Raw genomic sequence first — 72,089 nt, forward strand, 5'->3', positions numbered from 1 at the left:
AGTTTCTCGTTTACAAGAAGAAAACAATGGTCAACGCGAGTTACTGGACGCGGCACTGAGTCCCCGAGTTGTGCTGCACAGAGCAGGTCTGGAACCAGGCAAACTTTGATTTATATTAGTACCATATTTTTGAAATTAATAATCATTTAATTGCGTTTAATTTATGTACATTTCAATTATATATTACAGTTTAGCATTTTTGGGGTTTCCCCGAATTTCCCTCCGGGATGAATAAAGTATTGTTGTATTGTTTGTTCCTGAACTAGCTTGGTTGTGGGGAGGTGGAACTATATTTCTGTCTGACCTACAGCCTGTTCAGAAAGTCTGACTATTCAGCACTTGGTAAACAGCTGCTTTTGACAAGCGAAATCTATTGTTTCTGTGGTTAAATGACAGTTGACAACGAAAGACAGAAGGCAACTCGTACTGCCACTGCTGTTACTATATGTACAAGAAGTACTACCACTATAAGTATTACCATCACTACTCCTGCTACTAACTCTTCTTTCGAACAAGATCTGAAAGACGTTACTGAAGTTTCAACTTCCGCTTGGTCTCACTGTCCTAGTTTTCCTCCCTGTGTCTGTTTGTCATTGTTGCCTCTAGAGCTCCAGCAGCTCTCTGTCTGTAAAGAGGAGCTTCTCCCTGAGCAGCAGGAGTGGAGCCCCAGTCTGGGCCAGGAGGAGCCAGGGCCCCCACACATTAAAAAGGAAGAGGAGGAGTTCCCTGTGAAGACTGAACATGATGTAGAGTGCGCTCAGTGGTCCCAGCTTCATCAAAACCAAACTGAGGTGAAGAGAGAGGCAGAACCTGTTGCCTGCACCTCAACTGAACAGATGGAAACAGAAGCTGATGGAGAGGACTGTGGAGTGTCAGAAGCAGCCAGTAGCTCAGATCCAGCTACTGCTTTAGAACCAGCTGGTGCTGAGCAGCTCTTCTCTTCACACTCTTCTCAAACTGACACTGAAGATAGTGATGAGGGTTGGAAGGAGACCAGACAACCTCAGTCAGGTAAGTTTTTATTTTTTTCTCCTACCAAGCTGTTGACCAGACGAATGTCAACAGATAATAACTTCATCAATTGTTGATCGACTAATTGCTAATCAGAATTTAATCTATTCATATTTTGTCTTATCGATAAGAACTGAACAATCTGTGGTCTTGTTCTAATTGTATCAACGGGTGTCTTTGTGGGGCACAGGCCATTTTGAGATAAAAATACAGAGCCAGGAAGTAGTAGAACCCACAGGAACGGAAAGGGGTAGTTGAGGAAAAGATTCCCAGTGGAGCAGATGGAACACGTTGGAACGCATAACGGCGCAGGGGGAGGAAATAAAAACCCTGAGGATTTAACATGGACTTTACAAACAGACACTCTGGTGAGAAAGGCGAGGCAGCGTCTTTACCACCTCAGGCAGCTGAGGAAATTCCGGGTCTCGTGAGGATCCTCAAGTCCTTCTACTCTGGAGCAGTGGAGAGCATCCTGACAGGCAACATCACTGCCTGGTTTGGGAACTGTACTGCTCAGGACAGGCGGGCCCTGTAGAGGGTGGTGCGTTCAGCCCAACGTACCACTGGAACTATCATCCCCTCCCTGCAGGACTTATACACCAGGAGGTGTAGTAGCAGAGCCCGCAGGATCATAAAGGATCCTCACCACCCCAACAACGGACTGTTCCAGCTGCTGCGTCAGGCAAGCGCCTCCGCAGCCACACAGCGAGAACAGAGAGACTGAGACGGAGTTTCTTCCCCAAAGCCATAAGAACTGTCAATGCTGACCTCACCAGGGGTCCCACTGCCTTACTGTACTGTAGGTAGCACACTCTGCTGCGTACTGTATCACTGTTCTGGGTTACTGCATACTGTGCTGTATTGCTGTTCTGTTCAGTGTTACGGTATTGCTGTGTCATACTGTTGTATGCTATACTGTAAATATTTTTACTGCACCTATCTGTATATACAAATAGCCTATCCCATGCATCCCATACATATGTCTATTGCCTTTATTTATATTTTGTACCCCCAATCTGTATTACCCTTTTGAGTCTTTATTTTATATTATTGTATTTACTAACTGCATTAGGTTTTAGCAGTCAGTTAGTTTCACTTAGTTAGGGAGAAATTAGGTAGCAATTGTGTTCAGTTTAAAACTTATTGTGCATAACCTCCGGGTGCGTTGCAATAACATTTCACTGCATATACTGTATGTATGTAAGTCCAAGATTCAAGAGGTGATGTCTCACATACATATGCATATACATACAGTCATACATATATGCAGTGAAATGTCATGACACCCGGTGATAATGCACAATAAGCTCTAAAAATACTAAAATGTGCGTAATCAACACATGGCACTCACACAGGTGGCCGCAAGGGGCGGCGCCACAATCGCGATTCTGGGTTCCATAATTACATTACATTACATTACATTGCATTTAGCAGACGCTTTTATCCAAAGCGACTTACAATTTTTCAAACACCGATGGACGCAGCCATCAGGAGCAATTAGACCAGTGACCTTTAGATTACTAGACGACCAGCTCTACCTCCTGAGCTGCCATCACCCAAACATAATAGTATTAATTGTCTGTGTTGTATTAAATATACATTTAAATCCTCCTCCTAAATTAAACTTACCTCCAGTAAGTATGTATGACAAATAAACCTCTTGAATCTTGACTCAACATTATCCCTTATATGATGTGATGCAATAATACCATATAAAATGCGTTTCTACTTTACTTAGTCCAAATATTTACCTTTAATGGTTATAAATGTAAAATAATTAAATGATTTATCTCTTCATCAATAAATAGAATACTATTACTGATAAGATTACCGTTACTGATAGTGGGATCTACTTGCCACTACTTTGGGGGAAATCGCAGTGGAACCTTGATGACCAGGTCTGTAATTTCCTGATCACTTGAAGGCAATTATCTAGTAAAACGATATGACTTCACTTTTATTCCTGAAGCTGTTGATGGTGCAGTCACTTCACTGCTTTACTACTTTCACTTTCCAATTTTTTTTCTAAATGTTCTAAATTCTTCATGTCCTTGCTGACTTTATAATCCACTGTTGTCTTTCTCTCCCTCTCTTCCTCTGCAGAGAAACCCCATTTGGCTCCTACTCAGGGATTTTCCTGTCCCGAGTGTCTGTCCTCCTTTACATCTCCCATCTCTGATCCCCACATTAAGAGTGGAAACATTAAGCTTAGCGTCCAACAGCTGGGAGGTGGAGCGATCAGAGCAGAGCGTCTCCTCCCCTCGGCAGAATCTCATCCAATAGGAACTTCAGGAACCACGCTGAAACAGAAAGGCTCACAACAAATTCACACTTGTAACTGTTGTGGGAAGTCTTTATTTTCCAAAAAAACATATGGCTGTGAACAGTGTGGGAAGGACTTTAGTGCACCAAGATACCTGAAGAGACATCAGCGCAGCCATACAGGAGAGAAACCGTACTCCTGCAAACAGTGTGGGAAGCGATGCAGTCAATTAGGAAACCTCAAGATTCATCAGCGTATGCACACAGGAGAGAAACCTGACCCCTGTGAACAGTGTGGGAAGAGATTCAGTCAATCATCCAGTCTCAAGATTCACGAGTGTGTACACACAGGAGAGAAACCTTACCACTGTGAACAGTGTGGGAAGCGCTTTACAAGAAGGGGTGGACTAAAACAACATCAGTGTATACACGCAGGAGAGAAACCATACCCCTTTGAACAGTGTTGGAAGAGTCTGGGAATCAATCAACCATTCTTCATCAACATACACACAAACTAGCGCTAATAACAGGAAAAGTGAGCGTCTAATTCGCAAATAGTATCTCGGTGCATTAATGCTATTTGCACTTATTTCAATTAGGTGGTGTTCGTAGATTTGGTGCAAAATTGCCCGCTTTCTATGCAAATGAGCCTCGTCGCATATAGCTCCCATTTCACAAACACCAGCACTAATAGCCACACGCAGTTAGAAGGGAATTATTACAGTATGCAGAGTGTTGGTGGTAACTGCGCAACACCAAAAAAAAGGCAGCGCAATCGTGTTCAGAAAGTTGGGGCAATTAAAGCGCGCTTATAAGGGGTGTTGCGCCCAGACTTTCCAGTGATCTGTAAATAATATTTTAACATTATTATTTGGGGTCCATCCCTACGGGATAGAACCCTATTCTTATTGTTCCGATTTTTATTATTTTCCTTGGCACTATTCCGGCTAAAAGTGTCGACAGTTACGGTCCTGTTCTTGAGAACCGGAAGTCTTACCTGGTTTATGTCAGTGGGGCTGTTCGGTTGATATTTTATCTTTTTGGTCTTTTTTTAGATTGAAGACTGTGGTGTGGGGATGGTGTGGTTTGAGCAGCCACACCTGACCTGGGTCTAGGTAATTGGGAACCCAGTTATGAGTGGCTGCATACCTGTTGCTCATTGGTTGGTCTAAGGAGCAACAGGTAAAACCCCTATCCCCACACACACACACAGGAGAAGAGCCCTTGTCATGACATGTCCATCTGCTCCAGGCTGCTGGATGGAGCAGCTAGCTGCAGGCGGTTGCTGTGGCTGCTTGCTGGAATTAGCCCAGGGGTAGATGGACATGTGTCATGACAAGGGCTCCTCTCCTGAGTGTGTGTGGGGATGGGGGTTGTTAGACCAACCAATGAGCAACAGTTATCCAACCACTCTGATCCTGGGTCCTCTATTACATAGACCCAGGTCAGTTGTGGCTGCTCAAACCACACCATCCCCACACCACAAAGACATGGGGGTTGGGATCCAATCCTGTGTTATGTGCGGCATTGTGTTCCTCCTTACATCCCTGGATTCGAGGAGGTTGTGAAATACAAAATCTGAGAGTCCATGATGAATTTCATGTTCTTGGAATCTGAAAGCGGATCTGAAAAAATAGTAAAATGAAAAGGGAGCATTAAATAGGGACGAGTCTGTCCATAATAAGTCAAATTCCAAATTAATGTTAATGTCCAATAAATGTTATCTGTATTACATTACAGGCAATTAGATTGTGAGCACAAGAAGTGCAATAGAGTACAAATTGAAAGGAAAATGTGTTTATTTAAATTATTGACCCCTTATCTGGGTGTTCATCAATTATGTCACACTCCACAGGACAAAGAGGACTATTATGCCCGGACAATTAAAAATTTGTGGGATACGTCAAATTTGTGTCCGAATCAAGCAGAATTTGTGTAGTTTGACGCCGGACTACGGAAAATCTGCAAAATATAAACTGTACTCAACATGACTGTAAAGGACCCTGTGTATTGCTGCCTGCAGCTATGTTGTTATTGTTCAGATTATTATTATAATTATTCTCCTTGGCACTTTTCAGACTAAAGGCGTCTGGAACAGAACAACTGCTACAGCTATGGACACGTGAATGGAAGGTGAAATATTCCTGGAGTGTTGCACAGTCGGACTGCAGTGCTGTACATCAAATGTGGTATTGATAGTAGGCCTACTCAGATCATAGGAAGTTGGGAGTCTCTACCCCCAGGTAAGAGTTTAAGGAGGGAGACGGACGGCTGAGTTTCTATTAAATTGCGGAACAGAGGATCACTGGCCAAAATGACAAATAATAACCAATAATAACAATCAGTCTGGACGCAGGAGGAATGACGTTCCAGTCTGACTGCTGGTCGGCTGACGAGCCCCGCGCGCTGATCCTTCTCAGCAAGACAAACAAACATTAAGAAATCTCGCTGCTCCTGATCGGCCGAATCATTCAGGGCAGCTGTGCGGCCGTGGGAAGAAAGCCATGGTGCCGTCTGCAGCCACGGTTTAACCACGTCCCTTGGTCCGCCACAGGAAGTATTAATATTGATTCAATAAACAGACCGCGTCTTCCACAGGCAAGGTGAGGCAAGACCGATAACATAAAACGTGAACCTGTGTGTGTGTGTGTGTGTGTGTATATATATATATAATAATAATAAATAAATAAAATTGAAAAAGTATGAGGCTTTAGCAGCTTGGTGACCCATGCACAGCATTCCACCATCCAAAAGATAACAAATCGTAGAAAAAGACCCACAGATTTGTTTATTTTGCGAATACATATATTAAGTACCGTGTTTGATATTTTCATTAATCTGTGTATATAATTTAAATGCATGTAATTGACTTACCATAAGCATGGGTTCACAAGCCGGTAAACCATTAAAATGCAAATTTGTTAATTAAGAATTTAATGAGAATAAATCAACATGATCTGCCCAGGAGAGAACTAAAATCCATCAGGGAATTACTAACAATAAACGCTCATGTAAATAAATACTCCAAGTAAACCTGTTAGCAAAATGACCCCTCGGGAAATAGGATTCTATTACGTGGAACCATATTTAACTGAATTGGCAAAATGGACCAATAACCAGTATTCTAGACAAGGACGTTTTGATCACATTAAAATGGATTTAATTAATTTGTATATTATTGATAAAAAAGCAGTCCTAAATCCAAATTGGACAGAGATTACATCATAGATGCCTTTAAAGCATGGGAAATTAAGAGTTCACAATGGCCAGGAAAAATTAAGAAGAACAAGTAAAATGATGAATGAATGGACCATTTGATAAATTGACACATTTTACAATGACACAAAATAGTATGGAAAACAGCCAGGTTGTGAACAGAAAGTATATGTTAGTGGACCGGCACATGGGAAATCTAGTGCATGTTATCAGTCTTCATGTAATTTAACTAAAAACCCCACATATTGTGTAAAACAAGAAGATGAAGAAGCGTCTGAATGGCTGTTTACATGTACAGTGGGGCAAAAAAGTATTTAGTCAGCCACCAATTGTGCATGTTCTCCCACTTAAAAAGATGAGAGAGGCCTGTAATTTTCATCATAGGTACACTTTGACTACGAGAGAGAGAATGGGGGGAAAGAATCCAGGAAATCACATTGTAGGATTTTTAATGAATTAATTGGTAAATTCCTCGGTAAAATAAGTATTTGGTCACCTACAAACAAGCAAGATTTCTGGCTTTCACAGACCTGTAACTTTTTCTTTAAGAGGCTCCTCTGTCCTCCACTCGTTACCTGTATTAATGGCACCTGTTTGAACTCGTTATCAGTATAAAAGACACCTGTCCACAACCCCAACAGTCACACTCCAAACTCCACTATGGCCAAGACCAAAGAGCTGTCAAAGGACACCAGAAACAAAATTGTAGACCTGCACCAGGCTGGGAAGACTGAATCTGCAATAGGTAAGCAGCTTGTTGTGAAGAAATCAACTGTGGGAGCAATTATTAGAAAATGGAAGACATACAAGACCACTGATAATCTCCCTCGATCTGGGGCTCCACGCAAGATCTCACCCCGTGGGGTCAAAATGATCACAAGAACGGTGAGCAAACATCCCAGAACCACACGGGGGGACCTAGTGAATGACCTGCAGAGAGCTGGGACCAAACTAACAAAGGCTACCATCAGTAACACACTACGCCGCCAGGGACTCAAATCCTGCAGTGCCAGACGTGTCCCCCTGCTTAAGCCAGTTCATGTCCAGGCCCGTCTGAAGTTTGCTAGAGAGCATTTGGATGATCCAGAAGAGGATTGGGAGAATGTCATATGGTCAGATGAAACCAAAATATAAGTTTTTGGTAAAAACTCAACTTGTCGTGTTTGGAGGAGAAAGAAAGCTGAGTTGCATCCAAAGAACACCATACCTACTGTGAAGCATGGGGGTGGAAACATCATGCTTTGGGGCTGTTTTTCTACAAAGGGACCAGGATGACTGAGCCGTGTAAAGGAAAGAATGAATGGGGCCATGTATCATCAGCAAGGGCATTGAAGATGAAACGTGGCTGGGTCTTTCAGCATGACAATGATCCCAAACACACCGCCCGGGCAACGAAGGAGTGGCTTCCTAAGAAGCATTTCAAGGTCCTGGAGTGGCCTAGTCAGTCTCCAGATCTCAACCCCATAGAAAATCTTTGGAGGGAGTTGAAAGTCTGTGTTGCCCAGCGACAGCCCCAAAACATCACTGCTCTAGAGGAGATCTGCACGGAGGAATGGGCCAAAATACCAGCAACAGTTGGTGAAAACCTTGTGAAGACTTACAGAAAATGTTTGACCTCTGTCATTGCAAACAAAGTGTATATAACAAAGTATTGAGATGAACTTTTGTTATTGACCAAATACTTTTTTTCCACCATAATTTGCAAATAAATTCTTTAAAAATCAGACAATGTGATCTTCTGGATTTTTTTCTTCTCATTTTGCCTCTTATAAATGAGGTGAACCTATGATGAAAATAACAGGCCTCTCTCATCTTTTTAAGTGGGAGAACTTGCACAATTGGTCGCTGACTAAATACTTTTTTGCCCCACTGTATGTATTCTGGAATGACGGCTGCATATCTGAAGAATGTTGCCTTAGAATTGTCCCTACAGTTTTTGTGACAAGAAAGGGCCAGAAAGTGGAATTGGATAACTCCCTGGTGGTGAAAAGTTAAATTGAGCTTTGACACATTTGCTAAATGCTACTAAGACAGACAGGAGTTGATAATTGATTTCACAGTGCAGATCCTTCCAAAACGTTTACAGGGCATCTTATCTAGTATTTCCGATAAAGAAGCAAGGGAACTACATGGACAAATTAAACGAGCGATAGACATAATAGGAGAGAGGGAAAGAGAATAATGAGGCTATGGTTGGTAAGACAGATAGACCACAGAGAAAAGGAGAGACCACTGGAATTAATGCTCCATTGGTGACGTTCTACGATAAGGTACTGGATAAACCATCAACAGTGACTGAAATTTCACACATTACACAAGACGCGCCACCACCATTAAAAAGCTTGTATGTTGTCATATTCCACCTGTCAGAGATAAACAATATCGATATTCATTCTATATTCATTTTAAGCTGTTTTTTTTTTGCAGTCTGGCAAATTTGTAAAAAGAAACTAGGAGTGCTGAACCAGTCATACCTAATGTATGTGATGAGTTGATGTGGTAGAGAAATGCTGAGTTTATTCGGATGAAGAATAATGGATTTGTGCGTTTAATTGCACGTGGACATTGTACATTTCACTGGAATGTGCAGTTGTGTGATCAGGGTCCGGGTGGTTTTAAATGTATTATTTTTACAGCTTTATGTTTCTATAATCCTTGAGATGAGGTGGTGTCAGTCTGACAGACAGGTTGGTGCCATAGGACATTGACCTGTGGTCTACTGTAACACACATTAAGTCATTGTTATTTTACTCCAGGTTCATTCTTCATCCAACAGCATTTATAAACTGGTGGAATTCAGGCCTGTTGCATGGCTTGATGTCAGGGAAAGATGTTTGCTGCATTCCGACTACACTAACTTCTAATGTAAAAATCGAACGGAATCGAATCGGAACAACATTTACTTCTCGAGTGACCAAACGGAATTAAGTTGACTTTTCACATTCCATACCATCTACAAAGTTCAGGGCAAGTAAAACACACAAAAAGAACAATACAAGAGAAATGAATAAAAATACATCAGTCAAGACAAATGAGTTGGTCAGAGGCGTTACCACTAACGTAACGTAACATTAAAACCCCATCCTCACACTCACTCAGGCTAGGACCTGCTCCCAGCTAATTGCACCTTCAGCTTCCGCTCTACAATAAACTGTCTACAACCCATTGTCTTCTGTGTCTCTGTGCCGGAGGGCCCTGGAAACGCCACTTGGGTGCCGTGTGGCAGGCAGAACTGCCACAGTGACCATGTAGTAAAAAATGGATCATCCCGTTCTTTTGGGCTTTCTAATGAACGAGAAACCAGCGGTGGATCTGACACAATTACAAGATTGGCAACGAAACTATGGTGAACATTTGTTCTCGCCTGTTTCTAAATATTCTCAGCAGGTGATAGATCTTCTTCCCTCCCCATCTTAGAAACCTATGCACACCTTACAACATGGTGACGACTGCCGGCTTGGAGTCTGAAGCCAACAGAGGGAGAACCACGCTACGGACCGCCGACACAGGTCCTCCTGGTGATCCCGACTGCCGTCGAGGTCAAAAGCCAACTGCAATGGATTCAGGCGACCAGAATCAAGGTGGCACCACCAACAATGGCACTGAGTAGCTCGATGGAAACACAACCAAAATGTAAAGCATGAAAATAGTGGATGGCGTAAGTCTGACTGTTGAATACAAGTCCTAAGAAGCAACCTTACATCCGACATCCTCAGTCAAACCTGTAATCAGGCCTTACCATATCTACATTGGTAAGATGAGAAACCTTTTTTTAGTTTCCAGTTTCGTTTTTTTAGTTATAGTTTTCTACATAAGATGACCCAATATGTAATTTATTCCATCATTTCAGTTAGTCAAGAGAATGGAGAAGACATTCCGGAGATACATGCCACTTTGTTTCACGTGCCCAAACTTTAACAAGAAATACCTTTTCCAAGTGCCTATTGACTTATCGACCAGTCCTTACAGGCTATGAGCCACAGTTAATGCCTCCTCTGTTTGTCATGTTTGTGTAAATGGGTGACCACAGGAATCCCAGGAAGGTCAGCACATAGGTTTTTTACATCCCACTCAATGTCAATGTAGGAGATTACACCCAAATTTCAAGTTTGGGAACTGTCGACTCCAGGTATTTACTGGTGTTATATGGGTGAGCCTTCCCCTTGTTCTTCAGAGCAACTTGTGGTCTGTGTGTGTTAAATGACCTGGTGTATATTGTCCAGCCTGTTGGATTTCTTCCTACTCATGTAAGTGCAACACACTCTAAGAGGGATCTCTCAGATGTTAACGGTTGCATACATCTTAAGAATACAGAGTCAGTAGATATTGCCAACAATTAGTATGCATTATATACCTTTTTATATACATTTATTAGTCCCACAATGGGGAAATTTGCAATTTCTCGGCATTTCCCCATCTGAGTATCTGACGTATCTAGGAGCAGTGGGCTGCCATCTAGAGGCGCCTGGGGAGCAGTTAGGGGGTTAAGCATCTTGCTCAAGGACACATCAGCATGCTACCAGGAGGAGCTGGGAATCCTGAGCTACTGCCCCCCCAATTATGGAGTGATTATCAGATTTTTACACATGCTCAATGAGTTTTTAAGTCCATATTATCCTACTATGGCCAATCATTGGCATTGACATTATCTTATAGGCTCACTCACCATGATGTAGTTCTCGTGGCTAATGCTGTGCTCATGGGTTTCCAAACCCTTAGTTGTTAACTCTCCTTGATTTGTTGAATTTGTAATTGAAAATTGTGTAGCTTGGGATGCTGTAACGCCAGCTCAGGATGGGGCATGTGCTATTGTAGGAGAGAGATGCTGCACATATCTCCCATCAGAATCCGAAGGTACTAGTGACATAACTATTGCAATTGGAAAAATAAGAGAAATCCAGGAAGGGATTGTTAAAACCAACAGAGATACACAAGAAACGGGAGGTTACCAGCTTTTAGAGAGAAAAGGTTACAACACCTCCTCCATCTGACACAGAGACACTGAGGAACCAGACCCCAGCCCAAATCCAGGGTGGAGAGGTTCAGTGAATGTGGTGTGGAAGGTGTAGATGTGCCTTAGTGAGTCAGAGGAAACTGAGTTGAAGGACAGAGTTCCAGCAGACCAGTCCAGATACACCCCTACTCTGTGACGACCAGAGGACGGAAGGAGATTTATGTCTGTACTACTGTTATTGTACAAGGCATAGTAATGATCATTAGAACAAAACAGACTCCAGGACTTGTCATTCCATCCAAGACGGCAGTCACCGCCTCTTCCTCTCCTTCTGATTCCTCTGTAAGTCACCCCTATATAAACCAGTCCTTCCCACTCTGCCTCCCAGTAGCAGCGTCCAGTCAGACCTTCTCTACATAACACCTGTTCCATGTTATCAAATCTCTCTGGGTGATCAGGGCGTGGCTGCTCCTCTTCAACCTTCATCACCTTCCTGTTGTTGTCAGACAGACAGAGTCGTCTGTTTGCTGTGTTTGGGTCCAGTGTGAGTTTGACTCCATCTGGTGGAGAACAAGACACAATAAAGCAAGAGTTTATAATCTAACATCCCTGTTTGGTTCATATATTGTGGATTCATCAACAGACAGATTGTCCATTCATCAGCAGTGTGATGAAGACACATGATGTCCACCATCATCTTCATTCTCAGTAGGATGTGAATGGATGGACGTCCCGTACTGCTGTGTGGATGGACTTTCCATCTAAATAGTTGATAAATAGTAATGAATCAAACTAAACAGACACTTACACTTCCTCAGCCCTGGTTTCAGCCTCCACGCTCCACCGTGCTCCACCCTGGGAAGAACACAGTCAGAGCAGAACGTTCTCTGAGATCAGGGAAACACGGACATTAAGAAGCTTCCGTATCCATGGTTTCCCATCATGCATCGGTCATATGTGCTGTCTAACAACAAAGCACGTTCCCCAGCATCCCAGTATGATTGACCACATGGTTGTAGAGCGTCCTCCTTGTAGAAGAGCTTGTCAGGGAGTGTCAGCGTGTCTCTCCATACCTGAGAGTGTCCAGTCTCCAGCGTGGCTCCTCCAGGCCAGCAGAGAGCAGCCTCACTCCTGCCTCTCCTGGGTGGTTGTAGCTCAGGTCCAGCTCTCTCAGATGGGACGGGTTGGAGCTCAGGGCTGAGGCCAGAGAAGCCACGCCCTCCTGTGTGAGCAGACAGCCTGACAAGCTGCAAACATAACATGAAGCACCAGGTGTCAACATCAGGAAGATGGTTATTATGGCAACATACACTGAAACATCATACATTGAGATGGAATATGGATTTGAAATGATAGAACTAGTATGCCAGCGCCGTGGTAGCAGGATGTGAACACATGCAGGGAGGAGTTGTTCCCCCTTACAACGCTCATAATTAACAGATGGACCTCATTATTCAGAAATGACTGACCACTTGACCAATCAGTCAATAATACAAGTCAAGTAGTTTTATGGGAAATTTTAACATTTAAGATCATGCAGACACATAAATAGTACACATGTTCCAAAACACTTGAACATATTGTCAGAAGGACTTTCATGTAAATGCATCATTATTTTATGTGCATTCATCATCCCAGTTGGTTCCAGAGGTCTAAGAACACTGACCTGAGTGTCTCCAGAACACAGTGTGGACTCCCCAGTCCAGCAGAGAGCAGCTTCACTCCTGAATCCTGCAGATCATTGGTGCTCAGGTCCAGCTCCCTCAGACCGGAGGAGTCGGAGCTGAGAACTGAGGCCAGAGCTTCACAGCTTCTCTCTGACAGATTACAGCCTCTCAGCCTGCACACCAACATGCACACAGATAAATACATAGTTTGATATAAGATATACACAGATATTAACTAAAAATATCTCCTCAGATGTCAAAGAGCTCAGTTCATATACAGATGTTATCTGGGCACCTACAGAGATGTTTTGGAGGCTTTGACCACCGGCAGCAGCCTCAGAAGAGCCTCCTCTGAAGCAGAGTATTTCTTCAGGTCAAACACGTCCAGCTCCTCTTCTGATGACAGTAAGATGAAGACCAGAGCTGACCACTGAGCAGGGGAGAGGTTTACTTCAGAGAGACTTTCTGATCTCAGGTACTGTTGGATCTGCTCCACTAGAGAACGATCATTCATCTCATTCAGACAGTGGAACAGGTTGATGCTTTTCTCTGGAGAGAGATTCTCACTGAACTTCTCCTTGATGTAACGCACTGTTTCCTGATTGGTCACTGAGGTACTTCCTGTTTGTTCCAGCAGCCTTTTTAGGAGCAGCTGATTGGTCTCCAGTGAAAGGCCCAATAGGAAGCGAAGGAACAAGTCCAGATGTCCATTAGCACTCTGCAAGGCCTTGTCAACAGCACTCCGGTGGAGGGATTGTAAGTCAGGTTTCTTTTTAAAAAGCTGACATAACTTTGATGTTCGTTGTGGTTCTGACAGCAGATTGACACCAGTGCTGGTGAATGTCAGAAAGACATGAAGAGCAGCAAAAAACTCCTGAATGCTCAGATGGACAAAGCAGAAGACCTTGTCCTGGTAAAGCCCACACTCCTCTTTAAAGATCTGGGTGAACACTCCTGAGTACACTGAGGCTTCCTTGATATCAATGCCACACTCTGCCAGGTCCAAATCATAGAAGATCGGGTTGCCTTTCTGCAGCTGGTCAAAAGCCAGTTTTCCCAGAGATTGAATGATTTTCCTGCTCTCTTCATTCCAGTGTAGATCTGTCCCAGATCCCCCACGATACTTGACATTCCCCTGTATGGACTGAACCCGCAAGAAGTGGATGTACATCTCAGTCAGGGTCTTGGGCATCTCTCCTCTCTGGGCTGTTGTCAGGACGTGATCCAGAACTGTAGCAGTGATCCAACAGAAGACTGGGATGTGACACATGATGTGGAGGCTTCGTGATGTCTTGATGTGGGAGATGATGGTGTTGACCTGCTCCCCCTCTCTGTATCTCTTCCTGAAGTATTCCTCCTTCTGTGGGTCGCTGAAGCCTCTCACCTCTGTCACCATGTCCACACACTCAGGAGGGATCTGATTGGCTGCTGCAGGTCGTGTGGTTATCCAGATACGAGCGGAGGGAAGCAGGTTGCCCTTGATGAGGTTTGTCAGCAGAACGTCCACTGAGGTGGAGGCTGTGACATCAGTCCACATCTCATTGTTCTGGAAGTCCAGAGGAAGTCGATTCTCATCCAGACCGTCTAAGATGAACACAACTTGGAAGTTGTCGTAGCTGCAGATTCTTGCTTCTCTGGTTTCACTAAAGAAGTGATGAACAAGTTCCACCAAACTGAACTGTTTCCCTTTCAGCAAGTTCAGCTCTCTGAAGGTCAATGGAAATGTGAAGTGTATGTCCTGGTTGGCGTTGTCTTCAGCCCAGTCCAGAGTGAACTTGTGTGTTAACACTGTTTTACCAATGCCAGCCACACCCGTTGTCATCAGTGTTCTGATTGGTTGATCTTGCCCAGGTAAGGGTTTGAAGATGTCTTGACATCTGATTGGTGTTTCTTCTGTCGCTTGTTTCCCGGAAGCTGCTTGGATCAGTCTGACCTCATGTTCCTGGTTGACCTCTGTGCTCCCTCCCTTTGTGATGTAGAGCTCTGTGTAGATCTGGTTCAGAAGTGTTGGTTGTCCTGCTTTAGGGATTCCTTCAAACAAACACTGGAACTTCTCCTTCAGATGAGACTTCAGTTGATGTCGGCTCACCTCAGCAAGAGTTACTGAATGAACAAACAACAGAGGACATCAATGAGTAACTGTTAAGGTCAGTGAGAGTAATGTCAATAAGCTTCTATCTCCATGTTTCTATTTATCTCATCACTACTGGTTGAACAATCAGACTGACAGTGTGTGGAGTCCATTGTGGAACTGGTGTGTAGGGAAGCTTATAGAATATCTCCCCCAATGCTTCCTACCTTCTAGATGGTCTCCTAACTACTTGACAGTCTCCTAGGACCTACACTGTCTCATGGACTGTCCCCGACCTCCAGAGCTCCTGGACCAGGGGTTGGCAAATAACGGCCCACGGGCCAAATCCAGCCCCCAGGCCAGTATAGCTTGGCCGCCCAAATAAATTTAGAAATGTTTTTTTTTAACAAATTTAAATGTTCTATCATTTAAACATGTACTGTAGACTGATCTAACAATATAAAAATAAAAAAGTGTTGGTAATTAGGCAAGTTATGTAACCAACAGCCATACCTGAGCATGTGATGGGCTTAATTTGACAAGGAAATTTACAATGTCATGGATGTGGTGGTGCTTAAACACTTTTAGGCCTAATAATAAACTCACAGTAGCAATGGAATAACAAAACCACTTCAGTTTTGTTCATTTTGATTAAACAACCTATCTTTAATTCAAATTATTAATTCAAGCTATTATGGACAGCAACATTTTCACCAGAAGGCAAGCAGTGCCTTAAACATGGGAGCTTTTCTGTGTATTGGTGTGAAAAGTAGCTCTCCGTGTATTGGTGTGGAAAAGTCGTTTTCTGTGTACTGGTGTGGAAAAGTAGTTTCCCGTGTACTGGTGTGGAAAAGTAGTTTTCCATGAATTAGTTTGAAATGTAGCTTTCCGTGTACTGGTCTGGAAAAGTAGTTTTCAGTATATAGGTGTGAAAAGTAGTTTTCTGTGTACTGGTGTGAAAAGTAGTTTTCCATGTATTGGTGTGAAAAGTAGTTTTCAGTATATTGGTGTGAAAAGTAGCTCTCCGTGTACTGGTGTGAAAAGGAGCTTTCGTGTACTGGTGTGGACAAATAAGAGCTTCTTGAGAGCACGGACGTCAACTTGCTTGTGTCCGTTGTGTTGCTCTCCGTGTCTCCACTGGGGGGATAAGAGCTTTTTCTCCAGCTTCAGGAACAGCGTCTGTACAGTGTTCGGTCTGCATATTATGAAGAAGCTCAACACGCTGCACGCTCCTCATGTTCTTCTGTGGGGTTTGATATCAAGTTCTATGACATATTATCTCCCCCTGCTGTCTTGGCATGCTTATGTCAGCATATTATATCGTTTTTGTGTTCTCGTGTCGATGGAGAGATTTTCTACAACACCGTAGGTTGTGGACAGAATTGGTTTTGTTTTTTTAAACGGAGGGGGGGGGGGGGGAGTGCTTTTTCCCAACTATCCATTTAGGTGTGGACAAGGCCCAACCCCTGGGCCACAACCCAAGTGTCACGTTATTTTGTCGATTGGTAAGTTCACACCAGGTCCAGGTCCGTCTTCATTCTGTCTACGAAGCGCTACTGAGAGCAGCACTCTCCTGACTTTCTACTCAAACTCCAAATTGTGGAATGTATCAACCGTCAATGGGTTAAAGTGAATTTTTGCTTTCGTTTTCAACCCTTGGCTTTTCATTTTATTCGCATTTGGAGTATGTTTGTTTATGACCGTAGTCAGATTAGTTGGTTAGATGAGCGTTCGTTGTTTATATCAGAACCAGAATCAGAATCGCTTTATTTGCCAAATGTACTATGTGCACAGGAAGTTGACTTGGTGATACAGCGCAGTATATTTCTATGCTATAAATGTATATTTCACATTTATGGAGATTCCCACGGAGCTAGACGGCCACTAGGACACCGAGACATACCTGAAAATAAAATAACGCAAATACAACTGAAATATAATGGTGAATCCAGAACAGCCTCCCAGGTATGAAGTTAACTATAAAGGCTGTTCCGGGGCGTTATATCAGTTTTCCTTCTGAAATGGTATTATTTTATTTACATAACTGAGTTTTCATTTGTTGTGGGGAAAATTTATTGGTTTGTTAATTTAACTCAGTTATGCATAACAGGCTCAGTAATTCAATATTTTCACTCCATACATCTTTTGAATGGACCAGGATGGGAATCTATGCTGCAGTTTACGCGTGCAGCCCAGAAAAATAGAGCCAAGGCGTAAAAATGCGAAGGGTTTGGGAGCCTCGCATCACGGTGCTTTCACGGCGCTGATGTGACGCGCTTGGGGTGACCCAGGGGTGAGGCCAACTAACTCTGGGACGTCGACCCACCAATCAGCACCGCAGAAAAAAAAAACTGGGTTGTCGCAAAAATAAATAGCCGGCCTCTGTTCTAGACCGTCTTTTAATTCCTATAGTGTTCCCTAAACTCTCTCCTAGCTCCTAGATTGTCTCCTAGCTCCTAGATTGTTTCCTAGCTCCTAGATTGTCTCCTAGCTCCTATGTCTGGGCTTCTAGGTGTAGAGAGTTGCTTGAGGTCTCATTTTATTGTTAGAAGGTAACAAAGCAGAGAACCAGAGTGGAATGTTCCTTTAAATGTGTGAATCAGAGTCTCTTACTGCTCTGCAGAGAGTCAGCCACATCCTTCTGCTTCATCCTCCTCAGGAAGTGCAGTGTGATCTTCACAACTCCCTCTCTGGCGCTCCTCCTCCGCTCCTCTTCCTCACCATCCACCTCACCCTCCTCTTCCTCCCTCTTCCTCTCTGAGCATCGTGGATCATCTGGACTCAGGAGCTTGCGGAGCCTCTTCAGCTCCTCCTTCACAAAGGTGACCACGTTGTCCTCCAGCAGCTGGAACAGAAAAACATCATTAGAACTTGACATCCCACTGGTGTGAAGAGGGAGGCCTGGAGAGCACCAGCACCACAACACACACTGCTTCCCTTCATCTACACACCAGGAACATGGAGTCCAGATCTGTTTGATGCTGCTGTCCAGACGGAGCACTGGTGACCTCTAACCTCTGCTGGTGTCTGTGGTGAACACACACACACACACACACACACACACACACACACACACACAGTTAGAGGTGATGTCTTTTCGAAAAAACACGCTCTTGGATGTGAGGATCTGACCCAAAATCAACAGAGTTTGAAGGTTTTGATGAGATTTGCCTGGGACTGACACACAGAGCGGTCGGCCACGGTCAACCTGTCTGGAGGTGAAGACAGTTTTAGACAGAGTGATGAGCATGAAGCTGGAAATTGAATGTGTGATGACGAATGTTGTCAACACATATGCCCAAAGGCAAGTTGGGAGTGAGATGGAAGAGAAAGAAGAATTCTAGTGAGTTAGATGTAGTGGTGGAGAGCATCCCCCAGGCAGAGAGAGTGGTGATTGGAGTGGACTATAATAGGCATGTTGGCGAAGGAAACAGAGTTGATGAGCAGGTGATGGGTAGATATAGTATTAAGGAGAGGAATGCGGAAGGACAGATGGTGCTGGATTTTGCGAAAGGGATGGAAATGGCTGTGGTGAATATACTGTATATTTTAAGAATAGGGAGGAACGAAGGGTGACGTATGAGAGCTGAGGAAGGTGCACACAGGTGGACCATCTTATGCAGGACGTGCAACCTGAAAGAGATTGGAAACTGTAAGGTGGTGGCACGGGAGAACGAAGACAGGCAGCATCGGATGCTGATGTGTTGGATTACTTTGGCGTTCGAGATGAGGAAGAGAGCGAAGGTAGAGCCAAGGATTAAATGGTGGAAGTTGAAGAAGGAAGACTATTGTGTGGGGTCAGGGAGGAGTTAAGACAGGCGCTGGGTGGGAGGGAAGAGTTGCCAGATGGCTGAGAAAATACTGCAGAAGTGGTGAGGGAAAGAGCTGGGGAGGCACTTGGTGTGTCATCTGGACAGAGGATCCTTCCTCCTTGTCTCAGACAAGAAGACTTGGTGGTGGAATGGGGAAGTACAGGAAAGTATATGGAGGAAGAGGTTGGAGAAGGAGAACTGGGACGATCAGCGAGATGACAAAAGTAGACAAGAGTACAAGGAGATGCGGTGTAAGGCGAAGAGAGACGTGGCGAAGGCTAAGAAATAGGCACATGGCGAGTTGTATGAGAGGCTGGATACTAACGAAGGAGAAAAGGACCTATACTGGTTGGCTAGACAGAGGGACTGAGCTGGGAAGGATGTACAGCAGGTTAGGGTGATGAAGGATAGAGATGGAAATGTGCTGACAAGCGAGGACAGTGTGTTGAGAAGGTGGAAGGAGTACATTGAGGGGCTGATGAAGAAAATGAGAGGGAGAAGGTTGGATGATGTGGGGATAGTGAATGCTGGTGTCCAGATGACATATCTGTGGAGGCATGGAGATGTTTAGGAGAGATGGCAGTGGTGTTTTGAACTAAAGTGTTTAACACAATCTTGGAAAGTGAGAGGATGCCTGAAGAGTGGAGAAGAAGTGTACTGACACTGATGTTCATCAATAAGGGCCATGTGCAGAGCTCTAGAAACTACAGAGGTTTAGTTGATCAGCCACAGCATGAAGCTCTGGGAAAGGGTAGTGGAGGCTAGGTTAAGAGGAGAGGTGATGTTCAGGGAGCAGCAGTATTGTTTCATGCCAGGAAAGAGTACTACAGATGTGATTATTGCTTTGACAATGTTGATGGAGAAGTATAGAGGAGGTCAGAAGGAGTTGCACTGTGTCTTAGTGGATTTAGAGAAAGCGTATGACAGGCTGCCGAGAGAGAAGCTTTGGTATTGTATGAGGAAGTCGGGGTGGCAGAGAAGTATGTGAGAGTGGTGCAGGATATGTGTGACGGCAGTGTGACCATGGTGAGGTGTGCCGTAGGAGCGACGGATGGGTTCAAGGTGGAGGTGAGATTATATCAAGGTTCGGCCCTGAGCCCTTTCTGGTTTGGAATGGTGATGGACAAGATCAGGCAGGAGTCTCCGTGGAGAATGATGTTCGCAGATGACATTGTGATCTGTAGTGAGATTTGGGAGCAGGTTGAGGCAAGAGAGGGGAGAGGCGAGATTGAGATGGTTTGGACATGTATGGAGGAGAGATGCTGGGTATATTGGGAGAAGGATGCTCAACATGGAGCTGGCAGGCAAGAGGAAAAGAGGAAGGCCAAAGAGGAGCTTTATGGATGTGGTGAGAGAGGACATGCAGGTGGTCAGCACGACAGAAGAGGATGCAGTGATCCCTAACGGGAGCAGCCGAAACAAGAAGACTAAGAATATAGAATATATTAAGATAGATACAATAGATACATAGATAGACAGATAGATAGATAGATAGAAATCAACATTTAAACAAAAAAGCAATTTGTCATAAAATATAAAATACATTAATAAATACAAATAAAAATAAAATTTATGGTAAACAAGCAAGTGACCGGATTGGTCATTTTAAAATGAATGACCAAATGTCCCACAATGCATCAGCAATGTGTTTGCAGCAGCCAGTGCGCTACGCCTTCTTTTAAAATTGTAGTAGTCATTTCTATATTGTCTACCTACCTACACGGATATACAATATTTCGAAAACTGCCAACAAAACCCCTTCCTGTCGCTGACGGTGTGCTTTGACTCAATTTTGTCAATGCCCTGCCTACATAACTTCCTCGACCCGGCCGGTCAGAAACTCACGCCCCGATCAACAGTGCGACTGCGGTGCTGACGGCCGTGTGGGAAGTCTCCCGTTTCTCCTGACGGCCGGTCGGACGCTGGTTCTGACCGATTCATTTCTTCCTGACTTGTTCCCTCTGCTCAGTAGAGTCTGATAAAAACCATCTCCTCTGTTTCCATCATCTGTTTGAAACTCTTACCTCTTCGCACTGGAAGGGCGGCCATCTTTGAAGCTAATAGGATGACCCATAGACCAGTCACTCTTGATGGAGACACAGCTGGGTTCAGGACAGTCTGCTCTCTCCTGATGGAATCTACCAAATAAACAATAAGCATCATCTAGACGTTACGACTTGAGGATGTTTAACTGTTGTATTTGATCATCTACTTGATAAATCCTCACCTCTGCTCCATAGACTGATCTCCATCTTTAAAATCTAAAGGTGGAGCCATAGAGCGGTCACTCTTGAAGGAGACCCCACTGGGGGCAGGACCTTCTGGACTCTCCTGCTGCTCCGGGCTTCAACACAACACACACAGAGCTTTTCCTCAGACTCATGAAGGTGTAGTGACATCACTGCTGAGCTCTGAGATGGACGCTCAGTCCCAGACGCTCAGAGATCCTCATCTTACCTCTTAGCTTTGCTCGGGTCGCCATGTTCCCCAGACAGAGTTGTTTTAGAGGCGGGACGCCCCTCCTCTCTCTCCTCACACACATTCATGGTTGACCGCAGACCTTGACATAAAGACACCAACATACTGTCCTAACTGCTGACACAGTGATGTTCAACATGTGTTTAAGTCTTGTTTTTTACCTGCTTATTCCAGTTGGAGGTGGCAGGGGGCTGCTGGCTTCCTCACTTCACTGTGAGCAGGAAACTGAATGAACTCACTCACTGTGTTTGGTTCCAACAGGCTTGTGACACCTTTTAACAACTTCATTTACAGTGTAATAAAGAAACACCCAGTATCATAGAAGTGCACTTTGAACTATATTTCCTGCTCTGTCAGAGACAAAGGTGCTTTCTGACTCTGTTTGGCATCACTCTGTGTTCTGGTCAATTATCTGGACAGATAAGCAGACCAAATTACATTCCCACTGCTGTTTCAACATGTTCAGTGCTGTTTTCAACTTTATATCATCAGCCAAATATCTGCTGTGAGAGAGTAGACGCCGAATAATACAGGGTTAAGGGTTAAATATATCACCTTTCATGTCCTCAGTCAAATGGAACGTGGAAGTAATAATGTTCAGTGCAAACAGAGAATGTTAATAATTAACTGCTTAACCTTTAACTGACAATAAGAATTTTTACAGATTAATCCTATCAATTAAACAGTTCAAAAATAAAAAAAGTACATTTAAAAGTTTGTTGTATAGTAAAAGAAAAATATGGAGGGACAGTCCATTAAACAACAGGGGGATTTATTTTGTGTGTGTCCGATTATTATAAAATATTTCCGGGACTGTACCCAACTCAGAATTTTGTCAGTCTAATCAGATTTGGCTGTTCAATGCCAATATTAATAAGCTCCCATGTCAACAACTTAGAACACACTGTTTTTACTTGTTTTATTTGGAGGATTTTGAAAATCTGTTGAAGTCAGCGATTATTTTCCAGATACTGAAAAATGTATCAGATCTGTTAAAGCCTGCAGAAAGAAGTTAGTTGTGATTTGCTGGATGAAATTAAAAGGTATCGCTGAAGAAAACATGTCAAGATTCAAGATTCAAGATTTTTATTTGTCACATACATATACATACTTCCATACATATATGCAGTGAAATGTAATGCAACGCACCCGGTGATAGCACACAATATGTCCTAGGAAAAAATAAAAAATAAAATAAAATAAAAAGTAGAAAATTCCTTTCTAATAGACCGACTAACTGACTCCTAAAACATAATACAGTAAGTGGAATACTTATAGAATAAGATAAAAATATAAAGAATAAAATACAATAAAAATAAATTTAAATAAAATGGAATAGGTTGAAGGAATATGCCTATGTATATACAGATATGTGCATTTGAAGTGGCATGTGAATTAAAGTGGCATGTGAATGTGAATAGAGTGAGGTAGTGTTTTGGATAATACAGCACAGTATACAACAGTACGGCGCAGCAATACGGCATCGCGAACAACCCTGAACAGGGATACAGTATGCGGTACAGTATGCTACATACAGTACAGTAGGTAGTGGAGCCTAGTGCATGGCTGGTGAGGTCAGCGTTGACAGTTCTGATGGTGTGCGGGAAAAAACTCCGTCTCAGTCTCTCTGTTCTCGCTGTGTGACTGCGGAGGCGCTTGCCTGACGCAGCAGCTGAAACAGTCCGTTGTTGGGGTGATGAGGATCCTTCATGATCCTACGGGCTCTGCTACTACACCTCCTGGTGTATAACTCCTGCAAGGGGGGGAGGGTAGTTCCAGTGGTACGTTCAGCTGAACGCACCACCCTCTGCAGGGCCCGCCTGTCCTGGGCAGTACAGTTCCCAAAGCAGGCAGTGATGTTGCCTGTCAGGATGCTCTCCACTGCTCCAGAGTAGAAGGACTTGAGGATCCTCACCGAGACCCGGAATTTCCTCAGCTGCCTGAGGTGGTAGAGACGCTGCCTCGCCTTTCTCACCAGAGTGTCTGTGTGAACAGTCCATGTTAAGTCCTCTGTGATGTGGACTCCCAGATATCTGAAGCTGCTCACCCTATCGACAGAAGTCCCATTAATCCACAAGGGCGCGTGCGTCCTCGATTGTGATCCACGCCTAAAGTCCACAATCAGCTCCTTAGTTTTGCTGACGTTCAGGTGTAGGCTGTTGTCCTGGCACCAGAGTGACAGGTCAGCCACCTCCTCGCGGTAGACCTTCTCATCGCAGTCGGTGATCAGGCCCACGACCACGGTGTCGTCAGCAAACCTGATGATGGTGTTGGAGCTGGACCTGGCCACACAGTCATGTGTGTACAGGGAGTACAGTAGGGGGCTGAGGACGCAGCCCTGGGGGGATCCTGTGTTCAGGGTGAGGGAGCTTGACATGTACTTCCCCACCTTGACCACCTGGGGGCGGCCTGTGAGGAAGTCCAGGATCCAGGTGCACAGCGGACCATTCAATCCGAGCTCCATCAGCTTGAAAGCCAGTCTGGTGGGAACTATGGTGTTGAAAGCTGAACTATAATCGATGAACAGCATTCTCACATAGGCCCCCTTCTGGCCATCCAGGTGCGTGAGCGTGGTGTGCAGTACCTGGGAGACCGCGTCATCCGTGGATCTGTTCTGCCAGTACGCGAACTGCAACGGGTCCAAGGTGCGGGGGAGGGAGGCGCAGATGTAATCCTTAATCAGCCTCTCGAAACACTTCATGACCACCGAGGTGAGGGCCATCGGACGGTAGTCATTCAGGCAGGTTGGAGAGGCGATCTTCGGGACAGGAACGACGGTGGACCTCTTGAAGCAGGATGGGACCACTGATTCAGCCAGGGAGATGTTGAATATTGTGGTGAACACCGGAGCTAGCTGGTTAGCACAGGTCTTCAGTACTCGCCCAGATATGCCGTCTGGGCCCGCAGCTTTCCTGGTGTTCACCCGCATCAAAGCCCTCCTGACCTCGTGCACGGACACTGAGAGTGCGCGCTCGTCCCCAGCGGTGTAACTCCAATTAGCCGGCGAGCTGGTGGTGCTGCTGCCAGACTCGAACCGCGCATAAAAGGAGTTCAGTTGGTTGGCCAGGGAGGCGTCCACACTCGTGGCTGGGGAGGAGCTGCTCTTGTAGTTTGTTATTGTTCGCAGCCCCTCCCACAAGCGTCTTGTGTCCCCCTGCTCCATCTGCAGCTCCACGGTGTCTCTGTACGTCCGTTTGGCGTCCCTCACCGCCCTCCGCAGATTGTATGACGCCGCTTTGTAATTGTCCATGTTACCAGATACAAGACCGTCGTTGTAAGCGGCCGTGCGCGCATTCAGAGCGCAGCGGATGGATTTATTAACCCATGGTTTCTGGTTTGGAAATATCTGAACTTTCACCGTGGGAACGATTTCATCCGCTAGCGTAGCCACAAAACTCACTACAGCCTCCGTAAACTCGCTGACGTCACTTGAACTTGTTTGGAACATGTCCCAGTCTACGTCAGTCAGAGCGTCCTGAAGCGCAGCCTCTGATTGGTCCGTCCACCGCTTCACCTCCCTCGTCATCACCAGATCCCGCGCGATCAGAGGCCTGTAAACAGGAAGCAGCGAGATCGCGGCGTGATCTGATTTCCCGAAAGCAGGGAGCGAGACGGGCTTGTATCCGTTCTTGTAAGGAGTGTAACAATGGTCCAGAGTTCTGTCTCCCCTGGTGCCACACGTGATGTGTTGGTGGAAATTCGGCAGAACTTTTTTCAGGTTGGCCCTTTTAAAGTCCCCAGTCACCACCACAGCCGCGTCGGGATGTCTGTTCTGAAATCCGCACAACACATCGTACAGAACCGACAGAGCTGCGTCGGTGTCCGCTTGCGGTGGGTTATAAACGGCTGTAATGATGACCGTGCTGAATTCCCGGGGGAGATAAAATGGACGGCATAGTATGGTCAGCTGTTCCAGGTTCGGCGAGCAGGAGTGGGAGAGGAATCTGGTGTTGTTGGCGTTACACCAGCGGTTGTTTACCATTAGGCAGACGCCTCCACCTTTGGATTTCCCCGACTCTCCCGTTCTGTCGCCGCGGAACACGGACGTATGGCTTCATCCGGCACCAGTGGGTTCAGCCATGTTTCCGTCAGGCAGAGGACGCAACAGTTCCTCGTGTCTCGCTGGAATTGAATCCTTGCTCGAAGTTCATCCATCTTGTTCTCCAGGGACTGGACGTTAGCAAGAAGGATGCTTGGCAGAGGTGGACGGTAAGGTTGCGTCCTCATTCTGACCCGAATGTCGCCTCGTTTACCTCGGTGCTTCCTCCGTGGGCCCGCTCGTGGAACAGCGACTCCATTTTTGTTGTAGTTGTTGTTGCGAGTGTTCCCGCGTAGGATTTCCGCAGGCCACTCTGCTCCCACGGATAAAAAGCCCCAAAGTTGTTCGTTTAGGGAAATTTTTATATCCATGAGTGCATCGCGGTCGTATGAGTTAATTGTTGATGTTTTTCTGGCGAACATTGTGATAAATAAAGGAAAAAAATACTAAAGAGTAAGAAAGTAACCGGAGCGCCGGCGCAGGCGACCGCTAGGGGCGGCGCCACTATCGCCATGTCACCACTATAAGAAAGGCATGTGTGTCAGAGAAAGGGAAGACTGGTAAAAGGAAAAAAAAACAAATAAGAGACAGAATGTTTGAGTTTCACTGGGTGTTTCTTCTCTTCTTTTCCTTCTGTCCTTGTTTCCCATCTTCATGCACAGTTTGAGGTTTGGGACTCTCAACGAACGTCAATGGTGGAAGGGACAGACACAAGAGGGCTGCAGTGTCTGAATTATGCAGTCAGACACTGACAGCAAATGAAGTAGACTGGGGTTTGTGGTGGAAGGGGACATTCTCCCTTAGCCATGGGACCAAGTTTAGTGCAGGGACCGCCATGCTGTTCTCTCCTGGGTTAGATGTCTCCAGGCAGCAGGGAGTCAGTGGAAGGCAGGCTACACATGGTGAGGACTGAGATCAATAAAGTCATTTTTTTGTTTCGTGAATATTTATGCTCCTAAACTGGGCTCAGAGAGACTACAAGTATAAAAGACACAAAAAGAAGCATTCCGACAAGGATTGTTTTTTTAATGGGAGGGACTGAAATAGCACCATTGATTTGACCTCAGACAGGACCAGTGAAGAGCCACGTCTGCAGTCATCTGTCTTTTTATCTAAATTATTAACCCACTTGGATGTTATCGATGCACGGAGGGTAAACAGTTCATTCATGAGACAATACACATGGGTCAGAGTTTTAGCAGAAAGGGTCAGTGCAGCCAGATTAGACAGAATTAATATTTCACAGCAGTTCTGCTCCAGAATACCTAAGAGTTTATTCACCCGGTAGGATTTTCAGACAATCATCTGGTCACCGTAGAATTACATCTCTCATCGAGCACAAAGTCCAATTCATTCCGGCATTTTAACACAAAGTTGCAACAGGACTAGGTATTCTGTGATCATTTTAAATTGTTCTGGCAGGTTTGGAAAGAGGATTTTATTTTGTTAAGCCAATGGTGGGAGCTAGGTCAGACCCATGATTGTGTCTTCTGCCAGCAGTATACTGCTCACTCCACTGCTCACTGTCTGAGAGGGAGCACATGACCTGTCTTCACCTGCCAGATGGGACTGTAACCACCAACCCAGCTCAGATGAGGAAGAACGCAGTTCATTTCTACACTGCTTTCTACGGGGCGGAGGAGTGCATGAGGAATGTGCTGCAGAGCTGCTTCAAGGCCTCAGCTGACCCGGAAAGAGGGTCTGGCCATGGATGATCCCATCACCATGGAGGAGCTAACACCAAGGAAATTGCCAGGCATAGATGGATTACCTGTAGACTTTCAGCATTTCTGGAGCTGTTTGAAATCTGGCCTGTTGGATGTGCTGCTGCAATGTTAGGAGATGGGTTCATTGCCCACATCCTGTCTGTGTGCAGCCCTCCTTCAATGCCAAAGAAGGGAGATTTGGCGCTCCTTAAGAACTGGCGACCAGTGGCCCTGCTATGTGCAGACTACGTTGCTGTCTAAGGTACTGGCCAACAGACTTAAAGACTACTTGGGGATTCTAATTAACGGACGAACCATACTGCATCCCGGATAGAATAATTATGGACAATTTAATTTTAATTTGAGATTAAAAAAAAAATTGTAATGAATAAAAAAAGATGATGTTAGTGTTTTATCCTTGGATCAAGTCTTTAGATCATGTTGACCACAGTTTCTTGTTTTCAACCTGAAGGGCTTTCGGATTTGGAGAGGGTTTCTTGTCTTGGGTAGGGTAACTGTATAATGGGGCATCAAGCAGGGTAAATGTGGGAGGAGGGTTGAGCTGCCCAATTCCTCTCAAAAGAGGAATAAGGAAGCCCGATATCAGGACAACTTTGCTGCTTGGCAATAGAACCCTTTTTAAATAGACTGAGGAATAAGAGGATGGGGGTCTCCCTACCCTGATGAACACAGAGCCCACATTTGGTCGTGTCAGCGTCTGCTGATGATGCAGCTCCCAGTCTGCCAGGAGGTCTCATGTGGGGGAGGGAAGGGTCGTAAGTCCTTGGTGTGTTTTTAGGAAGTTAAGCATTTTAAATGAAGAACTTGGAGGGTGCAGCAGAGAAGGTGTGTGCATGATTGTCTAAATGGAAATGGTTTCTACCCCAGTTGTCATATAGGGGGAGAGACCTGGTTGCCAAAACTTGGTTGCCTCGATTTTGTGGCACAAATTGATAGTACTACCTCCATCTAGCGGCCGAAGCGAGGACATTCAGCGGACGATTGTTGACTTTTTCTGGTCTGGGCAGCACTGGATCAAGGCATCTGCTCTGTATCTGCCAGTGGAAGAAAGGAGACAAGGCCTCATGGACGGTCCATCCGGGGTGTTGGCTTTCAGGCTGCAGGCAGCACGAAAGCTGCTTTACACCCCAGGACTAAGCTGGCAGGATACAGCTTGTCTTTTATAGAGGAAAGCTGGACCTTTTGGTCTAGATAAACATTTGTTCCTGCTGCAACCTCAAGAGGTGGACTTCACAGGATTAACACCCTTTCATCTTTCTGTCTTGATGGTCTGACAGGTCTTTAAGAGGCATGGAGACCCTGTTGTTACACCAGGAAAGTGGCTGCTTGAAGAACCGTTGTTTTTCAACATGTTCATTATATCTCAGACTTTGTCTTCTGCCAGCCTGAGGTCAAGCCTGCTACAGGCTGGTTGTTTCAAGCTTGGACATTTGATTTGTTGTATGCCCAGCATGCTGACAGCACAGATAAAAAAAATAAAAAAAACATTTGGAGAAAACACCAGTAGAGTAGCTGACAAAAACAACTGGCATCAGGTCCTCAAGACTGCTGGAGAGGGTTGTGGGGTAGACATGTGCTTCTCTGCCAGGGCCCCTCAGTCTCAGGCAGAAGAAAATAAAGGATGGAGGTAGAGATATAGATTAAAAGAAAGAATAGGCAGAAAGGGGAGGAAAAAGAAGAGAAAGAATGGAGAGGAAGGAAAAACCTTGTCTGATAGATCACTGTGGCAAACAAAGGGGTGTGGTCAAGCACCGGCTGCGGACGACAGCCTTGTTCCCTTTTCCCGCAGCCACCAAGCTGCCTCGAATCGGCCCAATCAAGGCAGGGAGTTTTCTTAATGTGTTGTCTGTCTTACAGAGGAGATTGGCGCATGGGCTCGTGAGCAGACCAGGAGCGGAACGCTATTCCTGCTGCGCCCGAGAGGACTATTACCAACCATTTTATAAATAGATCCTCAGATATATGAAACATAATTGTGGCCTGCGTGCCAAACACTAAAATTGACAATAAAACTCAAGCCATGTTGTGTTAGGCCCACGGCCTCCCAGCGCCACTAGAGGCCGCCCTTGCCCCATCTGCAGCTCCCTACTCAAGCCCGATTGCACACACCTGGGATCAATTACCTGCACAGTATTTAGTCCAAGCTTCCTAGTCATTCCTTGCCAGACCGTCAACTAGCTTTCCCCGAGTTGTATCGCTACTGGCTCCCTTCCAAGTTCCTAGCTCCTAGTGCTTATTTCTAGTTCCTAGTTCATGTCTCGTCTCGTCTTCCCCTTACCTGCTTGTCTCCTCTCGTCGACCCAGTATGTCTCTCCAAATCCAGCCAGCCTGGTTTACCTGCCTGTCTCCGCTCGTCGACCAAGGCTGCCCGTCCTTCTCCATCCAGCCTGGTTCCCAGTCTCCCCACCCAGATCCTGGACCCCATCTCCTGGTCATCACCATCCCTGGCCAGCCCTGCTCCATCCCTACCTGACCGGGTCCCCCCGGCCAGCTCCACCGTCCAGGCTAATAAACATCCTTTGCCTGCCTTCCGTCTCCCTGTGTCGTGCGTTTGGGTCGCTCCCAGTTCTGGTCGTGACATATTGGCGGACCACGGCCAGAAAAATTGCCTCCCTCCTGTATCTCAGCCAACATTGTGTCCGCAGCTGGCACTGGAAATGTTCAGTATACAGTTAGGTATAACAGTGTGTGCAATGTTCATGGGTAATAGTCCAGAAGAATGAGGAAGAAGCGTTCATGTAATGCATTGATGGTTGCAGCAGCGTACCAGGTGGTGATGGAGGAGGTGAGAATGGACTCAATGATGGAGGTGTAGAAGTGCACCATCATCGTCGCTGGCAGGTTAAACTTCCACAGAAACTCCACAGAGCCGACTGGAAACTGCGGAAGGTGATGGGGGTGAGTGGGGCCCTGTTCTAATAAACACCAAGTCGGACCGTCAGAAACGACGCATCATTGGTGATAAGTTAAACTAACAGCTTACAGAGTTTGGGACCAAACACTGTTTTGGGAATAAACACCTGGAGTAAAAGGTGGCTTCAGTGAGACTGAACTCATGCCAAGCGGACACACCCCCAGCATCTCAGAGCAGAGAGTACTGCCCCCCCCCTCCACTATTCTATAACCTAATTGTAGATATTTGGTAATTTTTTCTGAATCATTCAAATTTCGCTGGGTGGTTAATAACACAATTTTCAATGGTGTGACAAACTCAGAACACAATTAATTGGCAGCATATTAGGATACATACATACATAATGCATGACATCAGAATACATAAAAAAAGATTACAAAATCTCTTCAAAGGGGACGAGGGTTTCCATTTTGCATCTTAGACTGTTGTAAACTGCGACTCCTCCAGCTCTTAAATTAAGAGTAGGAAGCTTCTCAACTACCTTGTGCCCTACTCTGAAGTGGTATTGTTACTCGTAGTTAATATTTCAATGCCATTCCTAGGAGAAGTTCTCAGATGTTTGAGTACAGGCCCTGATCTACTGTGAAGGCCCAAGCACTTGAGAATTAACAGTTTGGATACAACAATGTCCCTTCATGTAAGACGAGGAAGCGATTTATCACCTGTGTGAATACGTTCATGTCTTTTGATATTACCACTTATTTTAAACATCTTCCCACACTGTTCACAGCCATGCGTTTTTTCCCCAGTATGAATACGCTGATGTACTTTGAGACAACCACTTGTAATAAACATCTTCCCACACTGCTCACAGTGGTACGGTTTATCACCTGTGTGAATACGTTGATGTGTCTTAAGTGTTTCTGATTGATTGATTCTCTTCCCACACTGGTCACAGTGGTACGGTTTCTCCCCAGTATGAATACGTTGATGTTTTTTGAGACAACCCAAGTTAAGGAAACTTTTGTCACACTGGTTCCAACAATGCCTTGGTGTGTCCTTGTTTTTCCCGGTGGTTCCAGAAGTTCCTATTGGCTGAGAGGCTGCAGAGGGGAGGAGACTCTCTGCTCTGATCTCTCCACTTCTCAGCTGTCTGACGTAAAGCTCGCTGTGACTCCTCTTAATGTGCTTAGGACAGGAAAACCCACGAGGCTTTACTGCTGGAAAAACGAGAGAGAGAAAGACAAGAGAGCAGATTACAAAGGTAGGTAGGTAATTGCAGAAAGATGGCCGACTGCTCTTGTCCTGCTGTACCACCGTGCTGTGCTGGTACACGTGATCCCGCTCTGTTTTGCCAACAGAGCCGAGCAAAAGTATCCGTGCTGATTTTTGCTCCTGGTTGGCCTAGTATCAAGTGACCAAAGTGGGGCCTGTACACTAGGGATGCTCAGGGGAGAAGGTCCTCATATTACTCCCATCATCCAGCTCTAAATTGCTTGCGAACAAAGGGGGTGCACAAATCTACAACCTCCTAAAAGCCTGGAGGGAGGAGGTCCTGGTCTCTTGGTGACTTGAGATAGGTAGTTGAGAGAGATGAGTTGGGTCCGGAGATCCCAAATTCTAATATTCCAAAATCCGCCATCCCTGTGACAGACATCTGTCACCATGCCAGACAGCGGAGGTCGCTGCGGTGCAACAGCCAGCCCAAGACGGGCGTGGTCGGGAAGAGGGAGATGTGGTATCTGGGGTACCACTTGGGCCCGCGGCTGTGGCCTGTCCAAGGCCCAAGACAATGAAGCAGGTGGGGAGGTTATTTTGGCGAAGTCCAGCTTCTACAGACGGTGTGTAGGGGGAGTTGGCAGTTGGCCAGACGGCTCCTCGGGCAGTGGTGGTATGGGGGGGGTAGCGGGGGTGTGTGGTAGAGGTTGTGGCTTTTAATCTGCTGCAGGTGGGGGAGGGAGTGGCGGCTCAGCTGTGAGTAGTCAAACTGATTGACAGGGGATTTGAAAACTGTCATGTTGCTCATCTTTGTCTCTTCTGTCTCACAGCGAAGCTGGGTCCTGACATCCCAGATGACAAAACCAACACTACTGACAAGTAGCGTGAGGGATGGCAGTGGGCAAAGCGAGTGTCAACTATTTAATTTATTGAAAGAATTCTGTTTTTTGTACACAATAATACATGTACATTTGAATATAGTTACATTTTAATAGATATTTCTTATTTATTTTAACTTTGAATTTATGGTTTAATGGCCGACATATAAAACTATTACACTGATTTTTTTGCAATTGTATGCTCTTGAAAGTCATTATTTTCATATTGTCAGTATTTTGTCATATTGTCAAGAATAACGTTGCAGAAATACCCTGAAATATTGTGATATTATTTTCGGGCCATATCGCCCACCCCTAAACCACATATATAACCACAACATACACAACATGAATACATTCATATGGTAAAAGTTGTCTGATGTGGTGTTCAGTGTTTTGATGGACAGGGGGATAAAGGAGTGCTTATAGTGGTTAAGCTTACACTGGGGGACCCTGAAACATCTCCCTGACAGGAGGAGCTGGTACTCGGAGTGGAGGACAAGTGTAGGGTCTTGAATTATTTTCTGTGCCTGTTTGATAAAAACAGCCTGAAGGGTGGGATGTTGCCCGACTCCAATAATCTTCATGGCTCTCTGTGTGAGGAGTGTAACCAGGGTTTTTAGCTGGACAGACACTTAGGGGTTAAGTGTCTTGCTGAAGGACACTATAGCATGCTAGCAGGAGGAGCCAGCAATTGAATGGGCAACCTTCTGATAACTAGATGACTCACTCTTCCTACTGAGGCACTGCCCCAGTTGATCATCTCAGTGAATGCCCAGGTATCTGGAAGAGCTCACCTGTCATATCCACTGGTCATGGATTACCACTGGAGAGTGGTCAACAATGGAATTGCGGTCAAACACTATCTTGTGTTTTATTAACGTTGAGGGTGAGAAAGTGTTCACCACACCACTGAACTGAACCTCTCCAGGAACCATCACCTTACCGTGGTGGAGAGGTTTGTGTGTCCCCGTGACCCTTGGAGCTATGTTGTCTGGAGCCTTGTGCTCCTGGTCGGGTTTCCCATGGCAAACTGATCTCAGGCGAGGGGCCTGACGACGAATGGTTCAGAGCAGGCCAGCAGGCCCTAAAGGGGGCAGCCCCCCCAGCTGGCTATCTGGCAGTGGGCTAACAACCTACTCCAGAGAACCTCTCCTTGTTACGAAACTAATCAGAAATAGCCGGACTGCCCCTTGGTATCGACCCTTGCACGCCCCTGACTCACGAACAATCAATCTCCGACATCCCTTCCGTGTTGCCACATGGAATGTATAAACACTTCGACGCACAGGACACGCTACTCTTCTGTCTCGTGAACTGTCCCGTTACAACATCTCTATCGCGGGACTCTGCGAATCACGCTGGCGCGATAGCGGTGAGAAGAGAGAGGGAGACCACAGTTACATCATGAGCGGCAAAAATGATAACAGAGGGCTATATGGTGTCGCCCTAGTAATGCCATGCCATGCCAAGGAAATCCCTTATAGGATGGACCCCAGTCAGCGAACGGCTGCTAACCGCCCGTTTCCACCACCAACACGGCAAGTTAACAGTCATTGTTGCCTATGCACCAACAGAGGTCACAGACGACCAGGCAAAGAACACTTTCTTTGATCAACTACATCTGGCCATCCAGCCGATACCCCCTCATGACATCACTATTGTGCTAGAGGACTTCAACGCCACCATCTCCTCTGCTTCTCGGGACTCGCATACCAAAAACATCAACAACAATTATTCCTCCATATTCCATGTGATGTGAAGTCATAATGTGAAACCGTTTAGATAGTGTTCAACCTTTAAATCATACTACTTTTACACACAGATGGAGACCATTATTCAGGGGGCGTAGGGCTTCACATTTAATCCTATATCGCGGTGACAATAATGGCCTCCACAATTAATTGATCGTGGCCATAGGCGATTATATTTTTATTAAAATAAAAAAATGATATATATATATATATATATATATATATATATATATATATATATATATATACACACACACACACACATTTTTTTTTATTATTATTATTATTATTATTCAATTTGTGACAAGGAGGTTGGTGATGCAGATTATGAACAAGTAGCAATGCAAGATTGTCAAGTTTACCTGCAAATGCAGCCCGGTGCGAAAATCAAATGAAAAGAGACCCCAAACAGGCTCTCAGGGTGTAATTGTGCCCAACCCGACCTCAGAGGATAGGGTTGGGCAGCTCATATCCATGCTCATTGTCGGTGCCTCCAAGGTTTGACACATCACCCTGCCGGCAGCTAAAACCCTCTGCTACTTGGGTGCTCGCGTCCAGGATATAGACTCCAGAATCCAACAGCTGCTGGATCAAAATCTGTCTCCCTCCACTTTTCTCATCCACGTCGGAACCAATGATCTCAGGAACAAACAATATGAGACACTTAAAGAAGACTTTACGACGCTTATTGACAGTCTTCTACAGTCGGTTCATCGTCTCCGGCCTGCTGCCGTGTCCGAGCTTTGGAGACGTAAAATTCACGCATGTCCTCCAGCACCCTGTTGGCTAACAGCACCAGTGGCGGTAGTTAACTCGGGCCTCGACCGCTCTGGTATGGAAATCAGATTTTTCTTCTGCATGTTTGATTTGGCATGGTTTTTACGCCGGATGCCCTTCCTGATGCAACCCTCCCAATTCATCCGCGCTTGGGACTGGCACTGATGATTCACTAGGTTGTACACCCCAGTGGCTAGATTATCCCATTCTACATTTTACACGTCGGAAAACAGTGATTAACCTAATTTGTAATTAAAATCTGAAAGCAGACTAAAAGACAATTTTTAGATTAGTCTGTAAAGTCCCTGTGAAATGAATCTAGTGATTTGTTTGTAAACACATGATGCATGTTATAAAGTTATATCTGAAAACATGTTAAACAACTGAATGATGTAGGACTTAATTGTGAAGAACATTAAACTGTTCTCACCATTTTTGTGGTACGGATGTTTTTGGCGGGGCTAAATCACGACCCGATTTTCTTCCTCAAGTCCAGCCATCTTCTATATCATGTCTTTCCAGTGGTTGGTGCAGGCGAGCCAAGCAGCATTTGGTTCGGCCAGGTAATCAACGGTACATTTTGGAGCTTGACTCCATCTCATGATGTGTTCCATGGTTTGGGATTCCCCCCACACACATGCATCGAAAGTTGTTATTTTCCATTTTTTCATGGGGACCTTGGAGCGTCATTAGCCGAACTGCAGGCAGTTCAGTGTTTTCCAGACAGGCCAAGGTTGATGTTGGCCGGTAGTGAGGCATTCGTAAAATGCTTTTTTTTTTTTTGCTGTTCTGGGTCATGTTGATTCAAGATTCAAGATTTTTATTAGTCACATACATACATACATACATACATACATACATACATACATACATACATGTGGCAGTGCCTTCAGACGTTGCGCACTTTTTTAGCAGCAATAAAATTTCCAGTTTTACAATGTATAAAATAAAATAGTCTAAAAATATAACGAGAATAGAAATGTGGAAAAAAAGTTAGTGGTGAGATCAGCATTCAGTCCTGATGGCTTGCGGAAAGAAACTGCATCTCAGATTTCTCGGCGCATACCCACTGACTGCAGCAGCTGGAACAGTCCATTGTTCGGGTGGTGAGGATCCTTCCTGATGCTGCAGGTTCTGGTTCTGCACCTTGTGTTATACAAGCCCTGCAGGGGAGGGGAGTTGCCCCCATGGTCGGTTCAGCCAGACACAACACCCTCTGCAGAGCTCTCCTGTCCTGACTGGTGTTTCCAAACCAGGCGGTGATGTTGCCTGTCAGGATTCTCTCAACTACTCCAGAGTAGAAGGATTGAATGATCCTCAGGGAGGCTCTGAATTTCTTAAGCTGCCTAAGATGATAAAGGCACTGCCTTGCCTTCCTCACCAGAGTGTCAATGTGAGTTGTCCATGTCAAATCCTCCGTAATGTGACTGCCAGGTATTTGAAACTGCTCACCCTGTCCACAGTAATCCCATCAATCCATAGTGGCGTAAACAGCCTCGGTTGTGGTTCCCTCCTTAACTCCACAATCAGCTCCTTAGTCTTTGAGACGTTCATGAGGCAGTTCTCTTGACACCAAAGTGTCAGATCTGCCACCTCGTCCAGGTAGGCTTCCTCGTTATCTGAGATCAGGCCCACCATGACTGTGTCGTCCACAAACTTAATGATGGAGTTGGAGCTGGACCTGGCCACATAGTCAGTATTTAACACTGAGCAGTAATCAATGTACAGCATTCTCACATAGCCACCCTTCCGGCTGTCCAGGTGAGAGAGGGTGGTGTGCAGAACATGGGAGATTGCATAATCCGTGGATCGGTTTGAATGGTATGCGAACTGCAGCGGGTCCAAGGGAAGAGGAGCAGATATAGTCCTTATTCAGCCTCTCAAAGCACTTCATGACCACCGAGGTTAGAGCCACAGGTCGGGAGTCAATCAGGCAGGCTAGGGAGCCATTCTTGGGAAAAGGGACGATGGAGGATCTCTTAAAGCAGGTGGACTACAGATTCAGCCAGGGAGAGGTTGTAAATTGTGGTGAACACAGGAGCTAGCTGGTTAGCACAGGTCTTCAGTACCCTTCCAGATATGCCATCTCCGCCAGCAGCTTTCCTTGTGTTCACACGCAGCAGAGCACTCCTCACCTCATGTTCCATCACAGAGAGTGTGTGATCTGCCCCAGCTGAGGAACTCCCCTCAGCCGTGCTAGCCAGCACGCTGACAATGTTGTTGTAAGCTGGAGAGCTAGCGGTGCTGGTCTCGAACTGTGCATAGAAGTTCAGTGCTGGCGCCTCAGCTAGTGAGGCGCCAGCACTCCCCATAGAGGGGGGGCTGCTCCATAATAGTCTGTAGTTACCGCCATAGGCTCCTGGTGTTGTTCAGCTCCATCTGTCTCTGTATCCTGTCCACATGGTTCTTTGTAGCGGTTTTTGCCGCCTTCCGCAGGTTGTAGGACTCCGCTTTATGATCCTCCATGTTACCAGATGCGAAGATGGAGTTGTAAGCAGTGGTGCGAGCATACAGACCGGCGCAGACGGATTTGTCAACCAATGGTTTCTGATTAGGAAAAAGTCTAATCTTAACTGATGGTACGATGCTATCTGTTAGCCTAGCTATGTAAGCCGTGGTTACTTCCGCAAACTCGCTGACATCGCTGGAACTTGATTGGACCATATCCGTCGACGACACAACCGCTTTACGTCCCTTGTCACCACCGCTTTGCGCACACTTCTTTGTTTATACGTTGGAATTTAAAAAAAAAATTAAATGGTGGTGTGGTCCGACGAACCCAAAGGTGGGCGAGAAACTGCCTTGTATCCACTCTTATATGGAGTATTTTTACATTACATTGATCAGACGCTTTTATCCAAAGCGACTTACAATTGTTCAATCACCGACGGACGCAGCCATCAGGAGCAATGAGGGGTTAAGTGTCTTGCTCAAGGACACTACAGCATGCTAGCAGGAGGAGCCTGGGATCCAACCAGCAACCTTTAGATCACTAGACCACCAGCTCTACCGCCTGAGCTACCATCCCCGTAAACAAGTAGTATATACAAGTATATACAAGTAGTATAACAATGGTCCAAAGTTCTTCCCTCCCTGGTGGCACAAGTAATGTGTTGGTGGTAGCATAACTTTTTTAAGTTTGCCTTGAAGTCACCAGTTATCACCATCGCCGCATCAGGATGTTTTCATGCAGACAGTGCGTTGTGTAGAACAGATAGCGCTGCAACGGTGTCCGCCTGCGGTGGAATGTAGACTGCCATGATAACTCAACTGAACTTCTGGGGAAGATAGAACGGGCGGCATGAGATGGTTAGATGCTCGAGGTCTGCCAAGCAGGACCGGGAGAGCATCTTTATGTTCTTCAGATAACACCAATTATATTGGTCATAAAGCAAACTCCTCCGCCCGTGGATTTACCTGATTCCTTCGTCCTATTTGCCCGAAAAACAGAGAAGGACTCTGAGGGACAGATGACTCAATCCGGTACAAAAGAGGTAACCCATGTTTCCGTCAAGCAGATTATATTAGAATATCCCTCTGGAACATAATCCTTTCCCTGAGATCATCTATTGTTCTCCAGACACTGGACATTAGCAAGAAATACGCTAGTTAGAGGTGGATGGTAGGCTTGAGCTCTCAGTTGATTCCGAATGCTCCTCTTTGTTTTCTCGGCCATTTTCTCACATTCGCCTTGTGAGGGTGATCGGGTCTGAGAATCTCTGCCGATCGAAACATATCTAAAAAACGGTGCTTTAGGTAAATTTTTTCATTTAAGAGTGTATTCCTATCATAGTACCTTAATGCCAGTGAGTTTCTGGTGACGAACAAAAAATACACATCAAAACTAAAAAGAAACAGAGTCTCCTTGGAGCTCCACAAATGTCGACCGACTTGTACGGTGCCATTAAGGTCCTGCCACTGTGTGGTCTTCTTCCTGATGTGTTCCCGTTGACGTTCTCGATAAGATCCTGCCAGGCTTTCTGCCTCTCCTTCCTCAGGGATTCCATGAGTGCATCACCAAGTTCGCTAGTGGTGTCTGAAAACAGGTATTTTCCGAACTCTGTTTCGCACTCCAGCAGCTGCAATGAACTGCAACAGCAATGTACTCTTCGTCAACCACAAGGGATGTGAGCGGGAGCAGTCTTCTTTACAGCCTGTACAAGCATGGTGTAGTTGTCAGGTATGGGTTCAACGTCAACTAGTGCCTTTTCCATCCCTTCGTTATACTCAGCCCATTTGGCCTTCTTGGGGTTGAAGCAGCGTCGAAAAGGGACTTCCGACTTTGTTATGGCAGGCTTGATCGTAACTGAGATTTGTCAATATTGTGAATTCGGGAGCGGGTTCAGCACCGCTCTCTCACATGTGTGCTAGTCTCCGGTTGAAACGAAACACAGGTCAGGACTACAGCCTCTCCAGCGGCAGCTGTTGAAGGAGTTTAGTGTTGTGAATCAACTCCAGCTGCATGCATGTCTTTTCCATCCAGCTTTTGACTAGTTCACTATCGCTGTTGGTAGAGTCATAGCCCCACATTGTGTGATGGAAATAAAAAGCCCCGATCACAACAGCATACTTCTTCCTGCACTTAGGTGGTAGGTCAGGCCATACAAAGGGGCTGGCAGGTGGTTTACACAACATGGTAATTGAAATCTCCGGCAGGCAGATAGTAACAGTCTTGATGCTGTTGTCTGAGCTGTTAGTACTGATGTCCCTGATGTCCAACAGGGGTTTCACATACATGGCTGATCCGTACTTGGGATGACGTATGTCAGCTGCCAGTTTTATACCTGGTAGTGTTAGCCAGTTGCTCGTCGGACCCAGGTGGGTCTCATGCATACAGACAGACAATTTTACTTCCATTGCAGTGGCTAGCTAGCACATCAGCCTTCGTTCTAGTGTATCCCGCCCACATTGATTGAGGTCACTACTAACGCCGACATTGTGGCTCGGGAGGGGGAACTTGACCGTTATTGACGGTCAGTGGTTGCACAATTGGCTACTTCATTCAGACACTGTGGTAGTTTCTGTCGTCGGCATTGCGCCATGTGGAGGCTTCTGCTTGCATCCCCATGACCCGATGACAGGGTTGGATGGGTCATACTCGGCATGGCCCCTCCCCCTAATACAACATGAACACCAGGTCGGCCTATCAGAAACGGAGCATCAGTGGTGATAAGCTATACTAACAGCTTACAGAGTTTGGGAACCCTGTTTTGGGAATAAACACCTGGAGTAAAAGGGATCTTCAGGGAGACCGTGAACTCATGCCAGATTCTCAGAGCAGAAAGTACTGCCTTTTTTTCCCCAATTCTGAAACCTACTTTTATATACATGGCAAATTCTTTTGAATCATTCAAATTTTGCTGGGTGGTTAATAACACATTTATCTGTGGTGTGACAAACTTGTTTTAACTTTACAGGTATTTTATCACATATTATTAAGTAATGCAAAAAAAAAAATAACACATTAAGGCAATTCGCTGGATGCAACTCAATTTCCCTGGAGTTGTAGATGTCATAGTTGTTAGCATATTAGGATACATACATACAGTATATTATGCATTACATCAGGATACATAAAAAATATTACAAAAAGCCTTTAAAATGGACAGTGTTTCCATTTTGCATCTCAGACTGTTGTGAAACTGCAATTGCAAGTCCTACACCTCTGAAAATGAGAGTAGGAACCTTCTCAACTAACTTGGGCCCTACTCTGAAGTAGTATTGTTACTCCTAGTTGATCTTTCAATGCGATTCCTAGGAGAGATCCTCAAATGTTTGAGTACAGGCCTTGATCTACTGTGGAGACCCAAGCACTTGGGAGTTAACAGCTTGAATACAACAATGTCCAGTCATGTGAGACTAGGAAGCGATTTAGGGCCTGTGTGAATACGTGCATGTTTTTTGAGATGACCACTTGTACGGAACATCTTCCCACACTTTTCACAGTGGTACGGTTTATCACCTGTGTGAATACGTTTATGTATTTTGAGACTACTACTTCTGTTAAACCTCTTCCCACACTGGTCACAGTGGTACGGTTTATCACCTGTGTGAATACGTTGATGTATTTTGAGATCGCCACTTCTATTATACCTCTTCCCACACTGGTCACAGTGGTACGGTTTATCACCAGAATGACTACGATGATGTATTTTGAGATCACTACTTGTATTAAACATCTTCCTACACTGGTCACAGTGGTACGGTTTGTCACCTGTATGAATACTGTGATGTCTTTTGAGACTACCACTTGTACTAAACATCTTTCCACACTGGTCACAGTGGTACGGTTTCTCACCTGTATGAATACGTTGATGTATTTTGAGATTACTACTTGTACTAAACATCTTCCAACATTGTTCACAGCGGTCCAGTTTCTCTCCAGTGTGAATACTCTGATGTTTTTTGAGATCACCCGAGTTAAGGAAACTTTTGTCACACTGGTTACAACAATGCCTTGGTGTGTCCTTCTGTTTCCTGGTGGTTCCAGAGGTTCCTATTGGCTGAGAGGCTGCAGAGGGGAGGAGACTCTCTGCTCTGATCTCTCCACTTCTCAGCTGTCTGACGTAAAGCTCACTGTGACTCCTCTTAATGTGCTTAGGACAGGAAAATCCAAGAGTCTTCACTGCTGGAAGAACAGAGAGAGAGGAAGAAAAGAGAGCAGATTGCAAAGAAGGTAGGTCATGGCAGAAAGATGGACGACTGTTCTTGTTGTGCCGTACCACCGTGCTGTGCTGGGACCTGTGAATCCGCTTTATTTTGCCAACTGAGCCATGCAAAAGTATGGCCTGAAGGGAGGAGCTGCTACTCAGAGTGGAGGACATGTGTAGGGTCTCAAATTATTTTCTGTGCCTGTCTGATTAAAAGAGCCTGATGGGTTGAATGTTGCCCGACTCCAATAATCTTCATGGATCTTTGTGTGAGGAGTGTTTACCTGGGTTGTTAGCTGGACAGACACTTCGGGGTAAAGTTTCTTGCTCAAGGACACTACAGCATGCCAGCAGGAGGAGGCGGCGATCTGATTACTAGATGACCCACTCTACCTACTGAGCCACTGCCCCCAGTTAGTCATCTCAGTGAATGCCCAGGTATCTGTAAGAGCTCACCTGTCTTATCCACTGGTCTGAGAAAGCGTTCACCACACCACTGAACAAATCTCTGGATCATAGACTTATGAAGTTGACGATCAGAGTCGTTCAACTTGGGACCTAGGGTGGTAGTATCATCTGAGAACTTCACCATGTGATTGTGTTCACCTTGCATTATTCAGCAAAGTCCTGTATCCATGAAATGCTTATTTGTTTTTGTTTTTTTTATCGTACATCAGCAATGTGATAAACTGAATAATCTGCGTGAACCCAGATACCTTGAGAATTTTGTTACAGTAGAAAGCGGTAAACCTCTTTCTATACCACAAGGTTTTAATAAACACTCAATGATTTAAACAAACTATCAATGTAAATAAAGTTGAATAAGTATTGTGAATATCTGTACTCATACAAATTTGCTTATTTTATTGAATGGGGAATCAACATTTGATGAAGTTATTACCTGTTGACATTCATCTGGTCAACAGCTTGGGATAAAAAATAAAAACTTACCTGACTGAGGTTGTCTGGTCTCCTTCCAACCTTCATCACTGTCTTCAGTGTCAGTTTGAGAAGAGTGTGAAGAGAAGAGAAGCTCAGCACCAGCTGGTTCTGAAGCAGCAGCTGGATCTGAGCTACTGGCTGCTTCTGACACTCCACAGTCCTCTCCATCAGCTTCTGTTTCCATCTGTTCAGTTGAGGTGCAGGCAACAGGTTCTGCCTCTCTCTTCACCTCAGTTTGGTTTTGATGAAGCTGGGACCACTGAGCGCACTCTTCATCATGTTCAGTCTTCACAGGGAACTCCTCCTCTTCCTTTTTAATGTGTGGGGGCCCTGGCTCCTCCTTGCCCAGACCGGGACTCCACTCCTGCTGCTCAGGGGGAAGCTCCACTTTACAGACAGAGAGCTGCTGGAGCTCTGGAGGCAACACTGACAAACAGACACAGAAAGATGAGTGAAACAGACCTGAAAACCTTGGGAAAGTATTTTAAGTACCACAATAGTGTAATCTCCGTGGCTCTGCCTACTGATTCTGGCCAATTCTGATATTCATCCAATTGTTTGTAAGAGTGAATAAGACATTGACTATTAAATAACGTTTAGATTGTCTTACAATCATTTTGAGTTTATGCAGACCTTCACAGCAAGAAGGTCCTGGGTTCAATTTCGCACCTGGGGCACTGTTGGCATCACGCTCCGGCGGCTTAATTCCTGATCAGGTTCCTTTCTGTGTGGAGTTTGCATGTTCTCCCCGTGCTCACATGGGGTTTCCTCCTTCTAACATCAGTGGGGACCCCCACCAAAAAAATGCAGAACATCGTCGTCTGACCAGTGATGGACACTTGTAATTGGTCCCCGGGCGTGTCGCTATATGCTGCCCACTGCTGTTGGTCACCGCATGAGTGCATGTGTTGTGGTGTGTGCCATGTGAGAAAAAAAAGAATCTTCTTGTATCCTTGATCAGAGAAAGGACAGAGACAGGACAGCTGCACATACTGACTACTGCAGCAATTTCAAGTTACCACAATAGTGAGATTGCTGATTTGGACACTGTTTATTATTGTTCATTATTCACTATGGGACAATAATAGAACATGAAACTGTCACTGAGTTCCAATAAGATGGGACTGTCACCAAGTTTCAGTACAATGCAACCTGTAACTGGACACAAAATATAACTAACATGGAAATGTCCAGTTGAAACGTCAAATCAAAGTCTCTTTCACTTTAAAGTGCAAATATACCTATCTATTATATTTATGGTATTTGCATTCCAAAATAAATTGCAATCATTGCAACAAAAAGTAATAATAATAAATGACCGACTCTTCTCACTCTCGTTCACTGGAAGTCCTCCTTCTCTCACGTTGCATTAAACCAAATGAATCAAATGGAACGACTCGTTTTACTGAGTGACTCGTCCAGAACCAAGTCTCAAATAAAGACTCAAACTCTTCACTGGTCACGGCCGATCAAGCTGAAAAGCAACCGACCGATTGGTGCATCTCTCTTACCAACGTTTTATATGTCAACATTACAGTCACCTTTTTGTGCACATTACTTCCCCACTTCCCATTTTACCTCAGCAATGCAGTATTGATGGATAATAAAGTACTGCTGCCCATCAATGGATGTTGAGTGAGAGAGAGGAGAAGGAGGGGGCTACAGAACAACAGGTCATCGCATCTGGTTCAATCCCGGGGATGTAGTTTAAATACCCAATAAATGTACAGTGTTGTTATGTATTGATTGATATCCGTAATAAAATTACAATATTTATTTATTTAATAGTTATTTATACAAACCAAGAATTGCATGGTTAGTACACAAAATGCGTGCAGGTTGGCAGGTCTGGTGAAAACTCAAGATTGGTGAATTCTACTATATACACTTTGAATTGGGTTTCCTACTCCTCGAATCTAATCAAAATGCTCAAAATTTCTAATTGAGATCTAATCACAGCTTACAATAATATAATACATGAAATTTTAATAATAAATATTTACATTTACAATGAATTACAATCAAAACTGTCATTATTTTAAGGCAGCTTGCTGTTTATTACATATTGGAAAGGTAGAAAGGATAGAGTCCGTGCAAATACCACCTATGTTTCCATTTTATTTCTAGTAAAAAAAATAAAATCAAAAATAATAACAAACAATGCGTGGTAGTGATGCACGAGCCAGCGAGCCCCACGATCGGTGCGCCAAAACAGTGTGTTTTTATTTTAGATGTAGGTTATGTGATTGGAGGTCCCCTTACGGAAAGAAACAAGCAGAACGGTATGAAACGAAACCGTGCTTAATTGGGACACTTACTCCTTCACTGCCCCCCCAGTCAATGATGACATAATGATTGTTGAATGAAATGTGTATCGTGATAAATGGGAGTGGGGCAAAGCCTTGCCACGATACATCGATAGCGCTGCCATCTTGTTGCAGTGTCCCACTGCTATAAGAAAGGTTTGCAACTTGCGCTGTTTCAAACATAGCAATAAGATGGCGGCCATTGAGGAAAGACTTTGTTTATATGGCTCCATATTTATTTTTAATTGCCATATGATAGATATGTTATAAGCCTTTTAAAATATATTAGAAGGGTCCAGACCTGCTCTGCTCAGCTGGACTCCGGGTCTCAGGATGGAAGCCAGCACTCTGTACAGCTTCCGGATCTCCTGCTCCGAGCGCCTCCGTCTGCTCTCCCAGTTCACCACAGAGCGTTCAAACTCTCTGTAAACGTCTCCTCCTGCCGCTATCACCTTGTCGCTCAGCGCGTCTCTCACTTCTTCTCCCACCTTCACCTTGTCGCACAGGAACAGAAGCTCTCCCACCGCCGCAGATATTCGCTCTCGTACAGAAAAGGTGAAGAGTTGAAGCCGCTCCGCCATTGTTGTTGTCGTCGTGGAGCTTCTGGTCACGTGTCTGTGAGAAGACAGTGAAACTGTTTATTTTATATTAGGGAGTTTATTATAGCCTTCTACAGCCTTCTCTCCTCCTGTGATAAGCAGACTCCACAGACTGTGCTGCGACTCTGCTGTGCGTGCGAAAGCACACGTTCACATTTGTCAGACTAAGCATTGATAACACACTTTGTATTTTACAAAGTAACATTTTTCGGAGTTTATACGTGAAAATTAACTGTTTTTAATTAGTTTTTATTTCTATTAAAAAAAAAAAGGCAAAATGACGGTGGGCAAGTAATGTTATTACACTACATTACATTGATCAGACGCTTTTATCCAAAGCCACTTACAATTGTTCAAACAGCGACGGACGCAGCCATCAGGAGCAATGAGGGGTTAAGTGTCTTGCTCAAGGACACTACAGCATGCTAGCAGGAGGAGCCTGGGATCCAACCAGCAACCTTTAGATGACTAGACCACCAGCTCTACCGCCTGAGCTACCACCCCCTGTTATCAGTGTACGCCCGAACACCGTGTAACACCGATAACTGCGGCAACCCTAAATTATGTTATTCATACATGAATACGTCAATTAAATGAGGTGATCCATTCAGATAAGTGAATCTCTATTTCTTTAATTTTACCACTTTATATTTTTTATTTTCATGAAACAAACAAAAAATATATATACACAACTTTTATGAAATATTTAAATTTGTTATTTTTCTGTTGTCTTGTATCTGAACAGAACCATGATTTTCTGAAGCTGATCATTTTACATTTGATTATCGATGATTAAGGCTCTGAATAATAGGAAATAACAGATGAGGAGCTAAATTCTGTTCATGAACTGGACACAATGCACTTGAAATTAATATTATTTGACACAACAAGGAACGTTCAGTTCTGGCTTTTGGCAACAATGACCAAACCGTGTGAGACTGAGATGAACTAAAAGGAAATAGAATTGAGATAAATGACAGAATAGTTTGTAAACTGCCACCGCCTTACTGTAAATATAATGACATCATGTAATAAACTAGTCCAAGTCCAAAACACTACATACTATGTGCTTCAATAATAATATGGACAATGTGTAAAACTATTATAGGATCATTCCATGAGTGACTGTCCCTTCTCATATCTGTGTGTGTGTGTGTACAACAAACTGAGACTTTAATGCCAAGTGTTGGTTGAAGGTGACATAATGTAAAGGAGTAAAGCGCACTCCACTGCAAGAAAAGTCGTAAAATCCGTGTTAGAGCAATAAAAAGTAAATAAAATCAGTGATCCAGACTGACCTGATCTGAGCTGAGCTCCAAGCGCCGCTGTCTGGCTGCGGGACTCCCCGCTCTCCGGTGGCCCTGCTCGGTCTCCCTCTGCAGGACAGGTCGGGGCTCCGGGGCGGCCTGCTAGCATGCAGCTAATGCTAACGGAAGCAATATAGCGCTGCTTGTTGTGTGGGAATGAAATGAAAAAGCCAAACGATCAACAAGTGAATGAAGCTTTTGTAAACGTGTGTAAGCGTCTGAACGTTGGTAGAGATCAAAACAAACAAGTAGGGATGGAAGCTTGGTTCACTCTGCTGCTGCAGCTGCTGCTGCTGCTTTAGTGTTTGTTGTCGGTTGGCAAAGCAGCTGAACAGGAGATTGTGCAGGAAAGAAAATAAAATAAAGAATATAAATAGAATAAAATAAAATAAAATAAAAGTCAATTAAACAGAAAAAAATAAAATAAAACTAAATTGTCAGACCCGTTGGCTCTGTAGGCGAACTGCAGGTGTCTATAAGAGGGTCTGTGATGGATTTGAAGTGGGAAAGCACAAGGCGTTCAAAATACTTCATCACCACAGAGGTCAGTAGAGGTCTGTAATCATTAAGTCCTGTGGTCCTTGGCTTCTTTGGGACTGGGATGATGGTGGAGGATTTAAAGCAGGCTGGTACATGGCTGGTATAGGCTGGTACACTGAAGACCAGTGAGGTGTTGAAAATGTCTGTGAACACCGAAGACAGCTGATCAGCAAAGTGCTTCAGGGTGGTTGGATTGATTAAATTGTTCTTGGTAAATTTGTTTTCATTTGCGATCACACATATCTATCCTTTTTCCTTCTCTTTATTTCTCTCGTAATAATAATCTATAAACTAACCACCATTTGGCTTTTGTTCTTGCCGCCCATCTCATGCTATTTGCTATCCATGTAATTCTTTTCCCTTTCCTATTGCAACACTCTGCTGTCTTTATTAGGTCACTGTTTACTCATGATGAGTCCGCCCAATTCCTAAGTCGTCTGTACCTTGCACTGGGTGACAGGATATATTTTCCTTCCATTGGGTGTCACTCCGGAATTACGTTTCAAACAAGTGACTAATGTTGCAAATTTGCGTTGGCTAACTTGTCAACAAACACCACTGGAAGCTGTCAGGAGCCTGAGCTACGTTAGCCCATAAGTGATAAAAAAAAAATAAAACGCCCAGAGCAACGACTTGCGCAACAACTCGGCAAAAAGGTGCGTCTGAAAAAACACCAAACTTTAATGTCAAGTAGGGGGCCACAAAATATCCGCGAGTTTGAGACCCATGCTCTAATTGGTCCGACCACCGCTTTACGTCCATTGTCACCAACGGTTCACACACAATACACGGCATGTAAACAGGAACCAGCAAAATCGCGGTGTGATCTGATTTCCCGAAAGCAGGGAGCGAGACGGTCTTGTATCCATTCTTGTAAGGTGTGTAGCAGTGGTTCAAAGTTCTATCTCCCCTGGTATCACATGTGATGTGTTTATAGAAATTAGGCAGAACTTTTTTAAGGTTCCCCTATTAATGTCCCCAGCCACCACCACAGCCGCGTCAGGATGATCATTCTAGAGTCTGCACAACACATCATACAGGTCGGATAGTGCTGTGTCGGATTCCGCTTGCGGTGGAATATAAATGTCTGTGATGATGACCGTGCTGAATTCCCGGGGGAGGTAGAATGGACGGCATGTGATGGTCAGCTGTTCCAGGTTCCGCGAGCAGTGGGAGAGTGGAAGAGAGTGTTGATGTTGTTAGGGTTACACCAGCAGCTTTTTATCATGACGCAGACACCTCCACCCTTGGATTTCCCCGACTCCTCCGACTTGTTGGTGCGGAACACAGAGAAGGACATGGCTGGTCCAGCACCAGCGGGTCCAACCATGTCTCCGCCAGGCAGTGGACGCAGCAGCATCTCATATCCCGTGGGAAATTAATCCTCGCTCCAAGATCATCAATCTTGTTCTCCAGGGACTGAACATTGGCAAGAAGGATCCTGGGCAGAGGTGGACGGTAAATTTGCGTCCTCATTCTGACCCGAATGCGGCCTCATTTACCATGGTGCTTCTTCCGTGGGCCCATCCGTGGAACAGCGGCTCCATTGTTGTTGTTGTTGTTGTTGTTGTTGTTGCTGTTGTTGTTGAGATTGTTGGCGCATAAAATCTCCGGCGGCCACTCTGGATCCGTGGATAAAAGGCCCCAAAGTTGTTATTTCAGGGAAAGTTTTATATCCAGGAGTGCATCGTGGCCGTAGGAAATCACTGCTGATGCTTTTTTGGTGGACATTGTGATAAAAAAACAGAAAAATTCTAAAACGTGCGTAGTCGACACGGAGCACCTGTGCAGGCAGCTGCAAGGGGCAGCACCACGATCGCGACCTGAATGACCTGAATTAATGTCCTGCTGTGGTCTGCCAGCACAGCGCCTGAGCCGTCACTGCTGGCATCAGAGTCATAGATGAAAGGCAGGATGGGGTCAAGTGGGGAAAGAACTCTGGCCTCTACAAGGGCTCTCTGCAGTGAAGCCAATGTGAACATTGCACTCCTCTGTCCACAAAAAAATCCACCCCTTTTTGCCACAGGTAGAACAGGGGCGCAGCTATGCAGAAGAACCCTATCACTCCTTTGGTAGTTGGAGGCCAGGCCCAGGAAGCTCTTCAGGTCTCGCACAGAGCTGGGGGTAGGCCAGTCCTTCACAGCTTGTACATGTTCATCTATGGTTCCGACACTGCCACCTCCAAGCCTGTGGCCCAGGAATGTGAACTCACATCTCATGGAACAGCATCTCTGGGAGTGCAGTTTCAATCCTTTCTGCCACTCTCTCCAGCACTCACCTGAGGGCCCCGAGAGCTGACTCGAAAAAGTCCCATGAACAAGGATGATGTCCAGGTACACAACACACTCATGGCGGGGGATGTTGTCAAGTACCTTGTCCATTAGTTTCTTAAACATGGTGGGGGCATTGCAGAGACCAAACAGAAGGACCTTATACTGCCATAAGCCCTCGCTGGTGATATAGGGAGGTTTTGGTCTCATCTCAGGAGGGAGGGGGGCCTGACAATATCCACTGCACAGGTCCAGAGAGGAGAACCCGGAAGTCCCTGCCACTGTGTCAAGGGCCTCATCAATGCGCGGAAGGGGGTAGGAATCCTATTTGGTCACTTTGTTAATGTGTCCACGCAGAACCACCAATCATCCTTCAGCTTCTTGGGTACCAGGTTGAAGGCTCAATGGGTCCAGCCCGTATCATCTCTCGCAGGGATTTTTCCACCGCTGTCTGCCTGGCCAGGGGAAGGCGTTGCCATCTCATCCTAATGGACTGTGCACCTTTCGATTTGATGTGGTGCTGGATGAGATCTGTCCGGTCAACATCGTTCTCTTACAGTGAAAAACAGTTGTTGAACTCCAGCTGGAGCACTGACAGTAGTTTGTGTTCATTGGATGACAGTCCACCACAATCTCTCTGCCAGACCTCCCTAACGGCCAACACTCTCTCCCCCATGTCAGAAAACATAACATTAACATGTCAACAGTGCTTTACAATATTATCTTGTTAAGAAAGAATGTTTATGTTGAGACACTGGTCAAATTAAAAAATACCTGGCACGGTGGCGCAGTGCATTGCACTGCTGCCTCACAGCAAGAAGGTCCTGGGTTTGATTCCTGCCTGGGGCGCTGTTGGCACCGTGCTCTGGTGGGTTATCTCCCAAACAGGAGCCTTTCTGTGTGGAGTTTGCATGTTCTCCCTGTGCTCACATGGGGTTTCCTCCAGCTCATGTCAGTAAGGACCCCCACCACAAACATGCACACATTATCATGGTCTGACCAGCGATGGACCCTCATCACCAGGTCCCCAGGTGTGTCCCCGAATGCTGCCCACTGCTCCTGGCTGTGCCACCAGAGGAAGGACAAGCCAGGATGGTTAAACACAGAGGCCTCATTTCACCATCCAAAGCGTGTGTGCGTGCATGTGTTGTAGTGTGGTGTGACGATTAAAGATTGTTCTTCTTTATTCTCGATGGAATTTAACTTTAGCCAGTTCTGTTTAGCTGTTTGTAGTGGTCTATTTTACGAGCTTCGGTCCAGCTTCTCCCCCTCTCTCACTCTCTCTGCCTCTCTGTCCCCCTCCCTCTCTCTCTCTCTCTCTCTCTCTTTCTCTCTCATAGTCCATAACTAACTAACTTTCAGTTTCGATATTGTACAAACCCTGTAACTCTGTCACGTTCGGTTTCAATTGTTCATTACTTTTCCACTTGACTCTGTGTGCTGGCCTGCCAGTAGTTTTCCACTTAGAGGGGTGCGATAAGATGAGACAGAGCTGTGTCTCATGGCTCATACCTTGGTACACACCAGAATGCACCATTGCTGTACTTGTTGTGTACTGTACTATACAAACTTTACTGACTTTGTTTGTTCTTTCCTCTGTTGTATAGGCAGTAAATAACAGGTCATCATCTGGCGAGCTAAGCCAGCAGGTGCCACCGTCCTGGAACACACATCTGTCTCCGGTTCCGGTCAGCGACAAAACTAGGAAAAATCGGAAAGCAGAGTCTTTTTCATAAAAATCTGTTTTCAAAATGTTTGACTGTCAGGAGCGGTTGACTGGGTATGTCTTGGGGATTGCGTGACTCCTTTATGAACCTAAATTCTGAATTTGGTCAGATTGACAATTTTTTTATTCATAACTAATAACAAGATAAATGGTTTTCAATATTAACGACTGTGGATTGAATTAAAAAAGACAAAAAAATGGGCACATTCGCAGAAAAGGATTGGGATCCAACTCTCGTCAGGGGAGGCCAACAATTATAAAGGACATGTTAAAGATAGAATTGTTACTGCTATTGGATTAGTATATGAACAACCAGAATCATGGGGCCACGTTTCCATCAGTGTAAGTCAAAGGCGAGGAGGCCTTTGTCCGTCCGGGGGAGGCTGGGTCAGCACTGAAAGGCAGTGTCCATCTTGTACTCCTACGTAGAGGGTGAACGGAGTAGAGTAATCTGGTGTTTTAAAAGGTGGTGCTTGTTTAAGCCTGACTTTGGTGAGCTTGAACGCTTCGTCAGCTGCTGGCGTCCACTCTAGGGTAGTGGGATGATTGGAGTCCTGTGCCGCTTTGACAATGTCTCTGAGGGGATTTGTGATGAGCGCGTAGTCAGCAATCCATTGATGACTGTAGCCGGCCATTCCGTCTTCTCCAGATGGGTCGAGGCAACCGCATCCGAGCATGCAGATGCAGGAGCAGTCATGAAGTTCCTGTGCCGGGAAATCATACCAAGATTTGGAATTCCGGGGAACATTAGCTCAGACAATGGAACTCACTTTGTCAACCACATCATGAAGGAGTTCTCCAACAGCTCCAGATTAACCACCATAAGGCTGTGTCTACCACCCCCAGTCACAGGAAATGGTGGAAAAAGCCAACGACACTCAAAGCAAAAATCGTCATAATCTGCCAGGCAACTGGCCTGAACTGGGCAGCCGCCTTTCCCATCCCTCTGATGGGAATGAGGAGCCAGACAAACCGAAACACCCATCTCACACCCCAAGAGATGATGACTGAAAGACTGATGCCGGTCCTGCATCTGAGAGGGCCCCACCAAGGACCAGCTCTTGAACAATGTGAAAACTAACTGATTAGCTATGCTTAACATCTGTCTGCTCTCCACCTAGCAATCTACAACCAGACACGAGAGAGCACCTGGCCTAGAGACAAACCTGCTCCAGTCCAAAGCCAGCTCCGGCCCAGTACATCTGAAAGTACACAAGCGCAAGTTGGATGAGCCACAGCGAGAAGGACCCTTTCTGATATTTTTTCTTACCCCCAGTGCAGCTTGTGTCCAAGGAAACAACGTGTGGTTCCATTTGACCCATTGCACACCAGCCCAGTAACCCAGCCATCCTCTCCATGAGATTGCACAGCACCTGAAAGGGATAACCCCAGGAACTGAACCAGACAGGGAACCCGAACCATCATCAGCCAAAGCGAAGTAGTTTGCACCTACACCCTGCATAAAGATGTCAGCTCCACACGGCACGGCTGGCACCCCTTCAGGAGGATTTGTGGACTACGAGGCCCCTTGTTGTTACTGGCGGTATTCACGTTCCGAAAAGTCGTTGTAAATTTGGGGGCACATGTGCGGACCCCAGTATCATACGCAAAATAAGCCAGTAATAAAACCACCCCCCGAAAAACCCCCAATGTCGCTTCTGATCTTACCCAGACCCTAACTCGAACTTGTCACGCTATGTATATTAACCAAAATGAAACGTGAATGAAACAAAATGGACGGCGAGAGGGAGTGCTATGTGGCACGGTGTTTGAAGAAAATAATCGTGGAAGTGTTCAGATATATGAGGAACGCACGCCTGTTACTTCCTAGTTGCTGCATGAAATGGGTTTCGATTCAGACTCTGCCCCCTCAGTTTACAACCCAGAGACGGGTCGCACAGAAAATGCTAAGGGCTTGTATGTGTGGGACTGTATGTTGCACACAGGAACGTCCCAAGCTTGGAAACTGAACCTAGAGAATAGCACCGTCTGTCAGCGCCCCGATGGCCACTGGACAGCTCCAGAATTAAAAAAGACCAGTGAGCATGAATCTTCCCCTCTCTCACTCTCTTTCTCTCTCTCTCGTAGTCTGTAGCTCCGTAACCTTCAGTTGGCGTTATTGTACAAACCCTGTAACTCTGTGACGTTAGGTTTCAATATTGTTCAGTACATTTCCACTTGACTCTGTGTGCTGGCCTGCCAGTCGTTTAGATGACTACAAGGCTGTAAGATGTTACAGAACCGTGTCTCATGGCTCATACCTTGGTATCAGACCAGAGTGCACCATTGCTGTACCTGGTGTAATATATCTACGTAAGTACTATACGAACTTTACTGACTTTGTTTGTTCTTTTCTCAGTCGTATAGGCAGTAAATAAGGCTGTGAGTTGTATATACAAATAGGTATTTTATTTGTACTTTCAGTACAAAGACAGCAGCAGTTTCAACTTTTCATCAATTAATTCATTGGAACTTTAACATGGGTTAGGGTTAGGGTTCCTTTCACGTGTTTGATCGTTTGAACCACAAACATCTTTATATATATTTTTCTGTTTTTTAAAAAAGCGTCTTCGTTTTCAGTTCCAGTGACCAACACTGCACCATCACAGACACAATATCAACAACAAATCTTCTGTAAAAGTCAAATGGGGACTGAATCATTTGCAGATCAGTTTAGCATCATCGCCCTTTGACTGCAACAACTGATTTAGATTAAATATTATCAGGAGTTTTAATGAATTTCATTTTGTTTTACTTTATTTTATTTTACTTTATTTTGTTTTATTTCATTTCATTTCATTTCATTTCATTGTAATTCCTGCACAGTCTCCTGCTCCAGTGCAGCTGGTGGTGGTAATGCGCCTCGAAGCTGCTTTGCCAACCGACAACAAACACTAAAGCAGCAGCAGCAGCTGCAGCAGAGTGAACCAAGCTTCCATCCCTACTTGTTTGTTTTGATCTCTACCAACGTTCAGACGCTTACACACGTTTACAACAAGCTTCATTCACTTGTTGATCGTTTGGCTTTTTCATTTCATTTCCACACAACAAGCAGCGCTATATTGCTTCCGTTAGCATTAGCTGCATGCTAGCAGGCCGCCCCGGAGCCCCGACCTGTCCTGCAGAGGGAGACCGAGCAGGGCCACCGGAGAGCGGGGAGTCCCGCAGCCAGACAGCGGCGCTTTGAGCTCAGCTCAGCTCAGCTCAGGTCAGGTCAGTCTTGATCGCTGATTTTATTTCATTTTATTTTATTTTCATTTTCATATTTCATTGCTCGATCACTGATTGTACAGCGTTCCTTGCAGTGGACGGCGCTTTATGCTTTTACGTTATGTCACCTTCGATCAACACTTTAAGCATTAAAGTCTCAAGATCTAAGATTGAAGGGGTTTGTGTGTCACATACATATACATACTTTCATACATTTACATACTTTCATACATATTTGCAGTGAAATGTCTTTGCAACGCACCTGGAGATAATGCGCAATAGTTATTAAACCGAACATAATAGCTAACCTAATTCCTACCCAGCAACTAACGGATTCTAACTAAGGGAATAGCATTATGTTTATGGGATAGGCCATTTGTATATACAGATATGTGCAATAAAGTGCATGTGAATAAAGTGTGTGTGTGGTGATATACAGTGCAGTATACAACAGTACAATAAAGTAACAATGAACAGAACAGCAATACAATGCAGTATGCAGTAACCCAGAGCAGTGATACAGCACGCAGTTCAGTATGCTACATACAGTACATTAAGGCAGTGGGGCCTATGTGTGTGTCTCAGTGCTTTTTGTTAGGACCCCTGGTGAGTTCAGCTTTGACAGTTCTTATGGCTTGAGGGAAGAAACTCTGTCTCTCTCTTCTCACTGTGTGACTGCAGCAGCTGGAACAGTCCGTTGTTGGGGTGATGAGGATCCTTCATGATCCTACGGGCTCTGCTACTACACCTCCTGGTGTATAACTCCTGCAAGGGGGGGAGGGTAGTTCCAGTGGTACGTTCAGCTGAACGCACCACCCTCTGCAGGGCCCGCCTGTCCTGAGCAGTACAGTTCCTAAACCAGGCAGTGATGTTGCCTGTCAGGATGCTCTCCACTGCTCCACAGTAGAAGGACTTGAGGATCCTCACCGAGACCCTGAATTTCTTATGCTGCCTCGCCTTTCTCACCAGAGTGTCTGTTTGTAAAGTCCATGATAAATCTTCTGTGATGTGGACTCCCAGGTACTTGACGCTGCTCACCCTGTTAACAGAAGTCCCATTTATCACCAACGGGCATGCGTCCTTGGTTGTAATCCTCTCTTAAAGTCCACAATCAACTCCTTAGTCTTGCTGAGATTCAGATGGAGGCTGTTGTCCTGAGTGACCGGAGCAACAGATCAGCCACCTCCTCGCGGTAGGCCTTCTCATAGCCATCGATGATCAGGCCCACCACAACGGTGTCGTCAGCAAACAAATGTGAGAAGACTCAAAAAGGTGGGGATCCTGTGTTCAGGGTGAGGGAGCTGGATATGTGCCTAACCACCTGGGGCCTGGCTGTGAGGAAGTCCAGGATCCAGGCCCACAGTGGAGTGCTCAGTCCTAGCTCCTGCAGCCTGACAGCCAGTCTGGTGAGGACTATGGTATAGAAAGCTGAACTAAATTTGATGAACAGCAATCTCACATAGGCCCCCTTTTGGCCTCCAGGTGGGTGAGCATGGTGTGCAGTACCTGGGAGACAGTGTCATTCGACGATCTGTTCTGCTGGTACGCGAACTGCAACAGGTCCAAGGTGCGTGGGAGGGAGGCGCAGATATAATCGCAGATGTAATCCCTAATCAGCCTCTTCAAGCACTTTATGACCACCGGACAGTAGTCTTTCAGGCAGGCAGGAGAGTTGATCTTTGGGACAGGAATGATGGTGGACATCTTGAAGCAGGACGGGACCACGGGAGTCTGCAAGGGAGGTGTTGAATATCCTAGTAAAACGACGGGGCTAGCTAGTTAGCACAGGTCTTCAGTACTCGCCCAGATATGCCATCTGGGCCTGCAGCTTTCCTGGTGCCCTCCTGACGTCATGCTCTGACACCGAGAGTGCGCGCTCATCCCCAGCGGTGTAACTCAAATTCGCGGCTATGCGAGCCTTCAGAGTGCCGTGGATGGATTTATCAACCTACGGTTTCTGGTTCGGAAATATCAAAACTTTCACGTTGGGATCGACGCTGTCCGCTAACGTAGCTATAAAGCACGTAACTACTTTCGTAAACTCGCGGACGTCACTGGAACTTTATTGGAACGTGTCCCAGTCTTCGTTAGTAAAAGCGTCCTGAAGCACGGCCTCTGATTGGTCTCACTACCGCTTTATGTACCTCCTCTTCACTGTATCACACGCGATGCATGACTTATCAGGAAGTAACGAAATAGCGGAATGATCCAATTTCCCGAAAGCAGGGAGTGAGAGGGTCTTGCATTTGTTTTTATACGATGTGTAGCAGTGGTCCAAAGTTCTATCTCTATCACGTGGCAGATGTGATGTGTTGATGGGAATTAGGCAAAACTTTTTTCAAGGTTCGCCTTGTTAAAGTCCCCAGTCACCACCACAGCCGCGTCCGGAATGTTTGTTCTGAAGTCCGCACAACACATCTTGCAGGTCCGACAGGTCTGTGTCAGTGTCCGCTTGGAATATGAACGGCATTGACGATGACCGTGCTGAATTCCCGAGGGAGGTAGAATGGACGGCATGAGATGGTCAGCTGTTCCAGGTTTGGCGAGCAGGAGCGGGAGAGAGTCTTGATGTTGTTGGAGTTACACCCTTGGATTTCCCTGACGACTCTGACATGTTGGTGCGGAACACGGAGAAGGACTCGGCTGGATGAATGGCTTCAGCCATGTCTCCGCCAGGCAGAGGACGCAACAGATTCTCATATCCTGCGTTGAAGGTCCTCCATCTTGTTCTCCAGGCACCGGACATTGCAAGCAAGAAGGACGCCTATTTACAGTAAGGCGGTGGCAGTTTACAAACTATTCTGCCATTTATCTCAATTCTATTTCCTTTCCTTTCCTTATTCTTCCTTTTTTGTAATCTAATCAAATGTACAATGTATTTGGACTAAACAATTATCAGCTTCGGTGGGGTGGTGTGTGTGTGTGTGTGTGTGTGTGTGTGTGTGGAGACAACACAATCGACAAAAAGACAAATGTTTATTTTTCAAATTTTACTGGAAATAAAAATGAAAATAAACAAGCCAATTGGGCCGGATTAAAGAAATAAACATTTTCTTATTCAAATTGATCCTCATTAAATAGGCATTCATGTATAATTAACATCAATCTCAAATAAAATACCATTCTTCAACTAAGCTCGACGATAAATATAAAATGAACATTTCTAATATAAAATAAACATTTACATTTTCTTCTCATTCTAGAGCAACAAGAAGCTCCCAGCAGCGCTCTTTGACCCGGAAGTAGATCACACCACTCAATTTGCCACCGCCTCCAACACAGACACGTGACCAGAAGCTCCACGACGACAACAACAATGGCGGAGCGGCTCCAACTCTCCACCTTTTCTGTACGAGAGCGAATATCAGCGGCGGTGGGAGAGCTTCTGTTCCTGTGCGACAAGGTGAAGGTGGGAGAAGAAGTGAGAGACGCGCTGAGCGACAAGGTGATAGCGGCAGGAGGAGACGTTTACAGAGAGTTTGAACGCTCTGTGGTGAACTGGGAGAGCAGACGGAGGCGCTCGGAGCAGGAGATCCGGAGGCTGTACAGAGTGCTGGCTTCCATCCTGAGACCCGGAGTCCAGCTGAGCAGAGCAGGTCTCGACCCTTATAATATACTTTAAAAGGCTTATATCATATCTATCATATGGCAATTAAAAATAAATATGGAGTCAAAGGCTATGGCTGCTGTCATGACATATTATGCATGTACAGTTAAATGAAATAATTAGTATATATTACCTGGTATGAAACAGCGCAAGTTACAAACTCTTCCTACAGCAGTGCGACACTGCAGCAAGATGGCAGCGCTATTGACGTATCGTGGCTAGGCTTGGGCTCCGCCCAAATATCACGATATGCGATTTTATCGTCGTTCATCATTGTATCGTCGTTGACGGTGGGGGCAGTGACGGTGGAAGTGGTCCCATTACGCACGGTTTTTCACTGCGTTTTTTGGTTTAATTGAATTATAATGAATACACATGTACTGTATTTGTTTTTTTTGGAGAAACTGTGAACCTTTGATGCCAGCTCATGGAGAAGGGCTCGCAAGGTGGGCGTTCACGTAACTTTCGCGGCGAAAGGATCTCACGTTCACCAGTCAGTCAGTGTGCATTACAATAACAGGATTCAACAGATAGCCGCTTACAAAATGCACAGGGATAACGTTGGGAATTATCAATAAGGGGAATCATAAATATATTTTTATATGTGTGAGTCGCCCAGAGACAAATGTGAGCACAGTATCTGTGTGTGCTGATCGGCACGGAGGACCGGGGCACGACTCGTAGACACTTTTAATATTGTTTTCTGTGTGTTACTCATGGAGAGGGGGTGATCAGAGAGAGAATCGCATAGAAAGTGTCCCCATTACGCATGTTTTTTTTTCATGCCGTTCCACTTGTTTAGTTTCATAAGGAGACGTAAAATAAAATAAAATAAAAACACATTTTTTTGGTGCACCGATCGTGGGCGCATCACTAGCGCACGCATCATGTTTTCTTTTTTTCTTTTTTACTTTTGATAAAATGGAAACATAGGTGGTATTTGCACAGGCTGTTCCTTTTCTACCTTTCCAATATGTAATAAACAGGAAGCTGTCTTGAATCTCACCTTCAAATGATGACAATTTTGAGTGTAATTAATTAATTGTAATTTAAATTTCATGTATCATATGATTATAAACTGTGATTAGATTTAAATTACAATTTTGGCCATTTTGATTGGATTTGAGGATTAGGAAACTCAGCATTTATTATTCTTACTTTTTTATTGCAATGATTGCAATTTATTTTATAATGCAAGTATCCTATTAATATAATATGAAGGTATATTTGCACTTAAAAGTGAAAGAAACTTTAATTTGAAGATTGAACTGGACATTTCCATGTTAGTTATATGTTTTGTCCAGTTACAGGTTTATTTATTAGTTTATTAGTATTATTCTGAAACTTGGTGACAGTCCCATTTTATTGAAACTCAGTGCCCATTTCATGTTCTATTATTATTCCATAATAAATAATGAACAATAATAAACACAGTGTCCAAATCGACAATCTCCCGATTGTCGGAACTGAAAGTTGCTGCAGTAGTCAGTATGTGCAGCTGTCCTGTCACGTGAGTGTGATCAGATCATGCAACATTTTTGTCATTGAGGTACAGCAGATAAACCCAATGAGACCAAATGGAGAATTAAGAAAATTGATTTCCCAGATCACAAATTTACACTCAAAATGATCGTAAGACAATGTAAACGTTATTTAATAGTCAATGTTTTATTATGAACATACAATTGAATGAAAATCCGTATCGTCCAAAATCTGAATTGCCCGAGCCACGGAGACTCCCTGTTACACTATTGTAGTACTCAAAAATATTTTCCCAATGATGGCAGGTCTGGTTCACTCATCTTTCTGTGTCTGTTTGTCAGTGTTGCCTCCAGAGCTCCAGCAGCTCTCTGTCTGTAAAGAGGAGCTTCTCCCTGAGCAGCAGGAGTGGAGCCCCAGTCTGGGCCAGGAGGAGCCAGGGCCCCCACACATTAAAAAGGAAGAGGAGGAGTTCCCTGTGAAGACTGAACATGATGTAGAGTGCGCTCAGTGGTCCCAGCTTCATCAAAACCAAACTGAGGTGAAGAGAGAGGCAGAACCTGTTGCCTGCACCTCAACTGAACAGATGGAAACAGAAGGTGATGGAGAGGACTGTGGAGTGTCAGAAGCAGCCAGTAGCTCAGATCCAGCTGCTGCTTTAGAACCAGCTGGTGCTGAGCAGCTCTTCTCTTCACACTCTTCTCAAACTGACACTGAAGACAGTGATGAGAATTGGAAGGATACCAGACGTCAGTCAGGTAAGTTTTTATTTTTTGTCCTACCAAGCTGTTGACCAGATAAATGTCAACAGGTAATAACTTCATCAGATGTTGATTCCCCATTCAATAAAATAAGCAAATGTGTATGAGTAATGACCTTTAGCAAGACACTTAGCCCCGAAGTGTCTGTCCAGCTACAAACCCAGGTTACACTCCTCACGCAGAGAGCCATGAAGATTATGGGAGTTGGGCAACATCCCATCGTTCAGGCTTTTAGTCAGACAGGCACAGAAAATAATTTCAGTACCGGCTCCTCCCTTTAGGCCGTACCTTTGCATGTCTCAGTTGGCAAAACAAAGCGGGCTCACAGGTCCCAGCACAGCACAGTACAGTGCGACAAGAACAGTCGGCCATCTTTCTGCCATGACCTACCTTCTTGGTAATCTGCTCTTTTTTCTTTCTCTCCCTCTCTTCTTCCAGCAGTGACGACTCATTGGTTTTCCTGTCCTAAGCACATTAAGAGGAGTCACAACAAGCTTCATGTCAAACAGCTGAGAAGTGGAGAGGTCAGAGCAGAGAGTCTCCTCCCCTCTGCAGCCTCTCAGCCAATAGGAACCTCTGGAACCACCAGGAAACATAAGGACACACCAAGACATTGTTGTAACCAGTGTGACAAAAGTTTCTTTAACTCGGGTGACCTCAAAAAACATAAGAATATTCATACTGGAGAGAAACTGTACCGCTGTGAACAGTGTGGGAAGATGTTTAGTTCAAGTAGTCATCTCAAAATACATCAAAGTATTCATACAGGCGTTAAACCGTTCCATTGTGAGCAGTGCGGGAAGATGTTTAATACAAGTAGTAGTCTCAAAAGACATCACCGTCTTCATACTGGTGATAAACCGTACCCCTGTGACCAGTGTGGGAAGATGTTTAATTCAAGTAGTAATCTCAAAATACATGAGCGTGTCCATACTGGGGAAAAACCGTACCACTGTGACCAGTGTGGGAAGTTGTTTAATACAAGTGGTAATCTCAAAATACATGAGCTTGTCCATACTGGGGAGAAGCCGTACTGCTGTGAACAGTGTGGGAAGTTGTTTAATTCAAGTAGTAACTGCAAAAAACATCAACGTATTCATACCGGAGAGAAACCGTACCACTGTGACCAGTGTGGGAAGATGTTTAATACAAGTAGTAGTCTCAAAATACATCATCGTAGTCATACTGGGGAGAAACCGTACCCCTGTGACCAGTGTGGGACAATGTGTAACACAAGTAGTGATCTCAAAAGACATCAGCGTAGGCATACTGGGGAAAAGCCGTACTCCTGTGACCAGTGTGGGAAGATGTTTAGTACAAGTAGTTATCTCAAAAGACATCACCGTCTTCATACTGGTGATAAACCGTACCACTGTGACCACTGCGTGAAGATGTTTAGTACAATTAGTCATCTCAAAAGACATCAACGTATTCACAGGTGATAAATCGCTTCCTCATCTTACATGAAGGATATATAAAATTGGACTTAGAATCATGGAAAAAAAAAAAAAAAAAGCATTACTCTGCTCTGGATGCTGGGTCGTGTCTGCTTGGCATGAGTTCACGGTCTCCCTGAAGACGCCTTTAAATCCAGGTGTTTATTCCCAAAACAGTGTTTGATCCCAAACTCTAAGCTGTAGTATAGCTTATTACCACTGATGCTCCATTTCTGACGGTCCGACCCATTCAACCCTGTAATCGGGTTAAGATTTAGCCCCGCCTAAAAGAAATCTGGACCACAAAAATGATGAAACAGTTTAACAGTCTCCACAACTCAGTCCTACATTGTTCAGTCTTTTCACATGTTTTCAGCAATAACTTTCGATCATGCGTCATGTGTTTACAAACAAATCACTAAATTCACTTTACAGACTTATTAAAAATTTGTCTTTGAGTCATAAAATGCAGAAGGGGATATTGAAGGTGTTCAGGGCTTATCTAACCTTGTATCTCTGATATTATGTCTCATCTTTTTATTTATATTCTTTGCTTTCATATATAAAAGATTGTTCTGAGTTCTTCTTACATCACTGATCCTCTCAATCTACCCTGGTGGCTACTGAACAAGACCCGTTTAATATCAGATTCTTTCCCTTGTTTCCGGAAATTGAGTTTTGTCACGGCTCCTGGAATACCAATGTCATATTTGGGCATGTTTCCTTTTCTGACTGGTGTTGTGTTCGGAACATTTCGATGTTTTTTCCTTGGCCATGTTTCGTTGTTTCAACTGTATTTGGCTGGTGTTCTGTCTAGGCGTATTTTTGTAGAAGACAAATTAATTGTTATTTTATTACTTACTTTAGTTTGGGGTTTAATAGCATAATTTTTTTAAGGTTTTTTAATACATATACCTTTAATATTGGTAGTTTACTATAACGTAATCAGTTTCTTGTCATGTGGGGGTTAAGTGTGACCCACCGCATACTTTAGGGTCATTTGGTGGCTTTTAACTTTTTTTCACATCATGTGAAACTGAAGAATCAGAGCTTCCAAACAAGGTGTCACTTGTGCAAATCAAGCAAATATTTTTAAAACTATGATGTGTTAATAACAAGGGTGTGGCAAACTGTGTTTCTGAGATAATCACCTTCAAAGTTTTTTTCCCCCACACTTGGATTCATTCAGCTAGTTGTCACATGGCCACCTTACACCCTGTGGAATTGGGGAATCTCTGTGTTGTTCTTGTGTTTTGAGGGAATGTTGAACAGCATCATTGACACACATGTTTTGTTTAAAAAAAAAAAGCTTTTATTCAACGGGAGGAAAATATACATGTATTTATAAATGTGGAATTATTTAGGAGTTTAAAAGTGCAGACAACAAAACAAAATGTAGAGTATCAATAATGTGAGTCTCTGTATATCAGCCTCGGTGTGTCGTTTGATATATAAATGTGCGTATGCCCAATATCTTCAAAGTTCTTGGAGTTTATATGTGGGAGTACACCAACCCTACCCCAGCTACACTCTCAGAGCCTGTTTGGGGCCTCTTTTCATTTTCTTTTCACCCCTGGCCGCATTTGCAGGTAAACTTGAGAGTCTTGGACATTGCTACTTGGTCATAATCTGCATCACCAACCTCAACAGACTTCATGTGTCTTGATCAACGGGATGTCGGTGGTCTCCAGTTGTTCTTGAAAATATTAATTTTATCGTCACGTCAGGTTGAAATCAGGTTGAAATCTGCTGTTTGAAATGTTCTCCAAGTCTGGGAACGTCGGTATCAGTTTCAGGGTCAATGTCGTTCTCCGCATTGCTGTCGGAGAGCTGACTCTCATCGCGGAGAATGTGAAGTCCAGTACGCGCTGCTTACACTGACTTGGATCTATTGCACTGGTCAGATTAAGGTCTGTGATATGATTTAGATCTTCCTCCACCCACTTCTCGTAATCCATAACAACACGGAGATGAAAGTTTTCACAGACAACTGAAACCGGATCCCTGTCTTGTTTATGGAAGTGATGTCAAGTCACACTTAATTTATAAAGCGCATTTCATACCAGGGTAACACAATGCGCTTTACAAAGAAAAACAATTATAAAAAAATAAAAATAAAGAACATATTTGTCAGCTGGTCATTTAAAGAAAATGCCCCTGAAACAACAGCAACAAAAAAAGCGGCAGCAGCAACAACAAAAACAGCAACAAAAGCAACTACAACTGCAGAAAAAACAAGCAGCAACAGCAAAAACAACAGCAGAAACAACAGCAGCAGCAATAGCAGCAGCTCCAGGACCCCGGGAGGGAGATCCTTTTGACCCTCTGAAAAACACACCCTTTTTATGATCTTATCACTGTAATCTCACAACAGAAACAACAACAGCAGCAGCGGCAACCGCGGCGTCAGACAAACAGCGACAGCCGCAAACAACAGAAACAACAATAGAAACAGCAGCAGAAAATGTGCGCAATCACAAGAACAGTCAGCACAAAAAAAACAGATCTCACAGCATACAGCGCACACACACACACACACACACACACACAAATTCGCAATATGGAAAACACACAACTACAACAGCAGCAACAACAGAGAAAACAGCAAAAAGCTGTTACCAGCAACAGAAACAACAAAAACAACTACAACTGCAGCAGCAACAACAACAGAAGCAATCAGCGTCAGCCTAGTGCCAGCCAAGCTAAAGTCACATTCCAAAATACCCAAAACAGTTCAGGCGAGGGTCAAAGCCAGGAAATAGCAAGGATATCACAGTTTCGAACAATCCAAATTCCCTAATCTAAATCAGGTAAAGTTGGGGAACCATTCAACAAAGTAACGCACACTCATAGACGTCAACAGAACCGGAAGTGGTACCTCTTACCCGAAACGGAAATTTCAACAGTGTACACCATCTCATCTCAATCCAGTCACAGTGCTTTAATCAGCGTCCCTTAAATTACGGGTTAAGTTTTCATTCAGACCTCGAGAGGAAGATCCATTTGACTGTCTCTCTCTGAAAACACATCCTTATGATCCTCTTACTGCTATCACACAACAGAAACAACAACAGCAGCAGCAACAACAGAAGCAACAAAAGCAGCAACAACAACAAAAACAGCAGCAACAGCTGAAACACCAGCAAAAACAACAGAAACAGCAGCAACAACAGCAACAACAACAACAAACAATTACAGAGACAACAGCAGCAACAGCAGAACCCCCCCCCCCCCCCCACACACACACACACACACACACACACACAACTCAGTCATAGACTGTAGTGAACAGCAAGGTTTTTAATCTGCTTTCAAGTATTCAGTGTGGGGGCCTCTCTCAGGTCCTCAGGCAGAGTGTTCCATTTACTTGGGGCATAGATACAGAAGGCAGCCTCCCCTGCTTTAGGGTTGGCATGAGGGCTGGTTAAAAGACCACTGCCTGTGGACCTGAGAGTCCTTGCTGGTTCGTGTTTAATTAGCATTTCTTTTATATACTGAGGTGCAAGGCCATTTATAGCTTTACAAGTAGCAGAATCTTCAAATCAATTCTAGTTTTAACAGGGAGCCAAGGTAGAGATCTAAGAACAGATGTGATGGGTTCAAACTTTTTTGTCCCAGTGAGAATGTGTACAGCCACATTTTGGAATAACTGTAGCCACTGCACAGCTGCTTTGGGGAGGCCGTTGAATAGGCCGTTACAATAGTCCAATCTACTCATGAATGCATGGATTCATTTTTTGCCGCTTTTGACAAGAAGCCTTTTAATTCTGAAATGTTTTTAAGATTGTAGAAGGCTGATTTTGTGATGTGAAGTTCCGGTGACGCATTACTCCTTCAGTGGTATACGTTGGTGTACACCCCTCCATAATTATGTCTCTGTGTGTGTAGTACGATTTAAAGGTTGAACTCTATCAAAATGGTTTCACATTGTGACTTCACATCACATGAAGTATGGAGGAATGATCTTCGCCTGAACGGTCACTTTAAAGGAAACGATCGATCTGCCTTGTTCAGCACTGTTCAGCGTCTCGGTAAGTGAACTGTGTTTCCTGATTTCATCTAACGGGAATATTTAAATTGACGGTTTAACATTTATCTACTATTTATAAATCAAACTCGGTTTTGGAGATACGTTAAGATAAAAAAAACACAAAGGAACACAAATCTGGAAAAATCTAATTTTCCTTCTAGAAAGGTTTTTTCAACTTCGTTGGCCGCTCCTGGAGATTATAGAAATGAAGAACAAGAAGAACAATCTTTAATCGTCACACAGCACACCACACTACAACACATGCACGCACACACACACATGCACCTGCTTTGGATGGTGCCGGTGAAATGAGGCCTCTGCATTTAACCCATCCTGGCTTGTCCTTCCTCCGGGGGCACAGCCAGGAGCAGTGGGCAGCATTCGTGGATGCGCCCAGGGACCTGGTGATGAGGGTCCATCGCTGGTCGGACGATGATGTGTGCATGTTTTTGGGGGGGGGGTCCTTACTGACATTAGGTGGAGGAAACCCCATGTGAGCGAGGAGGGAGCGGGGAGAACATGCAAACTCCACACAGAAAGGCTCCTATTTGGGAGATAACCCGCCAGGAGCACAGTGCCAACAGCGCCCCATGCGGGAATCGAACTCAGGACCTTCTTGCTGTGACGCAGCAGTGCATTTTTTTAGAGAATGCGTGACAATGCTGGTTTTGCTGCAGTGGGTCACATATATACAGTATATATATATACAGTATATATATGCACAAACCAGGTGATTCAAACCCCTATTTGAGCCAAATAATGGGAATATATATGCATTAAATCATTTTGTAATATATATAAATAATGGTCTTAGTACACCTTTTTTGATTGACTACCGAAGCAGACCACAGATAAAGCCTTGGGCCATTTTTTGCACTCAATGGCCAATCGTTGTGTCACTCAACAGGAACACAGTTCACAGCGGTACAGTTTCTCTCCAGTGTGAATATTCTGATGTTTGAGATTGCCCGAGTTAAGGAAACTTTTGTCACACTGGTTACAACAATTTTTGGTGTGTACTTCTGTTACCCAGTGGTTCCAGAGGTTCCTATTGGCTGAGAGGCTGCAGAGGGTAGGAGACTCTCTGCTCTGATCCCTCCACTTCTCAGCTGTTTGACATAAAGCTTGCTGTGACTCCTCTTTAAGTGCTTAGGACAGGAAAATCCATGAGTCTTCGCTGCTGGAGGAACATAGGGAGAGAAAGCAGATTCCAAAGAAGGTAGCTCATGGCAAAAAGATGGACAACTGTTCTTGTCATGCCGAACCACCATGCTGTGCTGGGACCCATTAACCCACTTTGTTTTGTCAACTCAGCCGTGCAAAAGTACCCCTGCTGATTTTAGCTCCTAATTGGCCTAGTATCAAGTGACCAAAGTAGGGTCTGTACACTAGGGGTGCTCAGGAGGAGAGAAGGTCCTGAGGTGTCTGGAATGTTTGGGGTGAAGAAGGTACTGAGTTCCCAAAAATGAGTTATAGTGCGACATTATTATTAACATATGTTGAGTCGAAAGCTACACGGAGAACGTCAACATTAGAGTGTTTACGTTAGAGGCCTGGTGAGGAGAGAAGTGGAATTGTTTGGCTTTATGTCAAGACAGGTGCTGAGCTGAGACCTATGAATTGGAACCAGGTGTGTTACGTTATCTCTGTACAACTATAAAAGCCAATTTCTGGCTCCATTCAGGAGAGAATACATTTGGCTCCCCTTCTCTCCCAGACATCCATGGCAAGTCTGGTTTGATGCTGTTCTTTGTAATGAACTCATTATTATAATCAAGTCAGTGTCAGCGGAGATTCCTTCTTCATCAACACATCATCGACATCAAGAAACTACAAAGTGGCGTCACGAACAGGAGGTGTTGGGCCTCATCTGCCACTGCCTTCAGCTCCAGCGAAGTTACCACTTTAATACCTCAGGGTGAGTGTTCTCTCACAAATACAAGCTGCTGCGTGGTTGCGAAGCGGTAGTGTTTTGTGCAGGTAGGCTACACTTACAAGAGCAGATGAGATATGATGTGTTGACATGCGAAGTGAGTTTCCATCGAAATTGAGAATTATTAAGTTGTAAACAAAGAAAAAGAGAAATGAGAATAGAGACAAGAGAAATAAGAAATAAGTTAAAAGAGAATTAAGTTGAAGTAAAAAGTAATAGTCGAATGGCAGAACTAATAACAAAAACGTAGCTAAAAAACCATGCAAGATATTAATGAAGACAGGGCCCGTATCTTCTTAACGGTAAGACGTGTACATTAGCTGCTGGGTGAAAGTTGGCCATATGAAAATATAGTATAGTCAAATCTGTGTAGGAAAAACAAAGAGGAAATAACCCTGGCCAGGGGAATTGGCTAAATATGAAATAATATGAAATGAGATGAAAAAAATTAAGGTCAAGTGAAAAAGAATTAAAAGTTAAAGGCTTACAAGAGGAAATAAGATGAAAAATAAAGTTTGAGAAAAGTGGGAAAAACAGGGCTGAACAAGCCGAGGAGAACTAGTACACATTGAACATGCATGGTGAAAGAATCTGATTAAAAAGATAATTTGTTAATAGTTTGGCCAAAGGGAAAATCTTGATGAAATTAGAAAATTATAAATCAGTCGATAGAAATAAATAGAAAGTTAAGCGCCGTTGAAGTCTATTGAGGATCAGACTACTGCTGGACAGACAGTCTGTGTGGGAGTCTGTGTTTGTGTGTGTGTGTGTGTGTGTGTGTGTGTGTGTGTGTGTGTGTTCGCCACGGCTAAACATGTGTGACGAGATCTGTGTAATGTTCTGTGTAAATGATATATAAAATATATGTGTTATTAAATAGGTATACATAGGTGGTGAGTGGTTTGAGTAATACATAAAGAGAGACATTTTTGCCTCTTTAGTGATGAAACATATATGAGCCTTTCTTTAAGGACGTTTGTACATTTGATAAAAAAATATAGGTCTATTACAGGACGTTTGTACATTTGATAAAATATGAGCCTTCTTAGAGAAGGAGTAGTGCAACCAGCTACAGTTTGCTTACAGATGCATGTACTGTACACATTCAGAAAAAGAAAGAAAATCTCCTGCTCTGATTTTGTAAGTAGGTTTTGTGGAATGTTTGATTAGTGTGTGGTTTCTTTCTTTGTCTTTTTCATGCTTGTTGTGTGTGTGTGACTGTGCTTGCTGTAAGTTTTGTGTGGTTGAAAGGACAGATAGTCTTGTTGAAAAACAAGGAGAAGCTAGTTTTGGCTGCCAGAGGATAGGTTGTGTGTTTTGGCTGCTGAGTGAGAGAAAAAAGCTCTGATTGTTGACTCTGTGTGCAACTGCATTGGGTTGGGCTGTTCCCAAGGGAGCTAAAACAGGATGTTCACTCGCTGACGGCCAGCTTATACTGGAAGTCTTGGCTAAATTTAAGATGTGGAGCAAGGGCTGGTGCTTCATACAGAGTGGAACTTAGTTAACTCCTCCTGACAAGAGGGGCTGTGAAGAACCCTCTACTCTTTTCTCTCAGCATGATAGAAGAAAAAATATAAATTAAATTAAATTAAATAGATAAATAGAATAAAAATAATTGAGTGAAGTTGATATCAGGTTGACTAACATACTCTTTGGATTTTAAATGCATTGTATAAATAAAAGTAAACATTGCTTTATTTCAAATGCGCGATAAATTGGAAAGCTGATAATGTATGTCTCACTGAATTGTATTACAGTGTGTATAAGAATTAAGAGTGAGCCTAAGAAACTGAACTCTTCTGTTGTTCCTTTTCTTTTTTTCTTTCTTCCTCTCTTTTACTATGCTGAGTGAAATCTGGGGGAAAGACAGAGAAGATGGAATGTGTCTGAATTGGATCATCCAAGGGGCAGATGACAAGACTTCTGACAGTGCTTCACAGACACTGAAGCTTGTGGATGACAGCGCTTTGGAATCCTGAATCCAGTCGAACAAGGCCAGTGTGGTTTTATCCCCAAACTCTTTCAATAGACACCTGCATTTACCTATATGTGTATATATTGAGTTATAAACGACATAATTGATACATGTCTAGCTGTTTTCACATATAGGCCTATAGTAGTTATTTTTCATATATTACATTTGCAATAATTTAGTGGGAGACTTGGCAACGGACTGACTAATTTAGGAATTTGCCTAATTAATGGAGTTATATTGATTTGATTGATCACTTGTGGAAAATCTGATTTGATTGAAATACTGTTGAGTGCTGTGCATATTGGTTTCATTATCTGAGTATGGTTTACCTTGATTGAGGCTGTTTTGAGATTGAACATTGATATAATTGTGATAATTTAAGATAAATGAGGGATCAGAGGCATCAGATGATGAAGAAGTGATTTTGCTTTCATAAGCGGGAAGCTATTGGTCTCCTTTGGAAATGGTAAATTCAGTTGTTTTTGGTTGAGTGTGCACGGTTACACGGTGCTTTATAAGTAAATTTAAATAATTTGATCCGATTTACAATAAAAGAAAATAAGAGGGTTATTATGTCAAAAATGGATACTAAAATTACATGAGCAAATAATAGAGATGGGCAAGGCTAAAACAACCATAAAGATGTACCCGAGCTCCAACAGTACAAAGAGAAGGAACTGTTTGGGAAGCAGAAGAGTCAGAAGTCTGGAAATAGGAGAAGAGATTGTGAGTGACTCTGACGAAGCTATTGGAGGATACAACCCAGAAGTCAGGCTAAAGCGGAGAAATGAGGAGATCGACCAGTGAGGAAAATGGTTCCAGGAATGATTCGGAGATCCTGCAGGGGGCAGGCCTTAACAGATACGTGGCAACTGCGGTGTATGATCCAGAATTGTTTGCTGCAAGTAGAGGTCGGATGTGGAGAGCAATGAGGGATGCATTTCCAACAAACATCAAATGAAGAAATCAATTCTCCGAGCCAAAATACAGAAGGGGCTGCCTCTACAAGTGAGGAGCAAATTGGCAGAAGTGGTTGGTCTTGGAAGCATGACCAAAGGTGTTTATACGGATCACATAGCGCATCAAGTGGAGCTATATCGGAAAAAGGAGCATGACCAGAAGGAACAGGACCAGGAGACTCTCAGAAAACTCAACCAAATACAGTTGGTGGATAGTAACAAGAAGGAAAAGAAACAGGCTGTGGTTATGCAGAGCCAGTCACAACCAAATCAATTACCACCACAACCACCGCAAGGACAGATTCAGGTTCTACCACCTGTGGTCCCCACTGTCTCCTTTCCACAGCCAGTTTTTGATCAACCACAAATATGGAGAGGACGAGGTCAAGGAAATTTGGGAAGAGATAGAGGAGGAAATTTCCAACAGTCTCAAGGAGCGTGTCATAATTGTGGACAACTAGGCCACTTTGCTCGTGACTGTTACAGGTTCAGAGGAGGCTTCAGACGAGGCTTCAGAGAACAACCATGGCCACCCGGGGGACCAGTGAACCCTTACAGGGGTCCGGAACCTGGTTTCTAGGGGTGCCCGGAAGACTCGAAAGGGACGTGTCAGCTGATAGTGTCAGGGCCGGAGCAAAATCCAAAAATAGAGGTGAAAATTAATGATAAACCATTAGAAGTAATGGCAGATCGCGGAGCAGCTTTCACCTGTGTTCAGCCTGAAGATGCAATACATCTCCCCATGACTGACCAATTGGTAAGAACAATCGGGTTTGAGGGTGTGAAACAGCTGATTCTTCTCACAAAACCAATTGAGCTCTGCTATAAAAATCGGAAAATCACACTACCTATAATGGTGTCAGAACATACGCCCATTGCACTTTGGGAAGAGATGCTATGTGCAAACTAAATTGTACATTACGGTGTACACCGGACGGCTGTCTGGTGGATGTGCCACCTGATGTCTACCACAAATTATTTATGGCACCAGAGACCGAGACGTCTTCAGTATATTGGATTGGAAATCTTAGTCCGGAGCTATTACAGCCAGCCAAGATGTGGGAGAAGTTCATTGCGGCAAATATGCCTGATGCTAAGCCCCCTGAGTATCCACATCATTGCACACCTAAATATTTTAAGAAAGCTGGCCAATTGGATCTGGAGAAATGGTTGAGTAGTCAACCCAAGCATGTTCAGATGACCTCGTGCTGCATAATTTTGGGACCACAAGGAGCAGCTATGAAGATAAACACTGATGAGTATCTTGAGAAAGAGTATGACATTGAGAAAAGTGTGCCACGTGTGACTTTAATGGTGGCTGAAGGATTTGAGCAGAAGAACATAGGAGAAATTATGGCAGAAGCTGAGGAAGCCATTTTCACACCAATAAAGGAGAATCTTGCTATCTTGAGTGAAGAACAGAAGTTCATGAAAATCATGATCTCAGCTCAAGGACAAGGACAACCACAAGTGGTACAGATGACACATGAGTCAATGTTCAGCGCAAAGTTGCACTCAGACAGTATGAGAGATGAGATGCTGCAACAAATTCCAGAATGTTTGTGGTCATGACATAGTACTGACATCGGACTTGTGAAGTCAGCCCAACCGGTGAGAGTTGAACTGAGACCAGGAACCAAA

The 72,089-nt window shown here is 44.5% G+C and overlaps 1 protein-coding gene across 1 annotated transcript; it reads right to left on the reverse strand.

Annotated features, from left to right (window-relative positions):
• Nucleotides 1-11,458: 11,458 nt before the first annotated feature.
• LOC307228704 (uncharacterized protein) lies at nt 11,459-37,184 on the reverse strand (the record flags this gene model as incomplete). The annotated part of the gene is made up of 13 exons (XM_079998466.1): nt 11,459-12,003; nt 12,252-12,298; nt 12,517-12,690; nt 13,110-13,283; nt 13,410-15,213; nt 17,795-18,026; nt 18,133-18,208; nt 21,018-21,131; nt 21,221-21,337; nt 31,756-31,864; nt 31,928-32,078; nt 36,171-36,399; nt 37,066-37,184. The coding sequence occupies 13 exons, from the start codon at nt 37,182-37,184 to the stop codon at nt 11,459-11,461; spliced, it is 3,891 nt and encodes a 1,296-aa protein (XP_079854592.1).
• Between the last annotated feature and the right edge of the window lie 34,905 nt (nt 37,185-72,089).

The sequence above is a fragment of the Zeus faber genome, assembly GCF_960531495.2.
Source record: "Zeus faber genome assembly, chromosome: 1".
In the NCBI taxonomy this organism is placed as follows: domain Eukaryota; kingdom Metazoa; phylum Chordata; class Actinopteri; order Zeiformes; family Zeidae; genus Zeus; species Zeus faber.